The sequence below is a fragment of the Erpetoichthys calabaricus genome, chromosome 5 (assembly GCF_900747795.2).
Source record: "Erpetoichthys calabaricus chromosome 5, fErpCal1.3, whole genome shotgun sequence".
Lineage (NCBI taxonomy): Eukaryota > Metazoa > Chordata > Cladistia > Polypteriformes > Polypteridae > Erpetoichthys > Erpetoichthys calabaricus.
In genome coordinates this window covers 213,625,517-213,697,605 of record NC_041398.2, presented here as the reverse complement: position 1 = coordinate 213,697,605, position 72,089 = coordinate 213,625,517, and the positions used below count along the sequence as shown (strand labels likewise).

The 72,089-nt window shown below is 38.1% G+C and overlaps 1 protein-coding gene across 1 annotated transcript; it reads left to right on the top strand.

Annotated features, from left to right (window-relative positions):
* The first annotated feature begins 23,432 nt into the window (after nt 1-23,432).
* Nucleotides 23,433-69,223, top strand: emb (embigin). Its single transcript, XM_051928582.1, has 9 exons — nt 23,433-23,585; nt 30,458-30,562; nt 39,134-39,330; nt 46,407-46,500; nt 48,625-48,752; nt 57,487-57,769; nt 58,193-58,226; nt 64,794-64,868; nt 65,490-69,223. The coding sequence occupies exons 1-8, from the start codon at nt 23,504-23,506 to the stop codon at nt 64,849-64,851; spliced, it is 981 nt and encodes a 326-aa protein (XP_051784542.1). The 5' UTR covers nt 23,433-23,503; the 3' UTR covers nt 64,852-64,868; nt 65,490-69,223.
* Nucleotides 69,224-72,089: the final 2,866 nt, after the last annotated feature.

The window sequence follows — 72,089 nt, the reverse complement described above, 5'->3', positions numbered from 1 at the left end:
CCTTTTTGAACAATTCCTTAGTGGATTTGTTAGTGAGCTTTGCATCATTATTTTCTTAAAAGATCTATTTCCAGTTCAACTTCAACTTTCGGACAGATGGTCTCACATTTTATTCAAGAACACTTTGATATGATGCAGAATTCATAGTTTACTCAATGACTGAAAACTGCTTAGGCCCTGAGGCATCAAAGCAACCCCAAACCATGACCTTTTCACCACAATGCTTCATAGCTGGTATGATGTTATTTTCCTGACGTGCTCTCTTTGATTTGCACCAAACATGTCTCCTGTTACTAAGGCCAAACAACTTTATCTTTGATTCATTTATCTAAAATGTATTGTTCCAGAAGACCTGGGGCCTCATGTATAAACTGTACATACGCAGAAAAATGTTGCATATGCTTGTTTCCACACTCATATCGCAATTTATAAAAAAAAAACTTGGCATAAAGCCATGCACATTCTCATGCCAGCTCAATCCATTGTGTATGCAAGTTTTTGGCTCGGTTTTGCAAACTGGCGGCACCCAGTATCAAAGCAGTGCTGCTGTTCCTGTGTGGTTTCCCTTTATTTTTTAGATTCAAATCCTTGACGCGGCTTTATCAAATACACTGACATAAGCATATCATTTATTAGTTTAAGGCATCTGATTGTAATCAACCTGTAAAAATATAATGGTCCACAGAATGGCCAAACTATTCCAAATACCATAGTTGTTTTAGCGTTGTTACTCTCAGTGCACCACTCAGAGTATTTTAACACACTGTATCTGAGTGGGGAATCACAGCTGTACAGTAGCTGATCGGAAAGAGGATTATCGGGACACAGCATATAGCACACGCTGCCTCAGCCATGCACACAGTCTATTTGAAATGCTCCCATACGGCAAACATTTCAGAGCCTTTTCTGTAGGGATCTCACAGTTCAGAAGCAGTTTCATCCCAAGAACTATAAATGTACTCAATCATTTCATCCAGTGCTGCTGGTAGAACTGTTTGTACTTATAAGTAGAATTACCTCACTGTAAACTTGTACTACAGTTGTAATATTGCACAACCTTTTGCATTATCTGCACTATATTTACATGTATATTGTACTTATGCTTTCATATTGTATGTTTCATTGTTTTGTATTGAATTATTGTTATTATTATTATTACTGTTATTTTATCATTTTATAGGAAAATAAGTTTATGGGGTGGCGCAGTGGTAGCGCTGCTGCTTCGCAGTGAGGAGACCTGGGTTTGCTTCCCAGGTCCTCCCTGTGTGGAGCTTGCATGTTCTCCCCGTGTCTGCATGGGTTTCCCCTGGGTGCTCCAGTTTCCTCCCACAGACCAAAGACATGCAGGTTAGATGCATTGGTGATCCGAAATTGTCCCTAGTGTGTGCTTGGTGTGGGTGTGTGTGCCCTGCAGTGCGCTGGCAACCTGCCCAGGGTTTGTTTCCTGCCTTGCACCCTGTGTTGGCTGGGATTGGCTCCAGCAGACCCCCATGACCCTGTAGTTAGGATATAGCGGGTTGGATAATGGATGGATGGATAAGTTTATGGAGGATTTGCATATTGAATCTCATAATAAATAAAGGAAGTAAATTCAATTCAAAAGAAGGGACAGCGTATTTATATATGATGACAACTGGCTTCTGTGTCAATTTAGATTTCCAAGTGCTACCTTCTTGGAGCTCTTGATATCATTTTTACGATGAAATGCAGTAAAGTATGCATATCACATTATATAGATACATTTTTAATTTCATTTAAATAATGTATACTGTTAATAATTAAACATGTGGGCATGGTGGCACAATGGCAGCGATGAGCTGGCACCCCATTCAGGGATTGTTCCTGCCTCGCACTGTATGCTTGTTGGGACTGGCATGACCCTAGATGGATAGATGGATGGAATAATTAAACATGTACTATGAAGATATTTCAATGTTCCTTAAAAGTTTTGAAGAATTGGCGTTCTAAGCTTGAAGATGGCTTAACACTTTATTACAGAGTTTATTGTGTGGCGATTGGTTACTTGGAGAAAGAAAAGGAAAGACAGGAATTGGAGGTTAGTACAATTGAAAGAGACAGTACTGCTGCAGTAAATTATTTCATCAAGGGTTGCGCACAGTGCAGCAAGCATCTTGCGGGAGGCAGGAACAATTTCTGGATGGGAGTACATGCTTTAATTCCTGTCATCATAAAAATGATATTAAGTATACATCTTAGTATTTAAATTGTTCAGAGATCTGTAATATCATGAATATAATGTATTCTGTGTCCTGTCAGTGTAAGAGAAAGCCCGTTTAAGAAGCACATAATGATTCACACACCTAGAGTAGTCAGAAGAACACATAGAATACGAAGCATTTAACGAGCCACTTTAGTTACGATGGGATTTGAAAAGCTAGTAAATAAAAAAAATTTAAGATAAACTTTATGACATTCTACTTTAATGACAAAATAAACTATATGATTAAAGAGGAAATTTCAAGATTAAAGTTGACATTTTGACCTTTTTTTTCCCACTGTGTCTCAATTTTTTTGATATCTGACCAGTTCTTTTTTATTTCGGGCACTGTGCAAATTTCTGAACTTGAACTTTCGAATTTATCCCCCACTCTGTCACTTGATCAACTTATTTTTGTTATTTATACCACTGTTTAAACCAACAAATAGTACATTTGTCCTTGCCTCCACTTGGTATTTGATGAAATTCATCTGTTTACCCTGTGCTTTTGCCATTGTCTTTTAACAGAATACTGAACTTTAGGGGCTATTTATATTGATTTGCATACTCAAAGAGGTGTAATTCTGGGAGGAGTTGGGGTGGGACGACATGCGCGTGCATGTGTGTTACATTTCACGCTGACCGGGATTTATGTAGCAGCAGAACGTGAAAGTTGTTTTTGTCCATTCGCCATGTCTAAGTGTGAATTCTATGCACAGCGTTATACATGAGGACCCTAGTCTTTACTCAGAGTTTAAATGGCAAACAATGGCAAAAATTCTTTTTGGACAGCAAAGACTTTTTCCAGGGGCGGCACAGTGGCGCAGTGGTAGCGCTGCTGCCTCGCAGTTAGGAGACCTGGGTTCACTTCCCGGGTTCTCCCTGCGTGGAGTTTGCATGTTCTCCCCGTGTCTGCGTGGGTTTCCTCCGGGCGCTCCAGTTTCCTCCCACAGTCCAAAGACATGCAGGTTAGGTGGATTGGCGATTCTAAATTGGCCCTAGTGCATGCTTGGTGTGTGGGGGTGTTTGTGTGTGTCCTGCGGTGGGTTGGCACCCTGCCTGGGATTGTTTCCTGCCTTGTGCCCTGTGTTGGCTGGGATTGGCTCCAGCAGACCCCCGTGACCCTGTGTTCGGATTCAGCGGGTTGGAAAATGGATGGATGGAAGACTTTTTCCTTGCATACGTTACATACAAGTCAAATTTGTGAAATCTCTTTCTGATTGTAGATTCCATGACACAATAATTACAATCTTAGAGACTTCTTTTAGTATCAAACGGTCAGCTTTTGGACTGAATTTGTAGCCCTGTACAAATTAACAGTTGTCTAAAATCCGGACCACCTGTTGATGACTTTTCTTACTGTAAAATGGTTAATTTCAAATAATTTGATGATCTTGTTAAATCCCTTGCATGTCTCATAGGCCTCCATAGCGTTTTTCTTTCTGAGGACCTTAGAGAGCTATTTTTATCTTCGCATAATGACACCATACATGTCAACAGCAAAGAACAACACCTGACCCTAGATATCTGTGGTTTAATTAAAACAGGTTCCACCTGCATATTCTCCAAGGAAGTTCTAATCATTGGCACCTAATCCATATTACTAACCGAGAATGCTAAACCGGATGATGAAACAACTGGCAATACAAGTTATACATTTACACGTTGTTGTCAAAAGGGTCAAATTAGACTGCCTTCTTTACATTCATATACTGAATATCTACACAAGCTTATAACTGACGATGTACCTGAAAGTGAAATCTTTATCAACTACATTAGATCCTACAAATCGGAATCCACTATGAACATTAACGGTGGCACTGCACGTGACATCCGTCTTGAAAAAATGTTGTTTATTGATGAATGTTCAATGGCATGAACAAACGTTTATGAATAATAATATTCGATTTGGAGGAAAGGTACTTTTATGAGGAGGAGATTTTAGACAGTGATTAGCTATTCTTCCAGATGCCATGCACTCAGCTATTGTTCAGTGCACCTTAAAATACGCAGACAATTGGCATTGCTTTCAAAAGATACAGTTAGTAAAAAAGATACGATGTCCAGAACCAGATCATAACAATTGCTTATTACAACTGAGAGATGGTACACTCACCAATACAGATGGACTTCAGCCACATATTATTACAATTCCTCAAGCCTTTATCTGCGATGACTTAGTTACAGAGAGATTTGGAACAGCAATCTCATTAGACCAAATGCCCCTTTTAACACAACGCACTATATTATGTCCAAAAAATATTAATGTGGAAAACATAAATACCCAAGTCATTCCATTACTTCCTGGAAAGACACAACTCTTTCTAAGCTCTGACAAACTTGACTCTGATCACAACAATAACCATCTTAAATGACCTTACAAGTTCTGAGCTGGAATTACCTTTTACACTTAAACGGCGTGTACAAAGAAATTTTCAAATAAACCTTTACACTGTGCCACACACTTTATTATTTGCTTTCTATTTGCATCATCTACACCGTCACACTATTCTATATCTCATTCATACATCACGCTCTTTGTCATTCCCAACACCAGGGGTTGACGAGCGAAGCGAGCAGGGGGCGGAGCCCCCTAGTATGGAATATCTGATTCTGATTTTTGTAGTGATAAATGTAGGGGTGTACTTACTTTTTCAATATGCATTTTGTTGTTTTGTTTAGATTATAAGAATAAATATGCAATGACAAGTTTATGTGTTAGTTGTTTGAGTATTTCACCTTTACCTGAGGGAAATATTTGCCTGAAGATCTAATATTTGTCCTGTCACACACGTGCGCATGGGATGCAGCTAGAAAGACCAAAACAAGGTAATTCCACGGCAAGCTACGGGGTGGTGGGGTGCAGTAAACCACTGTCTTTTATTTCTGCAGACCAAGGACGGGAAATTCCTGCTGGACCAGATGATGTCACTTCCTGTTCTGACCCTGATGACGTCACTTCCGCCAACCTGCCTTAAAAGCTTGTAAACTTAGTTCTGTTTTGGACTCAACCTGCAGACACGGTACTACCCCCCAAACCTTTTTCCTGTGTCAAAGCTTTTCCTTTCACAGTCCTTTCAAATATTTTGAAAAAGTCAACTATTTCCATGGAGTATACTTCCTTTTTCACATGAAAGTTTCACTTATTGTTAGAATAAGTTATACATTAACTAATATATTTTTTAATGGAATATTCCACCCAAAAATAAAAAATTCTTGTATCTGTCTCTTATCCTATGTTGTTTGTAGTTATGGGCAAGAAAACATTTTAATCTCATGTTTTTATGGAGAACAGATATAACAAAGTTCCCGACACAATAGTCTTTAATGCTGAACAATGACCAGCACAATTTCAAAATGGCCATAAAAAATGTCTCAGTTCACTCATGTTGCATAATCTATATGTCGGATATCCAGTCATAATCTCACAATTTCCCAAACACCTGTCTTTTAGCTAAACAATTGCTAAATAAATCACTTCTGGAAAATCCTGTCATGAATGACTGGAGAACGCTTTCAAACAGACTTAAACTTCTCAGACCAGTCTAGTTTCTCATATCTTGCTTGTTTATGTTTGACTTTTGAAAAGCATTTTTATAAGGTGCCACATGAGAAGTTGCGCATCAAACTAAAATAAATGGGAGTTCAGGGTGTTGTATGTAGATGGGTGCAAAATCGGCACTAACACAGGTTAAGCGTGGTGTTCCTCAGGGGTCAGTGCTATGGCCGCTGCCATTTTTATTTCATGTAAATGATTTGGATAGGAATATAAATGGGCGGCACGGTGACACAGTGGTAGCACTGCTGCCTCGCAGTTAGGAGACCCGGGTTCGCTTCCCGGGTCCTCCCTGCGTGGAGTTTGCATGTTCTCCCCATGTCTGCGTGGGTTTCCTCCGGGCGCTCCAGTTTCTTCCCACAGTCCAAAGACATGCAGGTTAGGTGGATTGGCGATTCTACATTGGCCCTAGTGTGTGCTGTGTGTTTGTGTGTGTCCTGCGGTGGGTTGGCACCCTGCCCAGGATTGGTTCCTGCCTTGTGCCCTGTGTTGGCTGGGATTGGCTCCAGCAGACCCCCATGACCCTGTGTTCGGATTCAGCGAGTTGGAAAATGGATAGGAATATAAATAGCAAGCAGTTGAATCATTACCGATGGACTTGGACAGCATATAGGCTTGGGCAGATTTGTGACAGATGAAATTTAATGTAAGAAAATTTAAAGTATTATGCATAGGAAGTGCTAGAGCTGCTGTTATTTTCAAAATATATAAGTGATTTAGATAGAAATATAAGTAACAAGCTGGTTAAGTTTGCATATGATACCAAGATAGGTGGATTGGCAGATGATACCAAGATAGGTGGATTGGCAGATAATTTGGACTCCGTTATATCATTACAGAAGGACTTGGATAGCATACAGGCTTGGGCAGATTTTTCCATCCATCCATTATCCAACCCGCTATATCCTAACTACAGGGGTCTGCTGGAGCCAATCCCAGACAACACAGGGCGCAAGGCAGGAAACAAACCCCAGGCAGGGTGCCAGCCCACCGCAGGGCTGGGCAGATTTTTGCCAGATGAAATTTAATGTCTTTAAATGTAAAGTATTACACATAGGAAATAAAAATGTTAGGGTAAGAATACACAATGGTAGGTCTGAAAATTGAGAGTATACTTTATGAGAACAATTTAGAAGTCTCAGTGGACTCATCACTATCAACCTCCCGACAGTGTTCAGAAGACATTAAGAAGGCTAACAGAATATTAGGTTATATAGCACAATGTGTAGAGTACAAGTCCAAGGAAGTTATGCTCAACCTTTATAATGCCAGGCTACAGAAAGGGCATAGCAGTGCTAGGAAAAGTCCAGAGAAGAGAGACTAGGCTGATTCCAGAGCTAAAGGGTATGAGTTATGTGGAAAGATTTCAGGAGATGAACCTTTTAAAATTAAGTGAAAGGAGATTAAGATGTGACATAATTGAAGTGTTTAAAATTATGAATGGAATTAGTATGGTGGGTTGAGATGATTACTTTAAAATAAGTTCAGCAAGAACACAGGGACACAGTTGGAAGACTTGTTTAAGGGTAAATTTTGCACAAACATAAGCAAGTTTTTCTTAACACAGAGGATCATAGACACATGGAATAAGCTACCAAGTAGTGTGGTAGACAGTTGAAATTTAGGGACCATCAAAACTAAACTTGGTGATATTTTAGAAGAATTAAGTGGATAGGACTGGCAAGCTTTCTTGAGCTGAATGCCCTGTTCTTGTTTAGATTGTTTTAGTGTTCTAATTAGAAAGTAACTGATACTTTTCATTCCATGGTGTTCCAGAGTGCTCTGGTTCTTGGTAAAGCATGGCTACCTCATGCTATCTGAGTAGTATCTGTATTAAAAAAATGAGTTGGCAGCAGGTGCAGCATTCATTAGAACTCTGTTTCTTACACCTGATTTGTTTAGTTTTTCCATAGTCAACCCCAGCAGAATAAAGCATAAAGGTGACATTTTTGGCATTTCTAAATATAACCAAATTATCCATTTTAACCAGACAGAATACTGAACCTGCCTGATGGACAATAATGTTGAAAAAGGGGGATCCAAGAAAATTCAGGTCTATTTAAAGAAGAGGGCCAACACCTAGTAGTAATCAACCCTGCGTGTGATCTGCTAATGAAGGCCTAAAAAGAATTTGGATTGTTGAAACAGCCTGAGCGTTTTTGCAGTGCATGGTGCCAGATTGTTCATTAATGACAGTTTAATTGTATTTTAATTTGTATCATGGCACAGAAGTAAGTGAACAACTTCATATTACTTAGACTTTTATGGAATCTGAAAGATTTACTTAGGAGATATTGCACAGTGGATATACCAATTAAATAATCACCTTTAACAATCTGATCAGTTTAATATTTATTTTGGAAGATATCTCTGTTTGGCCTCAGAAAGAACATTTTTCTCAACACATGGTTTTCCTTACAGAAATAAAAGGTCTCAGTGGCGTGGCTTGTATCCATACCTCCAAACCAATACTGAGGCAGTGATCTGGATCTCTCACGCTTTGCCTGAGGCTGGGGTTCTTGCCAAATGTGGTTTTGTTTGGAATTGGACTTAAAGCCTCAGCCACCTTATCAGATCCGTTCCCAAGAAAGCAATGCATTTGTACAAATAAATAGAGTGAATCAGGCTTGTCCCTTCTTAACGGTGTTTATCACCGTTGAACAAATTATTTCTTCTAATTCTAAGCAGTATAAGAGGCTGGACACATACTCGATTGCTTCTTCAAATGAATTATCCGATTAATCGCATAGCTCTAAAAAGATATAGTCTTACAAAAACATAATACACAGGTAAGTTTGTACTGAACGACAATTGAAGTTGAGTTTTCCAATGTCTTGTACTGTAGGTACTGAAATTAAGGCCACGTAAACTCATATAAGACTGTATGTATAATCACTACACAGACTTAAAGAACTATGAAAGGTTAAAGGAAAATGTGTTTTGCTTTTTACATGTACATGATTTAAACAATTATGTAAATTACACCTTGGCTTAGCTGTTGACATTAGATGTATTTAATTAACTTGTGGCAGGAACATGGAGAAAAATAGCTGCAGTTCACATATCCAAGCTATTTTCTTTGTCTCTGTCTGATGTTGGTAAATCACAAAACAGCATTGATCTGGATGGTCAAGCATGTGCTATGTAGCGCTGATATTCATTTCAAAGTAAAAAATACAAACAAAGCTTTTAAAGGCTAAAGTCATGCTATTAGTTGGCAGTTTTAGACACAACACAGCAACTTGCCTACTATGGGAACAATAAGCCTGAAACCAAAAATATGTTTAAACACCAACATTTATTCACCTGTCCATCAGTTGCCTGAAGACACTGTTTCCATTATAGAATCACTCAGATACAAGGCCTAATATTGCAAGCCAGGGACCAATCCTGGATGTGGTGCAAATCCACAGCATGGCAAGTCAATAACACACACTCTCACCCACTTACACAGTGACATTTTTATGGTCCCTTAATGGGCAGGTACAGTGGCATATTAGTTGGACTTCAAATTGTGAGGTTTAAATCCTGCTACTGACACTGTGGAATCTCCTTGTGCACCAAATAAAAAAGCGAATGAAATGTCACCAATTGTATCTCAAATGTTATAAGTCACCTTGGATGAAGGTGTCAGAATAATAATAATAATATTAATAATAATAATAATAATAGTAAACTTCCTCAGAAAGTATTCAGACTATTCACGTTTTGTTATGTTGCAACCTTGTGCGAAAATAATTTAAAAATTGTGTCAAGGCACAGATCTGGGGAAGGCTACAAAAATGTCCTGCAACACTGAAGGTTCCCCAAGAGCAAAGTGGCCTTCAATATTCTTAAATGGAGAAATTTTGGGACAACCAAGTCACTTCCTAGAACTGGCTACGCAGCCAAAATTAGCAATTGTGGGAGAGGGACCATGGCAAGAGAGGTGATCAAGAACCCAACAGTCACTCTGGCTGAGCTCCAGAGAACCTGCGTGGAGATGGTAAAAACTTCCAGAATGACAACCACCATTGTAACACTGTAGAGAAGACATGAAGCCTACTTGGAGTTTACACACAAGGACCTAAGGGACTCTTGGACTATGAGAAATAAGATTCTCTGGTCTGATGAAACCAATATTGAACTGTTTTGCCTAAATTCTAAGCGTCACATTTGGAGCAGACAGAGCACTGCTAATCACCTGTCCAATACCATTCCAGTGGTGAAGCAAGGTGGTGGCAGCATCATGCCATGGGGCTGTTTTTCAGTGGCAGGTACTTGAAGACTATTCAGGGTTGAGTGAAAACTGAATGGAGCAAAGTACAGCTTAATGAAAACCTGCTCCAGAGTGCTTTGGACCTCAGACTGGACTGAAGGGTAACCTTTCAAAAGGACAATGGACTAAAGCACAAAGCAAAGACAACCCAGGAGTTGTTAAAGGTCAATTCTGTAAATGTTTTTGAGTGGCCTAGTCGGAGCCTAGAAGTTAACCCAACCGAATGTCTATAGAGAGACCTGAAAATCATAGACAAGTTAGTCTTAGTCATGAGGTATGTCACATTACATGATCTGCTTGACAGGAGCACAACATTGACTGCCTTTGAATGGCTAAGGTTATATACATGAAGGCTACGATTGAAAATTGCTGGAAAAGTCATCTAATGTGACATAGCCTTTAGTAAGAGAAAGCTGATGCCTACTCAGGATTATTTCTAAAAGGTCTCAGGAACTGGGGGCATTTCTGAACAAGGTAAAGCATTAGGCAAACTAATCTGTATTTGTGTTAAATAAAATGAGGTTCTATATTTAAAGCACTCTTGTTTATTATGGAGTTGGAGGATGTGAATTTTGATCAGATATGAAAGTATTGACAAAGCTATTACTAGGACTTCAATTACTTCGGTTATGCTGAGGTAAAGAACTGAACCCTATTTAATGGAAGTGGGAGTCGACAGAACCGACCACTTTACCTCCTTAAACAAAACCACAATTTACATTTGTTCAATAATGGAATAATAGTGTTGCTATTTTACATTGTAACATATATGCCATCTATAATATAAAATTCAATCCATGGTACATAGTGCTTTCCACTTCTGTGAAAAAAGCCCCTTTTGAAGCCCTATGCTGGATTGATGAGGGACCATTAATCAATAAATCAATTAAATTTCATTTAGTTTAGCATCTTTCAAAGGACCTATATTTTCAAACTGCTTTACAAATGAAATAAAATCTATACACACTCAAAGCTATAAAAAGAAGGTATTGAACTAGACAGAAATCAGTAAAAACAGCAAGGAATTGAGCACAGTACAAAGGACACAAGACAAAGATTTTTTTTGAAACACTGAAGATACTTTCATCAAACAGTAATGATTCAAAGACATTCCATTAACTTGAGCAAGGACAGATTAAATAATACAATCCTCCTCACATTTTATACATGGCTGACAATGATGACTTACAAGTTCAAGACATGTTAAAAGAGTTTATAGCATAGGCAGGTAATACAACTTGCTGTGGGATACTAAGTGAGCCAGTACTGAACCAGTAAACTAGGGCTTTAGCCACTACCCTGCCCGTTTTTAAAAACTAGTAATGAAGCTAAATGGTGTGACATCGACTTTCAAATATGATTTAAGAACAAAAAAAGAGGTTGTTTGCTGCTTTTTATGCTGGATTAAATTTTACTGCTTACTTTGTGAATTTTTTTTTCTGTACAGTTAGTTCTCATTATTTTCAGTTAAGCAGAATAGGAACGAAAGCAAAATGTAAGAATGTAAAAAATTTGACATCGATAGGAGACCATTCAGTCCAATAACAATAACACATTCCATACACTTCTTAAAGGTTGCCAAGGTTTCTGTTTTAACTACACGTTTCGGTGCTTTGTTCTCACAACTCTTTGAGTAAAAAAGTGCCTCTTGACTTAAGCCCTAAATGCACTTCCCCTTAATTTCCATTTGTGTTCTTGAATAAAAGTTAAGTTGAAAAAATTCTGCTAGATCTACTTTATCAATGTCTTAGAATTCTGAAAAACTGGATGAGGTCGCCTCTGCTCAGAGTAAACAGATTTGATTCTCTGAGCCTGTCCCAGTATGACATGTCCTTAAGTCCTAGGATGAACTTGGCTGCTCTCCTCTGCACAGCTTCAAGTGCTGCTGTGTGTTTTTTGTAGTGTGGTGATTAGACCTTCACACAGTGCTCCAGATACAGTCTCACTAGTGCTTTACACAGTATGAGCATAATGCCCGCTGATTTATATTCAATGGTTTTTATAACTTAACATTTTATATGTCTTTTTAATAGCGTGTGCACATTCCTTAGATGATAAAAATGTTGTTTCAGCATAAATCCCTAAATCCTTTTCAAAGTTTGCTTCCTTTAGGGCACTGTCTCCCATCTTGTATTTATAGCTGAGGATCCTTTTGCCCACATGCAGCACTTTTCCAGGTGTTCACCCAGTTCTGAAGGTTGCCGAGTTCTTCTTGAAATGTTTTTGCTACACCCTCAGTGTCTTTCATTCCTCTAAGGTTAATATAATCTGCAAAGTTCACAAGTTTACTAATTATACCAAAATCTATGTCATTAATATAAATCAGAAAAAGTAACGATCTAATGACAGACCCCGGTTGGCCGGCACTGATGACCTCACTCCACGTGGAGCATTCTCCTCTTATCTGCACTCTTTGTCTCCTGCCAGTTAACCAACTTGAGGTCCACTTTTGTAGGTTACCTTAGATGCCTACAGCTTCTAGTTTCAGAATTAATCCTTTGTGTAGAACTATATCAAAAGCTTTTTGAAAGTGTAAGTAAATTATGTCTTTGCTTTTGTCAACTATTGTAGTTTTAAAATGTAAAAGAATAGTTTGGCAAGATTGTCATCTCACAAACCCAGGCTCTCAGGAGGAACAGATCTACAGAGGATGCCATCTCACTAGCACTTCACACAGCCCTGACTCATCTGCAGTGCCCTAACACTTATGTTAGGATGCTATTCATCGATTATAGTTTAGCATTTAACACCGTAATCCCGGACAAGCTGGAACAAAAGCTTCATAATCTGGGTCTGTACACATCGTATGTGTCTCTGGATCAGGGACTTTCTCACCAACAGGCCTCAGGTGGTTAGAACTGGACATCGTACATCAGCCACACTGGTTTTGAACACAGGCACGGAACAGGGTTGCGTGCTCAGCCCAGCATTCTTCATGTTATTTACGCACGATTGCTCTGCCATCCATGCCACAAATATAGTTGTGAATTTTGCGGATGATACGACCGTGGTGGTTCTCATATCAGACAATGATGAGACTCACTACAGAGAGGAGATACAATACCTAGCACTATGGTGCTCAGCCAACAACCTCATCTTGAACACCAGCAAGACCAAAGAGATCATTGTGGACTATAGGAAGTCCAGAAGAACAGAACATGCTCCTATATTCATACATGAGGAGGCTGTAATGTGTGTGGACAATATCAAGTTCTTGGGTATCCACATCACATCGGATCTGACCTGGTCTTTAAACACATCTCACCTGGTAAAGAAGGCCCAACAAAGACTCTTCTTCCTCAGGAAGATGAGATGTGCTGGATTCTCCTCTTGGCTGCTCACAAACTTCTACAGGACAGGAAGGACTTGGCATGGGTGGTGAGAACAGCACAGGGGATTGTGGGAAGTCCTCTCCTAGACCTGGACTCTGTATATGTTGGAAGGGTGCAGAAGCGAGCCAAATGTACTGTATAGCTGCGGATCTCACCCATCCGGGAAATGGACTGTTTGTACCAGTGCCTTCGGGAAAGCGGTACAGAAACATAAAAACACGTACCAGCAGACTGAAAGACAGCTTGTTCCCCAGAGCTGTGAAGTCCATCTGCCCCTGCTGATACACACACATAAATCTACCCCCTAACCTGCCCCCCTGTAGACATGCACATGCACTTTCCCTCGTAATCAAACACACACACTCGTATTCCTCCTCTGCAGTCCCATGCGCACAGATCACTGGTCTCTGCAAGCATACTACCTCAGGAAAAGTCTGGACTTGATAATGTTTTATTGCTGCTGTCTTTTATACTTATTATGTTTATTTTATTATTTATAGTGTATTGTGTATTTAAGTATTCTGCCTTGAAGCCGAGTCCTACCAAAAAAAATAATAATTTTGTTATGTGTATGCATAAGGACAATAAAGAATTCTATCTATTCTATCTATTTAATATATTATTTTTTATTTAGGGATTACACTACATGTTATTTTCAATGAGTGATGAACGTGAGATTTGGGGTTAATGCAACAAACAATCTATATTTTATATTTCCACAGTGAACACTCCAATCCACTTTACAAATACTGCATACACCGAGTTTATACTTTATTAGCTGTAACTATCCTTCCCACTTGCTTTACATCCCTGCCAATAAAAGAAACATAACATAAGCAGACAAGACTTGCAGGCAAGTGGCAAACTTTGTTTCTTGCTGCAAAGAGAATTGTCTGTATCTTAACATCAGCAAAACTAAAGAACTGGTTATTGACTTTTGCCACACCAAAAAGCCTAAATGTCCTGTCACTATTCAAGCAGAGGATGTAGGGTTGGTCCACTCCTACTTGGGGGTCCAGATTAATGACAGATTGGACTCGTCTTGGAACATAGAAAAACTATATAAGAAAGGGCAGAGCAGGCTCTTTTTCCTTACGAGACTGCATTTCTTTAATGTGGAAATGACATCCTTCACATCTTTTATAACTCTCTGATGCCCTATTTTCAGCACTGTGGTGTGCTGGGCTGGTATCACTTCAAGAGTGGCCTACTAAATCAACAAGCTAATTAAAAGGGCAGGCTCAGTTATAGGATGCACTCTGGACTACCTGGTGGTCTTAGCAAAGGAGAAAATTAAAACAAAACTGAGTGCCATTATGAACAATGCTACACATCCTCTATCTGACACACTAACACTGAGGACTTTCAGCCAAGGAATGATTCAGCAGAAGTGTGCCAAGAAATGCTACCTTTCTATCAATAGCAATACGCCTCACTGTAATACTGACAGCCAAGTCAGAGCTTTTCTTTCTTTTTAATTTTCTTGCATTATAGTCATTCTGGTGTATATATATATATATATATATATATATATATATATATATATATATATATATATATATATATATATATATATATAGTGACGGGCGGCCGGGTCCCATGCCCGGCCGGGTTGCCCCTGCTGCATGTGTTCTGGAGGAGCAGCCATGGGCAGCTCAATACCTTCCCCGGCACGCTTGGTGGCAGCTTCCCTGGCTGACAGTGATTCCCCAACCTCCCGCAGGGCTCCATGGGAGATGGAGTCCTCCATAGCCTGGTTGGGAGCTGGGGTGGCTGTCAAGGGGTGCTGCGTGGATTCCACAGCCTGGCTGGACAAATCTTCAAGCCCACCTGGGACTGCAATTGGAACCAGGTGGTCAAGCACCTGGAACACTTCCAGGTGGGCTATAAAAGGGATCAGCCACCACCACTCAGTGGCTAGAGTCGGGAGGAAGAGGACGAAGCTTCAAGGGAGGAGTGGTGGTGCCAGAAGGGCGTGTTTGTGTTACTGGTGATTAGTAGTGCTTGATTTGGGACTGTGTATTGCCTGTGGGTCACGGGGAAGATGTGTGCCCACAGGGTAAGAAAAATAAAACAGTTTTGTGTTATTTTATACGTGCCTCCAAGTGTAGTCTGTGCCAGGTCGGGCGCTATATAGCGCTATTGTTACAATATATATAATATATATATATATATATATATATATATACACTGTGTATATATATATATATATACACTGTGTATATATATATATATATATATATATATATATATATATATATATATATATATATATATATATATATATATATATACAGTATACTTAAGTATTTATTTATTTATTTAGCTATCTACCTACTTAATTATTTATTTATTTAAAGACCTTCTGTGAAAAGCCAAATTTCCTCCTGGGGATAAATAAAGTTTGTTTATTTGTTCGTTCTATCTATCTATCCCTGAATCAAGCTCCGGAATAAATTATTTATTTAATTCCAGGTAAATTATGAATTATTTCAATTTACTTGATTTGTAACATGGCTAACCATACTGACAAATATATATTGCTCATTGTAATTCCCTATTTGACTGTGTACCAACCCATATCATTTAGAAGTAAGTTCCATGTAAAATGTATAGTTACTATGTAGTCATTGCACAGCTGTCGCTACAGAGTAATTACAACATCAGTTTGCTGTAATTAGGAGGAATTAAAGTTTGACTGTCTTGAGAACAAAGGAGCTGCACAGGCAGACAGGATGAGAAAGTCATAATGCACATAATATGACATAATTATGGTTCTTGTGGCAACCTCCCACACCACAAATAAATGCCATTCCCAAAAGTATAAAACCTGTATGTTACACCAAAAAGGAGAGATGCATGAAAGGAGCATACCAAAAGATCACAAAACCAAAATGCTACTGCCACTTTGTGAGTTTGAAACCATTTCTTATACATGGGGTGGCATGTCCACTTCCCACAATGCAGGGTAATAGTTACAATCTAAATGGTATCAGATGTATTTTTGCAGACCCTTCACATGAGCAGTATTTGAATACGGGAAGATAATTAAAGTTCATATAGATAGTGGGAATAACCTCCACAACACAATGGCACCCTCAGTTTCAAGATCTAATTCAATAAAGACGGAGTTCTTAAACCTTTTAATCGGAAAGCCCAAATAAAAACATTGGTACCATATTGGGACCCAAGAAGCCGGTAATTATCATAATGGCAGCAGAGACATAGATAAAGAAATAACAATGACTATATAATAAAAACAGTAGACATGTTGTTTCTTTTTATGTATCTTTATCACATGAATATTACTAGGAGAGAAAAATGGAAAGTAAACGTATTGTTACTAAAACAATAATTACCATTCAAAACAGGGAAAAGATTCCTGAGGTTTATCATTGCCAGTGTAAATGCTTACTGTAAGCTTTAATAGAGCTAAGAGAAAGAAAGAAAGTAGTGAAAATAAATTAATTGATGTAGTCTATTTAGCTTGCCTTAAATAATACTTTTAAATAACTTTTTTCAAATGAGCTCCAACATTAATATCCATTTACTATATAATAAAACATTAAAGTCTGTGTGTCAAGTCCCTCTGAGAAATCTGATTGGTCAGTTTGGATTTGTTGACACAACAAACATGAAAAATGCAAGTGTGAGACACATAAGGAGGAGAAATGGCATGAGAGGCATTTGGGGAGTCACCTTTGAAGATGGCAAGTATAAAAATGGACAGTAAAATAATGCCTCTCGAAAATGATTACTACCCAATGAAAGCTACTCTAACGAGAGGGTGCTATATCACTCCTTTCCCTTCCAATATTTATCAGGAACACTCACACTATCCTAGACTCTCAAAGCCCCCACTCCATCCCGCCAATGAACCTTGCGCCAAATCATTTCTTGATATTAGACTGTGGGTCACCTGATCTTGAGGTGGTTACACATCCCGTCCTTTGGCTAAACTGGGATGACCTAAAATGATGAGTATCGTGATTCCGATTTTTTGTACCTCCTGATTAATTTGTGACACAAGATGTCATTGAGTAATCAGTTCCTAAGATAAGGGTACACTTTTACAGACATTCTAGTTTTGGGATTGCTCTTCTCTGCAGCTTTCAAGGGTCTACTCCTTACTACCCCATGCCAAGCAGAGTATAAGTTTTGCATAGGAACCAGCCAAGAAATTCTCTGCACCCAATTTCAATGTGGTCACACCATACTTTCCATTCATTCCTGCTGCATTACTGCACCAGCCCCTCATACTTTCCCCTTTTCCTCTCATTGGCTTCCACAATTCTGTCCTCCCAGGTTACTGTTAATGCCATCATGACAACCTGGCGTGAAGTCTCAGACAACAGGACCATGTCCGGATTCAGTGTTGTTGTCACTCTGGTGTCTGGAACTTTGAGTTGTGTACCCAGGTTGGCTTTAAGCTGCCAATCTGAAGCTGTAGTCCTCCTGGAGTTCTCTCCAGTGTTGCTGATGTTATCCTGCCTTGACAAACTTGCCTGAATGACGGCTTTTATTATTGATAGCCATGTAGATGGATTCGGCTACAGCTTTCACTACATCATGGTGCTGCCAGTGTTATCTCCCTTCTGCCAGAGTTTTTGAGCAGTTTCTGAAGATGTGACGCAGGGTTTCTTTTCTAGGACAAAGAGGACAAGATGGTGTATCACTCTTGCCTCAGACAAAGTGGTTTATTGGGCATGGTGTTATGTCAAAGACTGGTTGGATCATGAACCTGATATGCTCGGGCTCTAACTGTCAAATGTCTTCTCAGATAATCTTCTTCTCCAGAGGATTCTCACACCTGGTCCTTCCTCCTTACTGCCACATTCCTACTGCTGGGACACACCTCATCAGCACCTGCTTGCCCCTCCAGGAGATGCCTTTCCTTGCCTTTGGCCTTATTGTATTGGGTAGAAGTAAGGCTGCCTAGTATTCTGTCAGTCCAGTTGCCATGGTAACCAACCAACACTATTTGCCTCAGTCATGTCTCAGATGTTGCCACTGTCTCCTTGGCATTCCACTTTTTGCCCATTCAGATGCTGGATGCCAGCTGAAGAGATCTTGGGGTCTTGAGGATCTCAGCATTGCACTCGAGACCATGAACTCCTCACTGAGGTTACTGATTAATTATAACAAATAATTGGGAAGGTTCTTCTTTTATATTAATAGTAACTTAAAATACTACATTCTAAAAGTACTGTTTTACCTTTTAATTGTCTTCATGTTTAAATATGCAAAATGGAAGAGTTAAGCACACAAAGTGCAAAAATGGATAAGTCTAATTAAAATGTATGGCAGTTTTCTTCATAGAATGTAAATCAAATGGGAAAGTTACTTCCATTGTTTCATATTTACTGTATTTTGTCCTATCTGTTTCTCACACTTGATTTTAAAAGTATTAGTGTGCACTTTTCATGGTATCATTTAACGGTTAACATAAAAAGGATTTTCAGTCTATCTTCTGCTGCCATCTTGTGGTTGTAGTATTATCAGTTCAGCTAACAACATTATTTCCTAAGTGGATAAAACACATATTCATGAATTTAGAAAAGATTCTTCAATTCAATTGTATATATTCCTATTATATATTCCTATTAACATAAACACAAAAATAAAAAAATGAAACAGTGAAATAACATGCAATATACAGTATACAAAAATAAACAGTACACACATTGTACATACAGTGTATAGTCAGAAATATAAAGTGGTTTAAAGCTAAAATGTCTACTGTTCCAGGTCAGTTGCATTATAAAAAATAACTATGTATTCAAAAAAGGACACCTCCATTTGGATAGATGGTGTTTCAAAGCAGTCAATCACATGGAAGAGCTCATTTACTCCAAAGCAGACCAAGCCCACAACAGACAATTATAATTTCATCAGTGTGGTACCAAGACAAGGAAATAACAAATGTTAGGCTTGCTCTGAATTTGGGCACAGCCAATTGTCTTGGAATTATTCATACTTAAGCAGTATTGGGAAATAACTTTATTTAGAGTGCCTCTAAAAAGCATTTACCCCATTAGAAGTCTTCACATTTTATTGTTATACAGCATTGAATCACAGTGGATTTAACTTTTTTGACACTGATCAACAGAAAGAGGCTCTTCAATGAGAAAGCAAAAACAGATCTTTGCAAAATGGTCTTAAAATAATTATAAATATAAAACAACAAAATAATCAATAGCCTAAGTTTTCACCCCGTTAATTGTAATGGCAACATCACTGATGTGACCAGTTGGTTTTAGATTTTAACTAGGGGGCTTACCCCCTGCTTGCTTTGCTCGCCAATCCCCCCTTGCCTACTCTACACTTTGCGTCTCTGCCACTCATGTTGTGAAGAGGGGGGTTGAATGGACCCCAAGGAGACACGGTCGCTCCTCCGAAACCCCATCTTAAACAGTGATGCAATGGGAAACAAATATAGTTCTTTTTAACCTCTTCTTTGCTTGATCAGCTGCTGGCTTGCTACTGCTGCTGCTAATGCTGCTGCTGCCGTACCGCGCCACATGATCTGCATCTCGCATGTCGTTTCAAATATTTAAAAGCCTGTACAGCAGCTGTCTTTGTCATCTACTCTTTGTCTTTTATTTCAGGCCACGGGCGTGGTTAAATCTGTTGGCACAAAGTCTCATCTTGTGGGACGTGAGTTCTTGATATTTTTAGTTTATAATTTAAAAACAGAATAAGAATCTGAAAATCTAACAACATCACATTAAAGTTCGATAAATTCTGAAAAGAATACCAAACATATATATGTAGGTTTTAAAATAAGCCTGATTTAAAGCGTGACAAAAAATGTGACATAAAAATGTCACATAAAACGTTGCACTTTTAGACTTAAGATTTTATATATATATAGAGTAGATTAGCTCATTGGAGATTACCTGTCTGTAGTCAAGGGGTTTCAATTGACAGTAGTATAAATGCAGCTGTGACTTGTGGTAAGTCAGTATCATGGCCTACAAATGTACACTAATGTACACTAAAGGCAACTCTGTGAAAAGGTGATTGAAAAGCACAAGTCAGGAAACAAGAAAATGTCCAAGTCACTGAATATCCTTTGGAGTCCAGTGAAATCAGTCACTTGCCACATATGTAAATCTGCCAGGATCCACAAAAACTGAATGATTGTGCCAGACGATTGGTGAATTAGGCCAACAACAATGGAGAGGTTAGTGCTTACAGCAGCTCTTGTCTGGGTTCTTCACCAGTCACAGTTTTATGGGAGGGTAACAAAGAAAAACCCACTGTTAAAAAAATGTATGTGACATTTCAGCAAAAGGCACATGGGAGAAGCTAAAATGAGCTGGAAGATTTAATGAGATTAAAATTAAGCTTTTTGGCCTTCACACTAAATGCCATGCCGCACTATAACAGAAACACACTATCTCCATCATGAAACATGGTATTGGTATCGTGCTGTGAGGAAACTTCTCCGCAGGAGGCCCTGGATGTTTGTGAGTGTAGAGGGCTAAATGAAAGCTGCAAAATACACAGAAACCCTGGAGGAAAATCTGTTGTAGTCTGCAAGAAACCTGTACCTTGGGAAAAGATTTGTTTTCCAGCAAGACAACAACCCCAATTATAAAGACAAAGCTACAACAAAGCAATGGCTTAAAAACAACAAGGTTAGTAAAATGGAATAGCCACAGTCAGAGTCCAGATCTCAATCTAACTGAGAATTTGTGGCTGGACTTAAAAAAAGACAGTTCACTCATCATTCCCATGCAGTCTGACAGAGCCTGAGCAGATCTGCAAAGAGGAATGGGGAAAAATGGCAATGTCCACATGTGCAAAGGTGATTGGGACCTGTGAATACAGACTGAAGGCTGTCATGGATGTTGTGACAGGCTTGGGGGCGCTCTCGCTCCCTTGAACCCTCGGACAATACGTCAGACACCAGATAAAAGTCCAAATATAATATTTATTTGAATGATACAGTGCACAAAGCATTGGAATTTTAGACCAATTTCAAGTCTTACATAAAATTATGATCATGTAACTCAAATATTCTCTGACAAAACACAAACTTTAGATGTCATAAGTTTTGAGCTCACCAGTTTGACTTCTGGCAAAAGTTTTCAGTTCCCTGCAACTTTGGACAATAGGTTATCAAAGTCAGAAACTAATAAAAACATTGTCTTTTAATAAAATGTTCTTCAAATTCAGTTAAAATAATTGATTATCCTAATTCCATACATTTTTCAATTTCTTTTCTCTGTAATTCAACTAATGAAATGTCATGATTAGTCATTGTATCTCTTAGTCTGAGTCCACTTCAAAAAACAGCATGATCATTCCAGAGAGCATTTTGAAAGTAATTATACTGCATAATTATCTACAGGTCTATTTCCCTGCTTTAATTTTAATAAGCACACAGCTTGTAACATCACTGCAACACTCGTGATGACTATCTGATTAGGTTGTAGCCTTTGCGCAAATTCTTCCCCATCAGTAAAGAAATAACAGAAACAATTTTAGCCTTGTCTATAGAGAAAACGCTTGGCTGAAGGTCAACAACTAGCCCATACTGATTAAAAAAGGATTAACCAAGTAGCATTCAGATTATGGGACTAATGTACCTGCTGTTGATGTTCTTCTACATTAGTCTTCCTATTTTTTAACTCTTTAGCAATGTTATTTTGTGTGTGATATAGGTTTTTGTTTTGGTTTGATGAAATTTTGGTTCAGTTTCCTAAATTAAAAAAATACTTTGTTTCTTGACTTATGTTTTATCTTCTGGTCCTTGATTCACATTATGTCTACTAATTTTAGCAGAACACCTGCTGCTGTAGCTCTTAGATATCTTCTGCAGTTCTCCCAGGTCTGGTAACAATTGCTGCAATGAGGTAGTAACTTCAAGAGCTGAATTAGTGAATTGTTTATTTTAGAATGTAGCACTGAAGCCCGAGTTGTTAAGTGTCTTTATCTATAGGTCATTCAAACTACATTGTCTGAACTTGATACCTGACTGAACTCATCTGTCCATAAATAACAGCCTGAAGTCATCAGGAACACAAAAAAAGAAATGCAAATTACTGCAGACTTCTCTTTTTCTGCAAAGGTTAGTGTTCTTCATAACACTGAAAAACACAAAATGGGCTCTATTGCAGAGTAGCAAAGAGAAAACTGCTACCCAATAAGAATGTAAATGCTTACCTGCCATCTGCCAGGGAGCACCTATATGATCCCCAAGACCACTGGAAGTATGTTCTATGAACAGATGGAACAAAAATGTAAATTTTGGAGGACTTGGATCTCATTATGTCTGACATGACACCAAATGGCAGCATGGGGTGGCTATGCTGCCTCAGGACCTGGAAGACCTGCCATAATTAAAGGAACAACAGTTTCTCCTCTTGTCCAAAAATCCTTAATCAGAATGTCTGGTCATGCATCAGTGAGCTGAAGCTGAAGCATAGTCAATGTAAATACTGAATTATCAGAAGTATATGTTTGCAGTAATTGCATCTAAAAAATACACACGAGGGCGAATATATTTTCACACCGTGTCTGTTGGTATTGAGTATTTTTTATCATTCAATAAATGACACAAGTAAAAAAAAAAAAACCATAAATATAAAGACAAAATAACATACTGTTTCATAAATTTTCAATTACAGAGGGGCAAATTCTTTTTCACAGCACAGTAAATTACTATCTTTCTCAATTTACTCATCTGAATAAAATAGTTACATGTTCAGGATCAGCTTTCATGCAGGGCAGTGTGATTTTTATGTTTATTTTTTGACTGGGTACGTCAAGGAAACAGATATGAACTTAATTAAATTAAATAAAGACTGATGAGCAGAAAAAACAAATACACTTTAAAATTACTAATGTACTTAAACAAATGAAATTTCATTTATTCACTTCTAAACAGCATCTGTAACCTTCAGCATCCATTTTGTCCTTCAGTAGTGTAAACTGAGATGGAAATGTAGATTTGCTTTTATCCTGTATTGCTGCTCATCTTAATATTTCATTAGATGCCACTAGGATTTTTTTAGAGTGTCAGCAAGGTTAGAGAAACCTCTTGGGAGTTAAATCTCACATGAAGGGCTCACATACACATCCGTCTGACTCATTCACTGCAGTATCAGGCAGGAATACTGCAGAGAAAAATGCTTCCTACAAGAATCCCTTCATTTGTAATTGCCGCTTTGCTGGCGACACTTTCAGCATCTCATTTCACAACAGGTAAATGTTAGTGCTTTTTATTATTTTCGTTTTATACTCTATAATACAGCAGTGTGATGCTGTGAAGCTGATTTTGAAGTGACCTTGATAGGATCTGCCACGCTGATGTAACACTCTCTGCATTAAACTGCCTTCTGAGTAACTTCTTTGAAATGCTGTATTGAGTTCATAATTTTTTGGCATGCATGTTTAATGTTAAAGTCATAATTATTTTTAGTAAGTCCAGGTTGCATTTATATTATCATTTTTAATCTGCTTTGTAATTTTATCCTTAATTTTATCATTGTCACATGACTGCTTACCATGCTATTTGCTCTATAATTATTTAAAAAGACAAACCCCTTTTCACAATTATTAAGAATAAAAGATACTTTTTTAGCATGTGTAAATGGCAATTGCAAAGTCATGAAAATCATGAATTTATAAATAACTGCTACATGAAACTGCAGTTAAATAAACATACATTTTTTCTAAACACTGTTACCGTTTTTTCACTTAAATAATTTATTTCGAAGAATCAAACAGCTTTTGTTAATGATACTGCAGAAAAGGGACATTGCTTATCCTTACCGTTCATCTCAAGGGAGCAGGGAATGATATATGGCTGTGTCGTTTATATCATTAGGGTAAACCCAGATGGCTGACCACTTTGCCCATATAAGTAAACTGTGTTCTGGCCCCACCACCTCTGTTCATTCCTTCATTGTAATGTAAAAAAATCAAATTTTATACAGTCAACATTCATTTAACTAAACACCAATCTATGTTAATCAAAATATTCAGTTTAATTCATAAACGGTTGTACTTATTGACAAAATTTCATTGAAAAAATTTGAATTTCTACAAGGACTCGCTATGTTGTTTCTGCACTGAGCAATACAGAAAAGTATTTAATTTTCATCCACCTTTATTTAATCTGATTAATAAATATTCCTAATTCGCTTCAGGGCACTTTGTAAGTGACATATAGTAATTTTACAATGTGTTCTCTTATTGTCTGTAATTTTTCCACATTTTATCACATAAGGTATTCAGACTTAATGAAACAGAATTTTTGTTCCCTTATTATCCAGCCCTGCTTATACAGGCCCATCTGAAGACACATAAAGTGCCAACCAGTCTCAGAGGGGGCACCAGTCCACTGCAGAATTCTTTATGGGGAGAAGGTACAAAGTCCCCACAAAGAGAATCTGGACTGGCATGTGAACCCAATACTGTTAGAAACAGAAACTCCAAAACTCCACAAACTGTAGCGTTCATCTATTAACAATAATCAAAAACAGCATGGTGGCACAGTGGGTAGCCATACTGCCTCACAAATCCAGCTGCCTGGGATCAAATCATGTTCCCAGTTGTCAGTGTACAGCTTGTGAGTTCTCCTTGTGCATTAATAGATTTTCTCCAAAGTACTCTAGTTTCAATGTTCTAATGGAATAAATTAGTTGGTATTTTTTGATGGGGTGAATGGCCAGGTCTTGTCAAGATTTTAATACTGTTCTAATGTTTTTCTGCCACAAGCCAAAAACATATATGTAATATTCAAAAGTAATGGCAATTCTAATTTGGCCCTACATGAGTCTGAGGGGTGTGTATGTAAGAGTGGGTCGTGCAAATGGCATGGGGTCTCATCCTGAGTTAAATCCTGCTTCACGTTGAATTCTGACAAACACCCCCCGCAAACCTGGGTTTGAGAATTTTATTTTATGTGATGCTCAGTGTGAATTAGTCAGTTTGTATAGGATGAGATCATTTTAAAAGGATTAAGTCTTTGGATAACGTGTAATATGAATTGATAAATACTGTAATTCCACTGGCGTAGTGTAGTGGGGGTGGCCCGCCCTGGGTGGCACTTTTAGGGGGCGGCAAAATTTCACAATAAATAATAATAATATCTTGTAAAAATTTGAACCATACCTAAATAAGGGGGCGGCGGAATTTTCCTCTGCCCCAGGCAGCTGACACCCACGCTATGCTACTGTGTAATTCCCTAACTTAATTGTTGAAGATATTCTATGGGTTATTCCAAATATGAAGGAAATGTTTGTTTTGTTTGGGTGACTGGAGTTTAAATGTGTGGTTCTCTGCTAAAAAAATCGTATTCATGCTCACTAATTTTATACGCATATGGATATGTCAGAAATTACTTTATATACTCACGTATAAGTCGGGTCTTGAAACCCGAGATCATAAAATCAGACCCCGACTTATACGCCCATTCAAAAATACAACACTTACATTTTTTTTTTCACATCTTCTTGCTTCCTCCAATCTCGCATCAGTTTCTAAGACAAATGAATTTTGTTGCAGCAGCACAGTTTCCAATTTCTTTCACCACTTCAACGACTTTTAATTTAAAACCAGCTTCATATTTTCTTCTGATTGAACGCTCCATCATAGATAAGGGATGCTCTTACGATGAAGGTGTATGAGGGTGTGAAATACAAAAAACACAAATCAGTGCAAACGTTGCTTCTGAATAATTTGGGTATTACTGTGTGGTCATAGGCACAACACATAGAAAAAAAAAGCAGTGTGCTATGTGATTACACTCTCAGGTGGGAGATGGCATATCATAATCTCTTGGACCTATAGCGTGAGTTTTCCGCATTCAACTTATACGACCGACATTACAAAATACTGAAATCTATACGGTAAAATCAAGCCCCGACCTATCCGCAGGAGAACTTTAGTTTTAAATTTGAGTTTACATGCTTTTTTCCTATCTGTAGTCATTTTGTTTTTTCTGTAAAAATTCTATTAATTTCAGTATTTTGGAAAAAAATCTTCAACAATGCATCACTTCCTAATATACATTACATGGATTTATTATGCTGAATACATTTCTGGGTTAAAACAAACACGATGGCCGCAATATACAGTAATAAGATAATGTGAAGTGATAGTGTGGTAAGTTTAATGGGTTTCTGACAGATTTTGATTGTATTAATGTAAACAAATGTCTTTCAAAGTTAACTTTTTTGGTGCTGGATTAAAATATATTCTTCACGTTCAAACAATATAAAACTCATGTACATACATCCTTTAAAATAAAACAGAAAATCAGTACATTTTACTGAAATGCATAACTTTAAACTTATAGCAAAGATTATGAGCCTACAGCAGTTATATCTGGAATCCAAAGATTTGTTTACTTTCCAAAATGAAACACTTTAACTTGTGATTTGAAAGTGTGTGTCGAAGTGATATGTATTTCTGTGACAAACTATTGTGGCAGCTGACTTGTAGGCCTGTACAATTCATAATGCCAAAAATGAATTTAGTGTATAGAGGGATATTAGCTGCATAAAATCAGTACCTTCACAATGTGAAACAGGAACAAGATTAGCATGTATTTAGAATTGTAAATTGTTGCTAGGCAACACTTGGCTACATTATATGTGATTGGTTACTTGAATGATATCTACCAAGGGCTGTGAAGAGTAAGAGAGTCCCCACTTCTTTATGAGGAGTCCTAATCTTCATTCTTTAAATGCTGTAACAATGTTGACATGGGACTGTGCATAGAACAGTACTCTTGAAGAGAGAATGTTCAATGAGGTGGTATCTCAAGAATGTATTTGAAATTTTTAGTTAAAAGATTATTTTATTAGTTAATCACAGACTGGGGCCAACAGAAGACATTGGTCCTTTGAAGTCACCTGCCATTGTAGTTCAAGAACGTAAAAAGTGTTAAATGTCTCATAATGTTTAACCTAATCCACAGTTGTTGTAGTTTATGAATATCCCAGCAGCACTGAATGCAATCCAAGAAACAGTAGTGGATGGGGCACCAGCCCAGCCATGCACACACCCGTATTCACAGGAGACAATTTGTAATCTCCATTGTCTTTAGAAATGAGAAATAAGAGTAAGACCATAGTACCTAGAGGATAATTAACGCAAACATGAGTAGAGCATGCAAACTTCACAAAGACCAGACATAGATTCAAACCCAGAACACTTCATCCATTAGACTACACTGACCTACAGTATTTAAATCTGTGTCAGTACACTGTAATTTTAGTTTCAGAAAACATAGCTTTTATTGATTGCTCTTCTATATGATAATCATCTTTTTCAGCCCTCACAAACCTACACAATATTTAATCTTTGGAAAATGTCCAGGTTTAAAATACTTAGAGAACCATATACAGATAATGTTTTTGCATCTTATTAACAGTTGCGCTTCAAATTTTACTTCCCAGTAACACAATTGTTCCACTCTTTTCAAATCAGAAAGTTTGCTAAAAGAAACCTACCTACATCTCCACACCTTCCACTCCACTTCTGTTCCAGAAGAAATACTGATCAGTCTTGAAGACTCAGACAGCATCTCAACTATATATAATAAGATATCAAAGTCTTTTCTTTTCAAATATCCTAGTGTATGATGGGGAAAGGATCTTTCAATTGATATTTCAGAAAAGAAGTGGAAGGCAGCCATGCACAGAATACAATCTAGCGCCATATGTGCAAAGCACTCAATCATTCAACTTAAAATCTTCTATCAAGTGCATTTATCTCTATAGAAATATCCAAAATGTACCCTGGGCAAGATTCAATCTGTCAACATTGCAATCGAGCTCCAGTCTCACTGGTCACATGTTTTGGCCATGCACCAAATTAACATCATTTTCGTCAAAAGTCTTTGACTGCTTATATGAAAGCCTCATCGTCACAATCACTCCTAACCCATTAACAGCTGTGTTTGGTGGAACCCCAGATGGGCTTAAAGTATAGAAGGACAAATTGATTGTAACTGCCTACACCACACTACTAGCACATAGACTTATCTTGCTTAACTGGAAGAATTCTTACCCACCTTTTATAAGTCAGTGGGTAACTGATGTTCTATACTATTCAATATTTAAAATAAAAAAAAAAAATCAAATTCTCGCTTAGAGGATCTGTTCATAAGGTTTCAAAATATGGAAAGATATAATTAATAAAATTTTTGAATAAGCATTTATATTTTGGGGGGTGGACAATTTCTCAGGCAGCTAGATGGCAGTACTTAGTCCCTGTACAGAATGTCTACCTAGCTGACCCGACTTTTTTAAATAGGAACAGCATTCAGGAGTGTAGTAGTTCTGAGGCTGTCGGGGAACTCTCCATTCTCACATTGTGATCACAGAACTTCATAGATCTACCTTTCCTAACATTGGTAGAATGCTCCCTATACCCATGGAGGGAGCTGACAAATGTGGACTTTGGAGGAGAATTTTGGGTGAAGGCTCACTGGGAAGAAATGGATGACAGGTGAAAGAGAGAGAATTATTATATGGGGCATGAGAAGTGGCTGGTTGAACCAGCCAACCCGCCTAATAGACAAGAATATATATTTACAGAAAGGGCATGAAAAAAATAAATGTACAAATATCATGGCCCAAGTGGAAGAAGGACAGGGAGGATGAGAGCTTGGGGCTGAGCCAAAACAATAATAAAAAAAAACCTCAGGAATTGCAACCAAAAGTCAAAGTATCACAGCAATAAAGCCAAAGTACAAGACACAAATCAGAGTCAAAAAGTACTTCATTTTTCTAAAAATAACTATTCCAAATCACAAAGAAAAATTGCCATAAGTTAGATTGTTCCAACACTGTGATGTGAGGCACTGCGTGACACGAGTCATGTGACCGACAACCATTTCTAGCGATGGTAGACATAATTGTGGCAGCCATGCATGAAAGAAACAAAACAGTAGTAATTAAATGAAATTTACAAGAAAAATAATAAATAATAAAAAATAAACAAATTCTTATAAAATTAATGCAAAAATGTCTCAACACATCACATTACCTTTTTATATATCTGTGCTTCGTCACAGTTATTTATGGGTGATGAGAGGCACTCTTCCATTGCAATAGCTACGGGAAATCAACATTTATCAGTAACCTAGCATTCTTTAAGTATAATTTTAACATGATCTGGTATAGAAATGACATGATTTATGTGAGCTTTCATTGACACATCACATTCTCCACAACAGTCTAGTGAAGGGAACTCACAGTCATATTATATAAAATAATGGATATATAAGTGAATCTATGAAGTTTACAAAGGGTACTGTTGGATACATACTGGCTAGTTGTGCCTTTCAGGAGTACCATGCACTCGGCATGGTGCTTGGTTTTGGAGGAACAAACATCAAGTTCCAAGAGGGGACAGTGCAACAATGCCATCTTATGATTGGTTGGTGGCACAAGATTTCTTGAAAAGGCGGATTTCCGTGGATTCTTGCCATCAGCACTGAGTGAGAAACCAAGTAACAGTAGATGCTGGAAAGCACAAGTTTGGCAAATTAAAAAAATACCCATAATATTCTCTTTTTGCAAAAGAAGTAATTATTCAAATACAGTGTAGAATGAAAAACAAAAATTAGAAGTAGTTTGCTTTAAGTAATAACTTGCGCAATGTATACAATACAAGAAATACGGAGAGGACTATAAATGACAAACTCCACTCTCAATATATGTGGCACCTGCAACTTTAAAGTTTTTTACTTTAAACTGTGAAATTACAGTATTTAGCTCCCTGTATTTACATCTGTGTACTTATACCAATTTGGAACTGTGAAACACTATCATGTCTGAGCACCTGTGTTAATTCTGAAGAGTAAAGATGCAATGAGAAGTCAAGCAAAATGACACTTTTTATTGGATAACTAAAAAGATTACAATATGCAAGCGTTTAAGGCAGTTCAGGCCTGTTCTTCAGGCAAGATCATGAAAGCTTGCATATTACAATCTGTTTAGTTAGCCAATAAAAGTAATTTTGCTTGATTTGCTTGATAATGGCTAACATGGTTCAACACCGTACTACTACAAGAATAAAGATTGAAATCCTTATTATGAAGTACCTAATTTTTTTTTTATTAGTTTCAGGCAATATACCAACTGATTCTCCAATTGAAAATGAGGAAATAAGGAATAACACAAGTGAAAGTATCATGAATACAACTATCAAAAATATAATCATCAAAGGTAAGTACATAATTGACAATTTAATTTATAACTCTAAGGCTGCTATACGCTGAGCTAAATGGTAACCAAAAATGACCTAATTTTAATTATGCTTTAAAAGACAATGTTATAGATTGTAACAGAAAGAGAGGACAATGATAAGAAGTTGGGTGCCAAGACTGACATCCAGTATAATTGGATGTAGCGAGATTCAAAAAAGCACGTGATTATAGTGGAGTCATCTCTACAGATGTGAGTTCAAAACAGAACTGGCCCAAGATGGCGGAGCTTCTGGTTTTGGCCCTTCTGACAGGAAGAGGCGGATCCAGGTGGATGGACACTGGAAGTGACATCAGAGGTGTTCTAACCGTCAATCAACCGGTCTGCAGAAAACGAAAGGCAGAGGCATTAGGACACAGTGCCACCAACTGGAGCGGCAGTAGAATTGCAGTCACTAGGGCCCTTCAACTATCCACTATGTACACACGTGTAACACAATTTAAATTATATTAGATACATCTGCTAGTACAGTATATTGCTGGGAAAGCTTTATAAAGAAACCCGTATACTGTTTCTGAGTGGGCAAGTATATTTGTATAGCACTGGCTACTTAAAAAAGAGTCTAAATCTTTTGCCAACCATGATGTTTCACTATCATAAAGGCTATCCTTATCCTTATGTGATATGATTAGTTTGTCACTTTCTATTTTTGATAATAGTTGCTCTATGGCCACACTAACTTACACAGATGACTTCTCTTCTCTGTGTATGCCCCTAAGCAGCCTTCATTACATCTTTCTATTTTTGTTACCTGGTAGTTTCCAACCTCCCTCTTCTTGCTTGCTACACTGCAAACAATGTGTAGCAAATGTTTTATTTATTTACCTTTATTTTTCTCTGCTCTTTGATGTGGTTGTGTATTGTTATGGCTGCTGGTATTCCTGTCACTGGAGATGGAGCTTACGATAAAAAAATGGAGCTAATGATAAAAAAATGTGTCCTTAATTTTCTTTTTTTAAGATTATTTTTCTTAAAAAAAAACTTGCTAGGCAGGATGTGGTCGTGTAGTAAAGTGTACAAATTGAAATTAGAAGATGAATGACTATATTGGTTTGTAAGAAATGCTAACGTGCTTAGATTTTTACTGGAGGATAATACTGTCTCACACAAAAGCAACCTAGAAGTCTTAGGGTTAGTTTACGGGTTGCCACAAGATTTTGTTCTATGCCAGAACCCAAACCAATTGCCTAAAAATGAACTAAAGTATGGGAAATGCCAATTCTTATATGAATAAGTATTAGTTTCATCTAAATGATTTTTCACATTTTTTTCCGAGTCATGAAGGCAGTTTCACATAAACTATGTACTGTGGAAAAAATGTTGCTTTTTGTCTAGCCTTCAATCCACTCATTTATTGCTTAATATTTTACTGTGTTTATACTATTCATTACAATGAGTAAATTAAAAAAAATCAGTAAAGATGTACATTCTGGTTTTCTTTCCACACCCTAAAGATATTAATGTTAGGCAATTACATAATGAATAGATTAATATTTCAGTGTCTTGTATATAATCTAGATTTGGTTTCTGTCTTGTGCCTATTAGTGCCAATATAGGCCCTGGGCCCTGTGGGTAATATTGAGTTTATTGTACTATGAATATGTTATAAAATATCTGTTGTTATGATTCTAAAGATAGGCTTTGATTTTAGCCTAGTCTATGGATAGGGAAGGCTCAAAATGGAGACAGGTCCAATATTTTTGTGGAATATCAAAATATAGAATCTCTTTAAACATAGATAAGGACTGAGTCATCATTTTATGCAAATAAGCAGACAATCTCAATAGTCATGCTTTAAAATGGCTTATTTTGTGTTAGTCCACCATTAACCTTTACAGGAAAACTGAAAAAGGTTACATTTGTTGTTATTATAGTGGGACACAAATTGATATAATTTTAGTGGATCTTAGCAGCTGCACTGGAGCTCAGCATTGTTAGATATCATATACTTTGAAAGATACAAGGCAATTTTGTTTCCATTTGCAGCTATTAATCTAAGCCATTTTAGTGGAAGCCTGAACATTTAGAATTTCCTTCTTAGTTGTGTCACCATCCTCTGACATCTTGGCATATCCTGTTTTCATCCAACAGCGATGAAGCATAACCACCTGCTCTAAAGATCTTTCATTGAGTGTCAAAGTCACATTTTTTCAGCATATCTGCATATTGTGCTTTTCACTTATCCTCATATGAAATAAATTTCTTGGATGCAAAGTTGTTGTGTTACCTTTTCCATTACATTGATCTAGAAGCCTGTCTTTCAGAGTTTATCAATATAATTGAGTCCTCTGTACTTTTGTGAATACAGTAAACCTCATTTCACTGGCTTAAAAGGTCAGCTCTTGGGAATGTTGAAGATAAGAACTTGTTTTTTTTTAACTTTAATCCAAACACAAATTTGCCAGTATTTTAAGAACTAATATTTCAAAATTCTTTTTTAAAGTGCTGATATATAAACATATGATATTGTGAGTAGGCTTTAATTCTATAGTCCACAAGCAATCATGAGTGATCTAATAAAGGATGATTCAATCAGGAAGTAAAAAGTCACATTTTTATTATTGCAACAATAATGAAGATCACTATGCATACAGTCAGTTATTTTCTAACCTGCTTTGTCCTGAACAGGGTCGTGGGTGTCTGATGGAGCCTATCCCAGCTAACATGGGACGCAAGTCAGGAAAAAACCCTGGGCAGGGTAAACACACACAAACACACAATGCAGCCACACACTAGGGCCAATTTAGGGTCACCAATTCACATGGCCTGCATGTCTTTGGACTGTGGGAGGAAACCAAAGCACCTGGAAATAAACCGACACAGACACAGGGAGAACGTGCAAACTCACAAGGAGGACCGAGGATGTGATGCAGCATGGGAGGACCCAGATCTCCTTACTGCGAGGCAGCATTGCTACCACTGTGGCACTGTGCCACCCACTATGCATACATTCAAAGGTTAATGCAAAGGAATAATCTTCTCTATATTTAAAACAACAACACATCCAGCGTCCAGCATCTGTGCCCCAGTGTAATGTCATCTGGCATCCACAAGAAGCCCAAAGGGAACAAGAAACACGAAGAAAGAGAGACGTATGGTATGGCATATCAGGTAAACAGAGGTTCCTAAATTTATGACGTGATCAAAACAGACTGACCACATTATACAATTTTTAATGTAAATGTACACATTTTAATAAATGGCCATTTCACTATACTGATATAAAAATATGTATATAAAAAAAACATACAAGAACAATGGACCTCAAAATTTTGACCTTTCTATCTAGACTAGATGGCGGTTCACTTTCACAGTTTTAAAAACACTAGAAAACTTTCTTTTCTTCCATTCAGACTACAGGCGGAGTAGTGGCTCTTTGGCTAAAGGAGCTGGGCTGGTAACTTGAAAGTTGCTCATTCGATTCCTGGCATTGAGAGAAGGAATGCTACTCTGTTGGGACCTTGAGCAAAGGCCCTTAACCTGCAATTGCACCAGAGGCACTGTACAAATAGCTGACCCTGTGCTCTGACCACAAAAAAACTCTCTAGAGAGTAAGTTGGGGTATGAGAAAACAGACAAATTCCTAATACAAGAAATTGTATATGGTAATTAAAGGATTAAAAATGCAATCACTATTTGTCTCTTCCAAGTTTCAGTTGGTCTAAGACAATGAACAGTTCTTTGAACTTACAACCCTAAAATAGGATATATAGGTTTGTTTTATATATATATATATATATATATACACACGAGGGGGAACCCAAGAATAACGAGAATTTTTTTTTTAAATTGTATATTTCTCCGAACATTTCCAAAAATGTAATCACCTTCAAAATACTCTCCCTGAGACACAATACACTTGTCCCACCACTTTTTCCATTGTTCAAAACTGTTCTGAAACTCTTACAAAGTGATAGCCTTCAGTGCCTCCATCATTTGCTTCTTGACCTCATCTACATCCTGAAAATGCTTTCCTTTAAGGTCCCTCTTCATTGTCAGAAACAAGAAAAAATCACAGGGTGCAAGGTCCAGGGAGTAGAAGGGGGATTGGGGTGTGATGTCATCCCATTTTTCATGAGAAACTGCCACACACTCAATGCCGTGTGGGCGGGAGGGTTGTCGTGTGCAGAAACCACTCATCTGATCGATGCAATTCAGGTCGTTTTCTCTGCACTGCATCACGCAAACGCCTGAGCACTTCAAGGTAAAAACCCTTGCCTGGCTCAAAACTTCATCTTTGAAAGCCTCTCGAAGCATTGTGACAGCTTCTGCTGCTGTTTTCCCCAAAAGGAAACAGAACTTGATGCAAACACATTATTCTTTCAAGTCTGCCATCACAAAATAGATTAAGACGGTAACAGAGGCTAAAGAAAAAAAATTACACTGACCTTACAGACCTTTCCCCAAGGACATGCTTGGCCAAATGATGCAGAGGGCTGTCTAGTACACGTACCTAGCGGCAAACGTTGGAACTAATGCCCCCCAGCCTCCAGAAAAAAAAAAGTAGCTATTTTTGGGTCCCCCCTTGTATATATTGTGACAGACGATGGGGAAGCTCCCTGACCAAGACGTCCCAAAGAGGACTGGGGGAGATCATATACTGGGGACATAACCTCCCCCCCGAACACAAGAGGACGAACCCCCTGGAATATGTTGGGATGCCTGGTCACTTCAGGAGTCCTGGACAGAAGAAGGCCCAAAGGCGCCTGGAGTACTTCCAGGTGTCCATGCAGCACTTCTGCCACAACTGTCGGTAATTAATTGGAGAGCACCTGGAATACTTTCGGGTGCGATATAAAAAAGGCTGCATCACTCCATTCAGGGAGCCGGAGTCGGGAGGTGGAGGACAGAGCTTATGGGAGAGGAGTGGAGGCAGAAGAAAGGAAAGACAGAAGAAGAGAAAGAGAGAAAAGGAAAAGAAAGGACTGAGCAATATTATACTGATCTGTGCACTGGGTGCTGTAAAAGAAGGAGAAGAAAATAAGTGTGTGTGCTTGGACTTCTGTCCTGTCTGTGTCAGGGCTCATTTTCCACAATATATAAAACACTAGCAAAATACCCGCGCTTCGCAGCGGAGAAGTAGTGTGTTAAAGAGGTTATGAAAAAGTAAAGGAAACATTTTAAAAATAACGTAATATGATTGTCAATGTAATTGTGTTGTCATATTGAGTGTTGCTGTCATATATATATACATATACACACACATATACACACATATACAGATATTATATAAACATATACACATATATTTTTATATATATATTTTTTATATATATATATATATATATATATATATATATATATATATATATATACACATACATACATACATACATATACACACATAGATGCACTTACAATAACATAGAAATCAATATAAACATTAACATCATTATCATATGAGAATATGAAGTAATATATAAGAAGCACATTTCATATAAATATAAATTATTAAACAGTAAAATCTTCTTCTATAATTTGCTACCGTGGCTTTTCGTTGGTCTGTCCAGGATTTTAAATCACCTGTAGCTTGCAAACCGTTTCACCTATTGACTTGAAATCTGGTACACATATAATACGTCACGTCTGCTATCCGCTTTATGGGTGATGATTGTATTACTCTTTTTATGTTTATTTTATTTTAGAATCAACTCCTATCTGCGCACACCAGGGCGGCCGTGGGCAGATGCGTATGGTGTATTCACTCCATGTTATCGTGCATTGCGCTGTCACTGGTATTTTGATAAAAGAATTTGAACAATATATAAGAAGCATATAAATTATTAAACAGTAAAACATTAACATTTAAGAAGTAAAGTTACATTGAGTACTACTGCAGTGCCTTCGGGTATACCTCATTTTTTGTTTGCCCATTACATGCTTAAATGTATACATTTTTTGGTGCACCTACCCGAGAACACGCGACATATAACCGAGCGTGGGAGAAGCATGGATTTTTAAACACGCGTTGAGTTCATCTGCTGGTCTCCCTCGTGGAATAACTGGTAATGTTTGACTAAAATGTACAGCGAGTAAAACGACATTACCTCCTTTTTTTTTTTTTACGATCTCTGAGATCTTGCTTTTTTTCGGTTCAAGGCTTCATAAGCTCTTTTATGTGCCATGGTGTACTTAATAAGTACTAATTATCCCAAACCATCATCTTTGAATGTTGCAAGACTTTCGCCTTGTATGTAGATCGGGGTAATTACATTCATTGCATTCCTAGTCTGAATCACAATCTGATTGTATGGGTGGTTACCTGGCACTGTAGGGTTGCCACCCGTCCTTTAAAATACGGAATCGTGCTGCGTTTGAGAATGAAATTGCGCGTCCCGTTTTGAATCAATACTGGACGGGATTTATCCCGTATTTTTTTTATCATTTTTTTTTTAAAGCAGCGTGTCATGCAAATCATCCCACACGCATTTTATGAAGATGCCTCCTTTCCTACTTTTGATTGTGTAATACTTGATGTCATCGTTAGTTTGATTGGTCTTTTTAACTGTCCAGTGAGGAGGGCGTGTCTTTTAAGTAGAGTCTGCAAAGTGTTGGCACTGAGATGTGGCGTCAGCGCCATAGTTGAAGCCCCTAACGTTGCGGTCAGCAAGTCGGCTAACATCCGCCATGTGCCGTCTTTCAGTTGCGAGAAGCAGATCATAGAATGGTTGAAACTGTTGCCCTTAACGTTGCGCCACGGCGTGTGGTTCGTTTATACCTCGTGTCTTCTCATTAAACTTTTATCTCGCGAATATGTTATTGCAATCCGCAGCGGGAGCGTTTCTATAAACTTAATTTAAACTTACGTTTTACACCGTGCTTTGTTTCCCTTATGAACATGCTTGTATGCTTCACTCGCTCCGTTCTCAATTGTTTAATTAATTTTTTGCTCTTCGCTGTTTCCGGCTGTTCCTCCATTTCCCCCTACTTCGTTGTTTTATCTTGCGAATATGTTATTGCAATCCTTAACGGGAGCGTTTCAATAAACTGATTGAAAATAGTTTTGCATTTACCTTTTTAGTAAAAGGCGAGCTTTGAAGCCTGAGAAATCACCCCGTAAATGCACACGTTTAATTGCACATGTGTTAATATGTATGGTTACACAGTATTAAAAGACAGTGAACAACGTCAGTTACCTTTCTTCCCGCGTTTGATAAAAGGTGAGCTTTTAAGCCTGAGAAATCACCCCGTAAATGCACACGTTTAATTGCACATGTGTTAATATGTATGCTTACACAGTATTAAAAGACAGTCAAAAATTAACGTCATTTACCTTCGTTCCCGCGTGTGACTCGTGCTGTAAATCTCTTCCTTGTTTTTAGTTCACGTGATTACATAGGAGGCGTGATGACGCAATACGTGACTCCGCCTCCTCCATTACAGTGTATGGACAAAAAATATGTTCCAGTTATGACCATTACGCTTTGAATTTCGAAATGAAACCTGCCTAACTTTTGTAAGTAAGCTGTAAGGAATGAGCCTGCCAAATTTCAGCCTTCCACCTACACGGGAAGTTGGAGAATTAGTGATGAGTCAGTCAGTCAGTCAGTCAGTCAGTGAGTCAGTCAGTGAGGGCTTTGCCTTTTATTATTATAGATATATGTATATATCTTCAGTCCTCTATATATTCACATACACATACAGCACCATGCCACCAACACATTTTCTTTAATTATCTGTACACTGAAATTACACTTCTAGGATGTTTTGGTCAGTGAAAAAATAATATGCTAATATTATCCAAATGCTTACAATTATTAAGAAAATTTTACAATGGTAAAATATTTTAAAGAAATTATGAGTGAAGAAATTTCAATAAATGTCTTCTTAATTTAATGAAAACAATCTAATATTGTTAATTGTTCCTGCTACACACCGATCATTCTTAGAAATATGGGCACTTGCTCTTATGTAATGAATATATACTGTAGTGATGCAGTCTACATAGTCAGGAAGGACTATTGGGAAGAGAGTTTAAGCAAAGCATGACTTGTATGAATTTATCTTTCCTTGTCTATAGCTATAAATATAAACACTATGAAGTAAATTTGGAGATAGATAGATAGATAGATAGATAGATAGATAGATAGATAGATAGATAGATAGATAGATAGATAGATAGATAGATAGATACTTTATTAATCCCAAGGGGAAATTCACATACTCCAGCAGCACCTTACTGATACAAAAAACAATATTAAATTAAAGATTGATAATAATTCAGGTAAAAACAGACAATAACTTTATATAATGATAACGTTTACCCTCCCGGGTGGAATTGAAGAGTTAATGTTTATATAAGTAATTTGCTTTTTTTATCATTTAACTGCAAATGACCTGTTATTTTCACTTTCTTACATGGCAGTTACTTGAAAACCTCTTTTAGTTTGTTTGTAATTTGGGAGTGTTCTGGGATTATTTGTAAATGGCTTGAAATGATATCTGCAGATTTTGCTAACATGAAATGCTTTCTGTTCGAAGCATCAAGAGACCTGTATTTAAAATTAACAAACAATTGGATATGTGTTTCAGGATACACCAACCCTTGGATAAAAGAAAACCTAGAGTTAACACATCAGACCATTTTAGATTTATCATGTACCTTGACCAGCCTCCCAGACTTGCCGGCGTCAGTCACGGGCTACTGGAAGAAAGATGGTAAAGAAATTCCAGGATCTCAAACTGTCATAGAGAAGAAAGACGAACGGTTTCATTTTCAGAACAAGCAAGTATCAGTATAATAAACTGCTGATCTTTACAGTAGCATTCTGTTCATATTGCACTTCATGACAATTGGTATAGGAATACGAGGGGCTCAGTATATTTGTCTTTTATGCTGAATGTGTGTTTAGTTTTCATAAATAATAAAAATAATGCTGATGTCAATTAGAAATTAAGAGATGTGAACTTTAAGTGGAGTTAATATTTAACTAAAATGACAGAGTAAGAGTGTTTGATATGAGAGCTGGTTGTGATGCAGTGATGGCAATCAGCACATGCCAGTACAGGACTTTTTCTTGAACACCTCATGTAGGGTTGATTATGTTTCACTCCAGAGTGGGGAGCAAGATGTAGCAAACACTAAGGATGACCTTGATCTCAAATATGACAATTTCACACAATGCAATATTTATTATCAACAAGTGACAGGTGAAATACTAAAGACAGTTTTGTAAAGCCACCATTTTAAATTTTTACCCATTTAAGGTCAATAAACAAATATGGCAAAGTGTTTTAATATATTATAAATTGATTTTTGGTAAATATATTAAAGTGAAATATACTGTAGTATTTGAGAAAGTTAAAAAAAAAACTTTTATTTTTAATTCGATTAACTAGTATTTATTTCACGTAATGTGAAATGCTAAGAACAACAAAATAATCAGCCTAGACTTTCATAATTTAGTAAGACTGAATGCACTTTTTACACTTTATTGCCCAGAAAAATAATATTTGATGTTCCTTCAGGTGCTTTTTTGCATCCTTCTGTAAAATTAAAACAATGTTTAGACTTTAGATTGTTAAAAATATGCGAAATGGCAGTCAATGCAAGTCACTTTACTCCCTTCACATGTTTGTCTTCTGGCCAATATAATTGTTAACTTTATTTCATTTTTCTGACATATTAACTTCAAACTTTAGCTTCAATTCAAGCTAGTAAAATATTCTTAGACATAAAAATGTTTTTGGTGAATCTTTTAGTTTAGTGATAATCCTCTTTAATAAAACCCTTGTGTGCGTCCATGTGTCTGTGTGTTTGTGTCTTCTGGTGAAGTGCGCATGCGCGGGGCACTCTTCAACGCATATTACGGACAAGGCGGAAGTACAGGGAAGGGCGGAATGAGTGGTAGAGTCACCGGCCTCTAGCAGATGCTTCAAAGGCCGCCTGACGCGTCACACAAGACAGAGAGGACGGGACCTATAAAATATTGCGCGGCCAATCCAATCGGATTTCGGTAAATGAGGTAAGACCTAAAACATAACGCACGAAAAATCCAATCGGGTACTGAGACGCGGAGACCAGCTTCCCCAAAGAGGTGGGATTAGTGTTTGTTTTTGTGCAAGTGTTCACTCTGAGGATGTCAGATTTGCGATTAAGAAGCTTGGCCCGGTAAAGTGTAAAGTATCAGTCGTTGAAGGGGTTTTCCTAAATATACGAATTTTCATGATATTACAATAGGATGACTTTTAAAAGTAGATTTATTTTCGCGCACATAAAATCCATAACTGGGGAGACGCCACACATACAATAATCAGCTGCACGCCAGCACAGATTAAAATACTTGCTGGGGAACTGCACAGTACTTGCTGGAGAGACGGCACAGGCATGATTATCAGCTGCACACCACACATTACATCAGTTGCTGGGGAGACACACAGAGCTAAGAGAGCAAGTCTTACTGCGGATGAACGAAAATCACTGCATCAGAAACAAGCTAAAATAAAGAGAGGCAGGATAAGAGATCTTCAAACAGACACAACACATCAATCTACAGCCACAGAGGAGAGGATAAATATAATATTAATTATAGTTACTGTATTGTCATATACGTTTCTATTTTATTTTTATTATTATTTTACTTTAGGCTTCTTGCAAAAATATTAAGGTCCCTTGCCATTTAATATAGACTGTTCCTACTAATGTTTATGCACTACTGTTCTAGCGCCCGTTATTGTAATGGGCTTAATGTCTAGTTCCAGTATAAATGCTGTATAAGGTGTATGTTCAATTTGTAAGGTATGGATTAAACTCTTTGACTGTATTTGTTTGGCCTGTTCATCTTTTCTGACTTCTATGTGGGGTCAATGTGCCTGATCAACCTTCTCCATGTAGCTCAGTCCTGTACCTCCTTCCTGGTCACACCCTTTCCTTTCAGATCTTCTTTTACTTTAACATCCACCTCTGCTTCTGTCTCCCTCATTTTCTCTTCCCCTGTACTTCCATTTTCATCACTCTTTACCCACATATTCATTGTCTTTCTTCATCACATCCATACCACTTCATCCTACATTCATGTACTTTCTTAGACATCTCTCCCACTTTTGTTGTACCTCTGATTGTCTCATTTATTATTCTGTCCTTATTTTGTAACTTCACACATCCATTTCAATATTATTATTTCTGCCACATAAACTCCTCCTGCACTTCCTTTACTTCCCATGACTCAGTTCAAGATATCAATGCTGATCTTACCACTGTCGTAAAAACCTTACCTTTAGCCTTCACCTTAATTCTTCAATGAGGCAATACTCCTAATACCTTCTTCCAATTGTTCCATCCACACTACACTCTGTGGGTTATCTTTGCATTTAATTTTCTATCTTGGGCTATCACTGATTCTAGATATTTCATTTTATCCACTCTTTTCAATAGCTCTCCCTTCAGGCTAACTTCTGAATTCTGATCATCATTAAACATAGAATATTTACCTTCAATCCTCTATGTTCTAAAGGCCTTCTCCATTTTTCCAGCTTCCTCTCCACTTCTGATACTACACAACACAAAGCCAACAGCAAAAAGCATGCACCAGGGGGAATGGTCTTCCATCCCACAGCTCAACACATCCATAATCAAATCAAAGAGGTAAGGACTTAGAGAAGATCCCTAGTGCAGACCTACTCTAACTGAGATTGTGTCTGTTACACCAGCACTGCTTTTAACAAGAGTCCTCAAACCCTCATGCATATCCTGGACAATCCTCACATACTTCGCTGGTACCCCTTTCTCTTTCATGCACCTCCAGATCTCTTAGGTTTAGGTTTATTTGTCATATATAGGTTAACACAGGGTCAACATACAATGAAATGTGTATGACGAGAAAAACAAGTCACTCAGCCTAGATCCAATAAAGCTTAAAAAAAGATTACAAGTTAAAAATAGACAAGTCACATAAAATAAAATGTGTATGTTTTAAAAGAAGTTATAGAGCAATATGAGTTGAATGAGCAGCAAGTACAAATGACAGTTATTGCACAGATAATGTTTTATAAGTGCAGATGCATATTCCATAAAGTGCAGATGCATGTTCCAGTCAGTATTCAGAGTGTGTGCAGGTACAGTTTGTGTGTGAGTAGTGCAATGTAGATGTAATGTAAGTGTGTGTAAGTGTTCAGGTGTTGCTGTTGAGGAGTCGAATGGCCTGGTGGTAAAAACTGTTCTTAAGTCTTGTAGTCCGAGCAGCCAGACTCCTGTATCGTCTGCCGGACGGTAACAAGGAGAACAGCTGGCGTGCTGGATGGCTGTGGTCCTTTATGATGCTGCTTGTCTTACGCAAGCACCGATGGAGGTAAATGTCTTCAATGGCAGGAAGACTCTTGCCCGTGATGTGCTCTGCTGCCTTCACCACTCTCTGTAGTGATTTCCAGCTGCTGGCAGAGCAGCTCCCATACCAGACGGTAATGCAGCCCGTTAACAGACTCTCGACCACACTCCTGTAAAAGTTTGAGGTGATGTTGGCATTCATGCCAAACTTCCTCAGCCTCCTCAGGAAGTAGAGCCGCTGGCGAGCTTTCTTGACCACAGTGTCTATGTGAAGGGTCCACGAGAGATCCTGGGTGATGTTTACTCCGAGGAACTTGAAGCTGTTGACTCTTTCAACTTCTATGCCGCTGATGTAGATGGCCTGGTGTTCTCTGCCTTGTTGTTTTCGATAGTCCACAATCATCTCCTTGGTTTTGCTGACGTTAAGAGACAAGTTGTTATCTAGGCACCAATTACTCAATGCCAGCACCTCCTCTCTGTAGGCCGTCTCATCGTTGTCAGTGATAAGGCCTATGATGGTTGTGTCGTCTGCAAACTTGATGATGGTGTTTGTGCCGTGTTTTGCAACACAGTCATGGGTGAACAAGGAATACAAGAGGGGGCTAAGCACACAGCCCTGCGGCGCTCCTGTGTTTAAAATGAGTGATGAGGATGTGTGTTTGCCGACTCTCACCACCTGGGGCCTGTTTGTGAGGAAAGAGAAAATCCATCTGCAGATGGTCGTCCCCAACCCAAGGTCGTCAAGCTTCAAGACGAGTTTTGAGGGGATGATGGTGTTGAATGCCGAGCTGTAATCTATGAACAGCATTCTTACATATGTATTTCCTCTTTCCAGGTGGGTGAGGGCAGTGTTTATTGTTAGCACAACGGCATCCTCTGTCGATCTGTTTGCTCTGTAAGCAAATTGGAGAGGATCCAGCGTGTCAGGGAGGGAGGAGCAGATGTAACCTTTGACTAGTTGCTCGAAGCACTTCATAATGACCGATGTCAGTGCAACCGGGCGATAGTCATTCAGACAGGAGACCACCGGTTTCTTTGGGACAGGAATGATGGTGGATGCCTTGAAGGAAGTGGGGACCACTGACTGCCTCAGGGAGAGATTGAAAATTTTGGTGAACACACCTGCTAGCTGGTCAGCACATGCTCTGAGGGCACGGCCTGGGATGCCATCTGGTCCCGGAGCTTTGCGAGGATTGACCTTTTTGAAGGACCTTCTCACATCAGACATCTCACATCTCTTTTGACTCTTTTCACTCATCATAGGCCTTCTCCAAATTAATAAGCACCATATGCAAACCTTTCAGTTTTTCTCAATGCTTCTCTATGAGCCGTCTCAATGCAAAGAGTGAATCAGTTGTTCCCCGGCATAAAACCAAACTGCTCCTCCAAAGCCTTGGGACAGCTACTGAAAAGGCTTGGTCTCCCTTCGGTTTCAAATGAGAGTGGTATATAATCAGAAGAGGATGTCTTGAATACCTTAAAAATCTAGAGGCTGATGCTGTTTAGATTAGCTCTGTGAGATAACAGGCAACCAGACCATGCTGAGTGTTGTAAACCATGAGCAAAATATTGAATGGAATTCTGTACCTCATAGGAAGGCACTGGAACATGGCTAAAACTGGTGAAATATAGTGTCTCTTGTTAGTACCAGTGAGCAGTTACATTCCGCACTATTTGTTGCCAGGATAATGCAGACTGATTAACACCCAAGTAAAGTGCATTGCAGTAATCCAGTCAGGAGGTAATAAAGGCTTGAGCTTGGAAATTTGTTTGTGATGAGAAAAATGGTCCTGACAACTGAATTAATCTAACTGACAAATGTAAACTCTGCATCCAAAAATAAAACCAAATTGTTAACAGTCAAGTTGAACAGAATAGTTTCAAAGCCTAAATTCAAATTAAAATTCTTGACTTAATTAAAATTGCCAAAAACAATCAGCTCACTTTTGTTTTCATTAAGCTAACTGCCATCCAGGCTTTGATCTTATTAAAATACTCAGTAAGGGACTCAATTTGTTGAGTATCCTCAGAAGTAAGAAAAGACAAATTTGAACATAGTCTGCATAGCAGACCATAATATTATACTTCTACAAGATATTTGCCAAGGGGAAAAAGGGATGCTGGCCTCAAAATATCACACAACCAGACCCAGACTTCACTTGGTCTGAACCTTAGAAACAGATCTTACCCCAGGCAGCCTAGCCCCAAATTCTAAAGGCAGAATTTCTTCTCTGCGTGGGCCCACAATGGGGTTCAAGCTCAAAAAATACAAAAACCTTTAAAAACATAAAAATGTCTTTTGGGGATGGAATCATAAATCTTTGGCCTTTCAAACAAAAATAAAACAATGTTCCATAATTTCAAAGATTTACTAAAAAAAAAAGAAAAGGAAGAACAAAAACTGAGTAATCATGGAAAAGAAAGCACAAAGGAAACAAAAATGGTTTGCTTAAAATAAGCAGCCCAAAGCAACCAAGTCCAATCAGAGATACTGGAGACAGAGCAAAAATCCATCTATTTTCCAACCCGCTGAATCCGAACACAGGGTCACGGGGGTCTGCTGGAGCCAATCCCAGCCAACACAGGGCACAAGGCAGGAACCAATCACAGGCAGGGTGCCAACCCACCGCAGGACACACACAAACACACCAAGCCCAATTTAGAATCGCCAATCCACCTAACCTGCATGTCTTTGGACTGTGGGAGGAAACCGGAGCGCCCGGAGGAAACTCACGCAGACACGGGAAGAACATGCAAACTCCACGCAGGGAGGACCCGGGAAGCGAACCCAGGTCCCTAGGTCTCCCAACTGCGAGGCAGCAGCGCTACCCACTGCACCACCATGCCGCACCAGATCAAAAATAAAAAACAGAAAATAGAAATTCAAATAATACTCAAAAAAAATATCCATTCTCCTCAACCGCTACTGACTCTCACCGGACCTCTGCCCTTAGCTAGGCAGCCCTTCAGTAATGACATCACAGTGAATCCGCCTCTTGGGCTTCCACCAACAGAACACTGGGGCAATAACCATGAAATATATACAAACACTACATTATGAAGTAATATTTAAACAAAACAAAATTGCATACAAACATTTTTTAAAAATGACAAAAACACATAAAATAATAGCTTAAACAAAAGAAAAACATAAGCCAGCAATCGGACCTTTGCTGAAAAAATAACATCCAGCACTGGCACTGGCTTCAAAACGGAGCAGTTTTAGAAATTACGTGTATGGAGAGAATGTTTGGTCTCAGTCCCATGAGAGATTGTTAGCTTTGTTTGCATATTTTATTCCTCACATTTAGCTTGTATAGATGCAATAAACTATGTAGATGCTCTCAAAGTATGGGCTACAATTAAATTTCATTTCAACTTTGTACATTACTCTTAGGTGCCATGTGGTTTTCTGTTACTTGTGAACAATGTGTAACCATTCATACTATATTAACATACCCTTTGTAAATATGTAGGCCTCTTATCCAATACCTACTGTATATAGTGTAGTCATGGCTTTAAACTAATGTATGTGTGCACTCTTTCAGGTTTCCAATTACAGACAGTAGCCACCTTGGAAATTACAGTTGTGTGTTTGATTTGAGACCTGAGGCAGAAGCTAGATTTATTGTGACAGGTGAGATTGCTTTGCATGCAAAAATGGAAAGTGTGTGGTAATCTAAAACAAAAATAGGTCAATGAAGTTTTGAATTTTTTTCTAACCATAAAAATACTTTATTTAATTGCCTCAAATTATAAAATGAATAATAATAATGATCAAGTTAATGGACATCTGATAATATTGTTTGTTTTGATCTATGCATCTATATTTTGCAGCTACCAGTTCTACCATTCTGATTAAGACTGATATACTGTGTAAAGTACAATCTTTGAGATAAAGTTTATAATAAAATGTCCTGGTTTTGAGAAAGTTATAGCAGCAAAGGTAAAGTTAAGGACTTTGAAGGCAAGGCAGGATTTCTTACAAGTGTTAATCATTTATTATTAGATTTTGAAATTATGAAGTTAATAGACCTGACAGTAAGATGATATATACCCCGAGGGGCAGATGCTTTTCTTCTTATTCATGCTGTGTATCATAAGAACATTTATTCTTTAATTGCATTTTCTTCAGGAGGGAGTTTTATTTCCTAATTGCCTAAATCCTTAAAGGAGAAGTTTAGTAGTAGTTTAAGTTATTGCTTCACAATCATGGTAGATATTAATTTGCCACTGAAAACTGTGTTCTAAAGTGAACCATTTTTTATAAATTTTAAAAATACCCTCCCGGGTCTTGCAGTTTACAATGGGTACCAGGGTCCATTGGTGAATGAAAAAGCCTTAAAGCTTTACAAATGTGTCGCCTTTGAAGCTGCAAAGGTTTCAATTTAAGAAAACATGCCCTCCACATTTATGATGAATCCTTGTGATAATGAAAGGAAACCAGAAATAATTATTTTTAACAGACTGTACTAAGGAACTATTTTACTTGAGGTAAGAATACATTTCCTGTTTCCTTGTCTGCTCACAGGCCATCGCGGATGGAGTTTAAACACAAAACCAAACGTGTCTGGAGCTATTCAGAGTAAATTTGTCTTTCAAGTATATGGTTTGAAAATATGCATATCCAAGTTATAAACAAAAAGTTAAAACAAAACATTTACAGTTTCTGTTAACTTCCATGTGGTAATCATGATACGTTAAAGTTATGGCTTGTAGTGCTTAGGTTTTATGTAATCATTCGAATGGAAGTCCTACTGAAAGCAGATCTGTGAGTTTATATCGCTCAGTTCTTCATGGATGACTTCTTCCAGCTGAAGACGAAAAAAAAAAATGAGTTCCTGATCAAACATTATTGAAGCCAACTGAAGTTCCAAACTTAATTAAGGTTAGTTAATTCACTGTAGTTGCAAGTGGAGCGTGCTGAAATGTAGAGCTGTAGAATATTAACAATGGAATTTTTGTTTACTAGTAAAGTGAATACTGTACACATGAGTAGATTTTATGTAGAGCGGCAAGGTGGAACAATCATTTTTGGTGATACTTCATGGATATAATGTCATGCACACCTGCTCATTGTCTGTGTGGAGTGTCCGCATTCTGTCTGACTTAGCGTGGTGTTCGCTATATTTAACACACATACAAATTCATAATGATAATTTGAAATGATGATTCCAGGTTAGCATCAATGGGATTGTCCATGGTGTGCGCGTGTCAGTTGTTCCTGTGATGGGCTGGTGCCCATTTTTAGCCTTCCACACAGTCCAATCTTCATGATGTGGTGCAGAGCCGGTTTTCTATTAAAATGACCAAATCTCACAAACACTTTGCTTTTTTTATTCCTTTCTAAAATAATGTGGATGCACTATTTTATGAAATTTGCGCAATCAGAAAATGTGAATTAATATCTAATAACATTTTTGCCTTGAAGAATAGACATATTTTTTTAAGTGTAGCCTTTTTTCATATTTGAACCCTGGTACACTTCAGCCCTATTGTAAACTGCAAGATGCACAAGGTATTTTTCAAATTCATAAAAATGCTTCACTTTAAAATACAGTTGAATGTGGCAAATTAATACATATCATGGTTGTGGAAGAAATAACTAACTTAATTTCAGTTTGGCTAATAAACATCAGTTGGTTGATAAGGTTTCCATGTAGCTGAATACAATGCGAGAGCTGTAGTAATGTTCAAATGTTAAATTTAGGCCCAGATATCAATTATCATTGGATTGTATTTGTTTTCTTTTTGTCTATAGTTCCTCACACTGAGGGAAGGGAAAAGCCTCTTATTAGCTATGAAGGGGATGCTATTGTGATGGTCTGTAAAGCACATTCACACCTGCCCAATGGATGGACGTGGTACAGACTTAATGGCACAGAGAGGGTAATGATTTTGTCGATAACCTTATTCTTTTACATTCTTAAATTGTTTGCAATCAATAACAGGTATTTTTGCTATTTAGGGTGTTAAGGTCTACCAGGTAAAATCAACATTTAATTTATCCATCCATCCATCCATGCATCCATTGTCTCCCGCTTATCCGAGGTCGGGTCGCGGGGGCAGCAGCTTGAGCAGAGATGCCCAGACTTCCCTCTTCCCGGCCACTTCTTCTAGCTCTTCCGGGAGAATCCCAAGGCGTTCCCAGGCCAGTCGAGAGACATAGTCCCTCCAGCGTGTCATTTAATGTACCTTCTAGTTATTATATCTTTACATAGTGCTTTGAAACTTGAAATTCTACTGCATTTGCTATTTGAGCAACTCAAAATGAAAATCTGACAATTATTATTATTATGAGATTTGTCACACTTGTAAAGCAAGTGTATACTTGCTCGGGAAAACTGTGCCTCTGTCCAATCCGGCTCTGGTATTTTTTGGTCTAGGAATATACTGTATGTATTCATGAAAAGCAATCAGGCTATAAAAGGAGTGCACTGGATTAATATTCAGTGTGAAAAGGGCATATGATTTAATTTAATGAGTATTAAACTCAGACCTCAAGAAAAGTTTAAAGAATTTTTAATTCTCCTCTTCATCAGGAATGGTGATCTAGTTCTATTTATGATATCCTTGCCAAATTTGGAAATTAAAATATTTAAACCACAAACATACAGTATGACTAATGTTCTTGTACCTGTTTACAACAATAACTAAAAGTTTGCTTATTTACCATATTATCTTATTTTGCAACAAGCAGCACGCTGCAGAAATTTGAGAACAGTAAGAAAGGAAAAATGCCCGAAAAACAATTTTTAAAAAGCCAAAAAAGTTACACTTTATGCTTGGCTTTGATATTTTCATAGGATGGTGGTTCTTAAACTTTTATTCTCGTGACCTAATTTTGTCTTTTTTGTGTCTTCACGGCCCACGGAACATCTTTTAGGTGATCCAACCCCCTCCTAGATTCGCCACACATTGTTGTTCTGGATGGTGGGGGTGACCCCCTTATAGAATTGCCAGAGGCCATCATCCCATGTGACCCTGGGAGAATCTCCAATCATCTTGTTGCCCTGGGGGGTTTCCCGTTGCCTGCAGTGACCCAACACAAGGCTTCACACAAAACTTTAGCGACCCTTTCTCATTCAGTACTACTGTATTTCACAGCTCAGTGCAACCCAAGTTCAGACATCATGTAACCTATTTTAGGTTAAGAAACACTGGAGTAGGATTTAAGTATAAGAGCCAAAAAAGAGCTAGTAGCTCCCATTTAATTCCCCATCATAACTAGAAAAATTGGGAGTCGTCTTCCCTAGACTTTCTCATATACTCAGATATGGGGATGGGTATTTAAGGAGTATACTGCAAGACAATGGTTGTATTTTTATATTATGTACATTAAAGGACCATCAACAACAAATCAAATCAAATTAATAATATATTAAATATAATCATTATAAAAGTAAAGTTGAATAAATCAGACTGTGCAGCTGCATGAATAAAAGGTAAAGTACCACTTCTGGTGAGCGGAAATAGCCCAAAAGTTAATAGAAATCTACATTTTGTACCTAATACTTGTATGCAAAATGTGGTTGACCTAAGTGAAAACGTACTCAAGTTATTGTGTTTACATACACACACACACACACACGCACACAGACACACAGACATAATTCCAAAAATGGTATTTTCAGATTCATCAAAATCTCGAAATGGAATTTTTGGAGGATTTCAGTACTTTCCTTATACTTTTTAAATGAGAAAGTCAGGGAGGTCCAAAACATTGAGATTCATCAAAATCTCAACATTGAATTTTTGGATGATTACAGTACTTTCCCTATACTTCATATATGAGAAAGTAAAAAGGAACATCTTTGGAAAATTAAACCATGAATGTGAAAACACTACTTATCAATGCATGCATTCAATCTCAAAGTTGCTTAGTTTAAGTGGGGCCTATCCCAGCATCTTCCAGGACAAGGCAAATGCCATCACTGGATCGGGTGTTGCTTTATCACGGGGCATATTCATGTACTCCCTTTCTTACTTATATTAAATCAATTTTTATATTCATTCACTTTCTGACCCACTTGTCCATTTCAGAGGTACAAGGAGCTGGTGCTTATCAAAGGACCATTTGGTGCAAGGCGACAGAGCATCAGACACTAACACTAAAACTGGAGAAATGGCAGACACAGAGGAGGCAGAAGAAATGGTTCAAATACACAGACAAACTTCAGATCTGGACTAACACTTGGAAAAATACAAAAAAGTGAAAAGTGCTACACATGCCATAGGCAACGTCAATTACAAATACAAGATGGGAGACAATGACTGACAGGAAGCAACCTCTGAAAAGGATTTGGCAGTTTATGCTGACACATCATTTGCATCATGTAAGCAATGTGGAGACACTATTTAAAAGGCAAATAAAATATTAGGATATATCGTTAAAACTGTTGAATATAAATCGAGGGACATTATGCTTAGTCTATATAATATACTAGTCAGAGCACATCTAGAGTACTGTGTGCAGTTCAGGTCACCACACTACAAGAAAGACATAGCAGCACTTGAAGCTGTGCAGATGAAAGCTATGTGCATCCCAGGACTTAAGGACATGTTCTACTGTTCTGCTACAAGGCAGATTGTAAAGACAGGACCATGAAGAAAGACGTTAAAAAGCTTGTAAGAGATTAAACCTGAGAAAGTTATTATGACGGCAACTAAAACCAAAAGTAAATACAAAGTCAAGAGATCAAAAACTGAGAAATCAAAAGCAGAATACTGTAACAAAGTTTTTAGAGTAATCCAAAAAATCTAGGATGTCCTTTTTAATTACATGTAGGCTTTTATACTGTTGTGCTAGAGATGTGACTTTAAAACCACACACCTAGCGACTATCATAATAACAGTAGCATGATATGGCAGTGCCCATGACAAAACAAGGTGGTGTTGCGGTAAAGTATAAATAGTTTCATCCTACCTTAAAACTTATCAAGGAGTGATTTTACCATTAAGACTGTTGTTTCCTGGATAAAAAACTCTCAGGACCATCTATAAAATTATGAGGAAAAATGTATTTAATGAGAAATAAATTTGTAAAATAAGATCTCAAAACACTTACTTTGACAGACTCAGAGAATTAAACCTGTTTAGTCTTGAGCAGAGAAGATTGTATGGTGACTTAATTCAGGTCTTCAGAATTCTGAAAGGCATTGATAAAGAAGACCCAGTAGAATTCATTCAACTTAATGGTGACTCACATGCTGAAATACACAAGAGGAAATTTAAGGCATTTTAAATTTAGGACATGTAGGAAATTTAGGACATTTAGGTCACTTAGGACTGACGCGAGGAAGCACTTCTTCATGCAAAAAGATCTGGGACTATGGAACAAACTACCGAGACATGTACCGCATATACTCGCGTATAATTTGGGTCTTGAAACCTGAAAAATCAATCATGAAATCAGACCCCGAATTATATGCCTGTTCAAAAATACAACACTTACATTTTTTTTTACATCTTCTTGCTTCCTCCAATCTCGCACCAGTTTCTCAGACAAATGAATTTTGTTGCAGCAGCACAGTTACCAATTTCTTTCACCACTTCAACGACTTTTCATTTAAAACCAGCTTCATATTTTCTTCTAATCGAATGTTCCACCTAGATAAGGGATGTTCTTACGATAAAGGTACAGTATATGAGGGTGTGAGATACAAAAAACACAAAACAGTGCAATCGTCACTTCAGAAGGGTTTGGGTATTACCGTGTAGTTACGTAGGCACAATACACAGAAAGCAAATGCAGCATCTCTGTGGTTACTCTCTCAGGTGGGCATTAGCATATCTTAATCTCTTGGACCAATAGCGTGAGTTTTCCGCATTCAACTTATATGACCGACATTATAAAATACTGGAAATTATACGTTAAAATCAAGCCCTGAGTTATCCGCGAGAGAACTTAAACACGAGTTCTGTGGTGGATGGCCGGCTAAATATTCCGGCCCTCACCCCCAGGCCGCCAGGTGGAGCTCTCCCTACAGCGTGGACGTTCCCCGAATTCCAGCAGGGCCTCATGGACTTTGTAGTTTGTATGCACAGCCCTGCTGGATACCATGGGGGCCACCAGGAGTCGCTATAGAGAGGCTGTCGGACAGTTATGTGCCCTATAACCTGGAAGTACGTCCTGGTCACATGAACAGGAGAAACGACGTGCTTACAGGTTGAAGAGAAGGACTTTTACCCTGACCCGGAAGTAATGAGGACTTGTGGATTGTTGGACAGGAACCACTTCGGGGTCAGGGCGTATAAAAGGACGCTGGGAGTGCCCAGACATTGAGCTGAGCTGGGAGGAAGGGTGGCGAAGTGTCTGGGAGAGGAGGATTGGTATTTGTGCTTGATTATTGATTAGTGTATGTATAGTGTGGAGTGGAGAGTGCTTTGTGCACGTAATTGTTATAAAATAAAAAACTCTTGGACTTTTAACTGGTGTTTGGAGTGGTACCTGAGGGTTCAAGAGGTCAGTAAAAGCCTCTACTGCTACAGTATATACGGTCGTTAAAGCAGAAACCGGTGACTACCCTTAAGAAGTATCTAGATGAGATATTGATATAGCTTAGCTAGTTAAATAAACAAGGCTGATGGACTGAATGGTCTCTCGTTTGTCAGATTTCTCATGTTCTTATGAGTCTTTGCGCACACACTGAAACACATACTAACATCCACTCACAGCAGGCTGTTTTAAAGTTTCCAATTAACCTTTAGGCCTACTTTGTAATTTTGTGCAAAAATGAATTGTCATTTTTGCTCTTGAGATAGATTAACACTATTTTGGTGAGGTATTGCGTTCTTGTTTTTCGTATTTGTTTTTTCACATATGCTGGCATTTTTTATTTCAAAATTTCATGAGTACAACCATTTTGTGTTTATAATCATTGTGATGGTTGCTGGGTACTTGATGCATATGGATCTAAGTAAAATGATAAAAAAAATCATTTTTGTTCCAGGAATTGAGTAGCACTGACTATGAGGCAGTAGCAGTACTGAAGCAGCAATTATAAAAAATTCAGTTTGTTCATTTGATATGAATAAGCCAAATGCATTTTAAAATATTTAGATTTGTCTTAAGTCAGTTGGCATGTTACAAAAAACGATTCTGCATTTCCCTACATTAAAGGTTTTTAAACCTACATGCTTCTGTGCTTTATATAAACCTGCATGACCACAACTGTATTTAGAATCAGGCCACACATGCTAACCAGACTGAACACTTGTCTTCTCCTGTCTTTCAAGGATCTTGATAGCAGACAACATGTCAGATGAATGAGTGTATTATTTCACAACTAACCATACACAGTAGGTAGAATTAGAGAAACAACCTCCTCCGAGTTGTTTAAACACACTGTTCTTTTCATATGCTAACGTGATAAATGTAACTTGGAACAGAAAGCAAATGTGAGCATTAAAAATGATCTACTTGATTCTCAAAGCTGATTATGAATAATTGCTGGGTTTGAGGGAGATTAGTGAAACCGTTGAGACAAAGTTATTTTTTAAAGCTGGCAGTAGAAAAAAAGGAAATTAATTAAACCCAACACAAAAGTAATAGGAGTCCAGCATTTCAAGCACTACCCAACCTGCCTTTCCACATGCTTTAACTTTTAAAGATGTCAGAAGAAAAAAATAAGGAACTTAATTAAACACTCTGTAAAAGAGTTCTGTACTACGTTTAGCCCCTTTATAGATAGAAAGTGCATTCAACTTCAGGCACATATCAGTTAAATGCAGAAGATCTGTTCACAGTTCCCATTGTTTACCATCCACTTTTTTATCAAAGTTAGTTTATGCCTGATAAGTTATGTCATTTTAAAACGTAAAAAGTGCAGTCACAAAACTAGAGCATATACATGGGCAATGAACGTCAAAGGGAAAATTGTAATCAAAAGAGATTCTGTTAGTCTTGGAAGAGTGTGAAAAAACATTTATGATGTAATTTGATGTGCCGATACATCTGAATGTTCCACTGGGAAACACATCATCCATGATATATCCTTGGGTCATTAAGTGTTTTGTTAGCCAAGGCTACCCAGTCAAACTTGCGTCTAAATAGCTGTAGTCCACAGATCACCCATCTTTATCCAGAGCCATCGGGAGGTTCTTTCTATGGTTTACCTCTGCAACCCCTGTGATGCCGAGCAGAGCAAATGAATTACAGACTACGTGACCAGCACAGCCCCTGCAACCCACTTCCACAGGCAGGCAACGAGTTTACCGTTCTTGTCCCCAGCAGTGCTCCAGAAGTGACTGGTACTTTGGTTACTTCCTCTTATACACCACCTCCATGTCAACCACCCATGGAACAGTCAGTTCTGTCATGACATAAGTTGTGTTTATGACAGAACAACTCTATCTGGACACAACAATGTTAATACAATGTGTGCCGGGAACTTAAATTGTCCATTTAGGTCCACTGTTAGCTGCCAGTCTTGTGTAGTGCAAAGTAGACCTGTGTGCAATTTAGGCTGTGATCACGGCCACACTCCTACCCTCACAAAGGTAAAGTTCTTGCTTGGGAGGGTGATGGAACTTGTTGGTGAGGATGGCTGAGGTTATGATGTTTGCCACTTTCTTTAACACATTTAAGTAAAATAGAAAACCCAAATATTAGATGTATGCCCAAAAGTTACAATCAAAAGAAGAGAGGATTCCAACGTCGAAGAATGTAACATGACAATATTTTCTTTAGAATGATGTTTATGAGCAATGCATGAAGTGTTTCAAGAGCATAGTAATGACTTTTTAAACCATGACCCTGAACTCGATTAAGTGGGTTTGAGAATATTATGTTATGTTGGTATCGATGTGAAAACTATTCTTTTTGCTTATATGCACTAGAATATCACTTCTAGGTTATGACAGAATTCACATTCTTTAATATTACCCTGGGCAGCATGGTGGTAGCACTGTTGAGATGCATTAAGGTGACTGGGATTCACATCCCAGGTCCTCCATGTATGGAATATGCATGTTCTTCCCATGTCTGCATGAGTCTCCCCAGGGTGCTCTGGTTTCCTTTCACTGTCCAATGACATGCAAGTTAGGAGAATCCGCAGAACTAAATTGGCCCTAGTGTGTGTTTGGTGTGTGTGTGTGTGTATTTTCATCTTGCGATGGACTGGTGCCCTGTCCAAGGACTGTTCCTGCCTTGCATCCAATGCTAGCTGGGATGGGCTCTGCCATCCATCAACCACCCAATCATGTGACCCTAGTGTGGATTAAGGGGGTTCCAAAATGACATGATGTTAAATAACCTGTTGGACAAAAAGAGGCGAGTGAGAACAATTGTAGTTGTCATGCAGTTAATCCAAACATAGGTTTATTTGTAGAATTAAATCTGTGATTTGAAATTGTTCAGGTAAAGAAGACATAAGTTTCACTGTAAGTTTGTTACACTCACTAATCATGGCAAAGGAGTATGGAAATATGTTATATGTTGATTAGAATACGCAAATAAAAATTTCACTGTGCTCTGCACATCTAACAGTCTTGACCAATAAACGTTTGGTCTTAATACTGTTCAATTATTTTGCAACTCTGGCACCTAGAAAAATTTTAGTAGATTAAATTGTGTAGTGTTGTTACTTATCAATATCCGTATTTACTTTCTTGTATAAATAGTATAGAGAAAGTATAAGAATTGTGAGAAAATTCAACCTCAAGATTTTGATGAATCTTGACGTTTTAGACCTTCCTGAGTCCGAAAATACCATTTTTGAAATTATGTCTGTCTGTGTGTAAACACGATATCTCAAAAACACTTTGTCCTGGTCAATGAGATTTTGTACACATGCTTGTTCCTGGTAATATATTTAATTTTATGATTTTTTTTTATTTCCAACATCATTAACATAATTATATGTAGCTAAATACAGTTTTACCTATTGCAATTTATTGCAACAAATATTATATAACACTAACAATTTTTCTCTTTTTAGGTGACTATAACTCTTACTTTGCACGTAATCTAGGTAATGGATATGTAATCATGAAAAAATTCCACCACCATTTTTGACCTCCCTAAGTGCGAAAATATCATTTTAATATAAAGTTTGATTACAAAAAGAGATAAATATGTATCAATATTATCAATTAGTTATGATGAGAAACAAAGACATATGATATTTGAGAAATATTGCGCAACTGGAAGTGGTTCTGATGACCTTTTCCTCTATCTCAATATATGAGAAAGTCAAGGAGAGCATACTCCTGATTTTTTTTATAATAAGTAGAAAACACACACATCTCTGTTCCTCCAAAGATCAAGGTCCCAGCTCCAGTGGTTCACAAGTACCAGTAGAATGTGAGGTGGAGATACCAGGGCTGTGATTCTTCTTCTTCTTGCTAGCATGTAACTGACTTTGCTTCACAGTCAGCAGATGTCACTGCTCTCCTTTTTCTCTCCGCCATGTCACCTTCTCGATCAGTTTACTGTAAGAAATATGTGAATCCTGGTAACTTCATAGAGGTTGCCACTATCATATCACGTGATTCGATTTTACATACAACTAAGATCAAGCTTCTAGCCCCAGCGGCTTGTGAGTAATCATGTGACAGATAGAATAACCCTTAGCATTTTATATATATATATTTTAATTGTATTCTTTTGGCGTTTTTTCAGAATATTATCAATGCAACACTAAATCCAGAGAAATTCACAACTGCAGTGGAAAAAGGGAAAAAAGCATCTCTTAAAATAATGGGATTAACACAAGAAGATTCTGGCATTTTCTGGTGCAGCGCCATTTATGATATTGGATCAAGTGAAGGCCGTATTCATCTCAAAGTTCTCAGTTACACTGTCCCCCTGAAACCCTTCCTGGCTATTGCTGTAGAAGTTTTAATTCTTGTTTCTTTGATTCTGATTTATGAGCACCATACTAAGAAGAAACAAACAATTACAGGTTATTTTTAATATATTCATATTAGCTTGCATGGTTGCATGAAAATGGGTGGCAAGCTATGTTTGGGCTTGAATGATCTATTTTTATAAAACTTCTTCTAGTGTCCTTCTTTTAAATTAGTGGGTGTGGGTGTTATTGGTGATGTTATAATTACAGTATACAGTGTTTTTTAAATATGTGCAAAATTCAGTAAATCAAGTGATGTATTATTATGTGATAAAAAAGTGCATTGTAATTTAAAATTTAGGACATGCTAACTTTCATTCAAAAACAGATACAAATATAATTAATCACTACAATGCATCATTCATAATGACTGCCGTCTTAAAGCGCTGAACATATGCAGCTATTGTGTCTTACTTTTCTCATAGCATTACTATTTTGATTGACAACACACATAATATTGGTATCTTTTTTTCACAGAAAATGGCAAAGACAGTGAACATACTGAAAAGTTGTAAGTATTCCAAGAGTTTGTGCCTATCTACACCATATGACCAAATGTATGTGGACACCCCTCCAGATTACTGAGTTCAGCTCTTTCAGCCCCACCCATAAAATCAAACACACAGCCATGCGACCTCCCTTGACAAACACTGCCGGTAGAATGGGTCATACTGAAGAGTTTATTGACCTCAAACGTGGCATTGACATAAGTTGCATCTGGCATAAGTCAGTATATGACATTTCTGCTCTGCTAGATCTGCCCTGCTTAGCTGTTAGTGCTGTCATTGTGAAAGCAACAACAGCTCAACCATTAAGTGACTACAGAGTGAACTGGGAAGTGCTGAAACACATAGTGCATAAAAAAAATTGCCCATCCTCTGTTCCGTCACTCACAACAAAACTATCAAACAGCCTCTGGAAGCAACATCAGCATAAGAACTGTGAGTCAGGGGCTTCATGAAATGGATTTTCATGGCTGAGCTACTGCACACAAGCCTAAGATCACTATGAGCAATGACAAGTGGAGGCTAGAGTCGTGTAAAGCATTGGACTCCAGAATGATCAATTACATTTCACTACCTGGCAGTCTAATGGATGAATCTATGTATAGCAGATGCCAGGAGAACCTTTCCTTCCAGACTGCACGGTGCCTACTGTAAATGTTGGTGGTGGAAGGATAACAGTCTGGCTGTTCTTCAGTGTTTAGGCTAGGCCCTTTGGTTCCAGTGAGGGGGCCAGTTAATGTTATAGCATACAAACACACTTTAAACAGTTGTGTGCTTCCAAATTTGCCCTCGTCTGTTCCAGTATGACCTTCCCTGTGTACATAAAGCCAGGATCATAAAGACATGATTTGAAAAGTTTGGTGTGGAGGAACTCAAGTGGCTAGCATAGAGCCCTGGAGAATTGGAATGGTGATTGTGATCCAACTCTTTTTGTCCAGCATCAGTACCTGACATCACAGATTCTCCTTTGGCTTACTGTTCACAAATTTCCACATACACACTCCAAAATCTTGTGGCAAGCCTTCCCAGAATAGTGGAGCTTGTTACAGCCACAAAAAGGGGTGGTGAGAGGATGGAGGATTATAGAATGGGATTTCCAAAAAGCTTATCAGGGTGTGATGAGCATTTATCCACAGACTTTTGGTCATATGGTGTACACATCTATAGTTGCAAGACACTGTTTAATTCAGCCTCCCCTATGGGCAAAACACAAATAATGAATGAAAATTCAATAAAAAAAACACCAAATACAAATAAATATATAAAATGGCCTCCCACAATTAGTTAAATGGTCAAATCATTGTTTATGTTTACATCTAGGGTGACCTGACAGTAGAAATACACTTGAAAATGAAAATGGTATTGTAGCGATGCTACCTTTAGCAGCAGTCGGGTATGGCAAGAAAAGAAGAGCAGCAGCTACTTCAGGCTGGAAAAGATAACAGTCTGAGCTGGCAGACCTTAGACCCTACAATGAGCAGCCTTAGTGTTAGCTGTTCATGAAGGGAGCTTAAAAAAGACAAACCTGCCACAGCCACACTGACGCCATGCTAGTGTCCTTTGTAGAAATACAGGGTGGTGCAGGGAAACGGGAAATTTTCAATTGACATTCAATGAAATAAACATATTACAAAATACATTTAATGATGAAATGTATTGTACAGGATATGCAATTAATGATGGTAATCAATATTCATTCAATATTCATTTTATGTTTTGAAGAAAACATCATGAAGGTGTTGTCCATTTGTCCATACACATTTTGACTGCCTATTGTGGAATTTCTGCATTGCTCAATTGAAAATGTCAAGAGGAATGCCAGTGATTTCCTCTTCAATCCTCCTTTTTAGTTCAGCAGTGGTTGCAGGATGTGTGTGGTAGACTTGGTTTTTAAGATGTCCCCACAGAAAAAAATCACAAACAGTGAGATCTGGGACTCTTGGAGGCCAAGGAATGTCATTGTTGCGTGAAACGGTGTGCCTTCCAAACAATCATCAAATAGCTGCCATCGATTGTCAGGCAGTATACAAAGTGGCTCCACCTGGGGGCTTTTTTTATAAGGCTGATCCTGCTTCTTCAAAATCACACACCTATGTTGTAATCGCATGAGCAGACGGGACACGATCATGACGTCCTAACTGGTAATGATGCCAAAATTCCCTTTGCGCAGCAGTGACACTATCTCCATTCTTATAATAGGCTTTCGAAGTGAACACTAGTTGTGCACCACTCCACTGCTCCATTATAACCAGTGGCAAGGGGTTCTAAACGATGTCGCATTGGTCGCAAACAAGTCCCCACGCCTCAGGGTCACCAACACCTAGTTCCAAAATTTCCCACTTCTCTGTGCCACCCTGTATTAAAAGTATATTAGCCCATTGGTTCAGCATAGCACTACAATGTGCAATTTAAAAAATAAGATTCAGTTGTTATGGCAAATTAATATACAGGTAGATGGATATTAGTAGCTTTATATACAGAGAGATCTTGGGGAAAAATAAGTACACCTTCTTTCAGTTCTATGGTTTTAATTATCAAAATAAAATCAAAGTCTGTGATATATGGGATCAACTGCATTACCTCTTTAGATATTGAAGTTTTGCTTTGCTGAAAATTATGATTGTCATATATATATATATATATATATATATATATATATATATATATATATATATATATATATATATATATATATATATATATACACACAGTATATATGTATGTATTTTCATGGCATTCGTAGTCTGAATCACAATCTGATTGTATAGGTGGTTACTGTCAAATAATGTAAAGAATAAGCGACACGTGTTTCACCCTAATTCTGGGCTCATCAGGCATACACACTCACTGCACCCCCTCTCGGGAATCGAACCTCGGATGTCAGCGTCAGAGGTGAAGCCTCTTACGTTGCGCCACGCCGTGTGGTTCGTTTATTTGACAGTATGTAGATTGGGGTAATTACAGTGCATCCGGAAAGTACTCACAGTGCATCACTTTTTCCACCTTTTGTTATGTTACAGCCTTATTCCAAAATGGATTAAATTCATTTTTTTCCTCAGAATTCTGCACAGAACACCCCATAAAGACAACGTGAAAAAAGTTTACTTGAGTTTTTTGCAAATTTATTAAAAATAAAAACATTGAGAAAGCACATGTACATAAGTATTCACAGCCTTTGCCATGAAGCTCAAAATTGAGCTCAGGTGCATCCTGTTTCCCCTGATCATCCTTGAGATGGTTCTGCAGCTTAATTGGAGTCCACCTGTGGTAAATTCAGTTGATTGGACATGATTTGGAAAGGCACACACCTGTCTATATAAGGTCCCACAGTTGACAGTTCATGTCAGTGCACAAACCAAGCATGAAGTCAAAGGAATTGTCTGTAGACCTCCAAGACAGGGTTGTCTTGAGGCACAAAAAAAAAAAAAAAAAAAATCTGGGGAAGGTTACAGTAAAAATTCTGCTGCTTTGAAGGTCCCAATGAGCACAGTGGCCTCCATCATCTGTAAGTGTAAGAAGTTCGAAACCACCAGGACTCTTCCTAGAGCTGGCCGGCCATCTAAACTGAGCGATCAGGGGAGAAGGGCCTTAGTCAGGGAAGTGACCAAGAACCCGATGGTCACTCTGTCAGAGCTCTAGAGGTCCTCTGTGGAGAGAGGAGAACCTTCCAGAAGGACAACCATCTCTGCAGCAATCCACCAATCAGGCCTGTATGGTAGAGTTGCCAGACGGAAGCCACTCCTTAGTAAAAGGCACATGGCAGCCCACCTGGAGTTTGCCAAAAGGCACCTGAAGGACTCTCAGACCATGAGAAAGAAAATTCTCTGGTCTGATGAGACAAAGATTGAACTCTTTGGTGTGAATGCCAGGCGTCACGTTTGGAGGAAACCAGGCACCGCTCATCACCAGGCCAATACCATCCCTACAGTGAAGCATGGTGGTGGCAGCATCATGCTGTGGGGATGTTTTTCAGTGGCAGGGACTGGGAGACTAGTCAGGATAAAGGGAAAGATGACTGCAGCAATGTACAGAGACATCCTGGATGAAAACCTGCTCCAGAGCGCTCTTGACCTCAGACTGGGGCGATGGTTCATCTTTCAGCAGGACAATGACCATAAGCACACAGCCAAGATATCAAAGGAGTGGCTTCAGGACAACTCTGTGAATGTCCTTGACTGGCCCAGCCAGATCCCAGACTTGAATCCGATTGAACATCTCTGGAAAGATCTTAAATGGCTGTGCACCAACGCTTCCCATCGAACCTGATGGAGCTTGAGAGGTCCTGCAAAGAGGAATGGGCGAAACTGGCCAAGGATAGGTGTGCCAAGCTTGTGGCATCATATTCAAAAAGACTTGAGGCTGTAATTGCTGCCAAAGGTGCATCGACAAAGTATTGAGCAAAGGCTGTGAATACTTATGTACATGGGATTTCTCAGTTTTTTTAATTTTAATAAATTTGCAAAAACCTCAAGCAAACTTTTTTCACGTTGTCATTATGGGGTGTTGTGTCTAGAATTCTGAGGAAAAAATTAATTTAATCCATTTTGGAATAAGGCTGTAACATAACAAAATGTGGAAAAAGTGATGCGCTGTGAATACTTTCCAGATGCATTGTACATTCATGGTATTCATAGTCTGAATCACAATCTGATTGTATGGGTGGTTACCTACCAGGTAATGCTTGTGGTTGGTCTGCAAGTCGGCAAACATCCGCCAGGGTGCCCTCTTCAGTTGCGAGAAGCAGATCATAGAATGTTGCAAAGTTTTACTGTCAAATAATGCAAAGAGTACGCAACACGTGTTTTGCCCTAATTCTGGGCTCATCAGGCGTACACACTCACTGCACCCCCTATCGGGAATCGAACCTGATCTGCTTCTCGCAACTGAAGAGGGCACCGTGGCGGATGTTTGCCGACTTGCAGACCAACCGCAAGCGTTACCTGGTAGGTAACCACCCATACAATCAGATTGACGTCCGAGGTTCAATTCCCAAGAGGGGGTGCAATATAAAAACTTTGCAATATATACATTATATATATATATATATATATATATATATATATATATATATATATATATATAAACCTGGTAGGTAACCACCCATACAATCAGATTGTGACACAGACTACGAATGCCGTGAATATATATATATATATATATATATATATATATATATATATATATATATATATATAATGTATGTAACAGTCATGTAATTCTTACCAATGTCCTAAAATTGAATAAATCTAATCTCAGGTGATAAATAACACATTTACATATTTTCCTTTTAATTATTGATTTGCCACAAAACATTCAGAAGCTATTGATGAAAAAGTGTGTATGATCTATTATTTGGTAACTTGTAGAACCATCTTTATCAACACCTTTACCCATCTCCTACATTGTAATGATGGGAGATCAATAAACTATATGTAAAATAAACAGATATTTAAAATAATAGAACTGAAAGAGGTTGTACTTACTTTTTATATGACTGTATTTCAGTCGTGAAATGAACTGCTAAGGACACATGGTCAGTAGGCCGAGACGTAACTCTAGTGTTAAGTGGATAAAAAAAAAAAAAAAAAAAAACTACCACAAAGCAAGAGAAAGATGAGGACAGGGAAGAGAGAGATTGTTGATAACTGTGCTGCATCGTATAGAGTGCCACATAAGACTAATCAGATTGTGACAGGGACATGCCTAGCATCTGCTCTGAGTGTTGGGAGCAGACACATTCTGAGTTGTCAAGAGAGGAGATGACTAGTATCTGGCACGTTAGGACTGTCTCATACTGGTCTGTTTATTTATCTACTTGAATCTTTGTTTTTATTCTCCCTTTTGATCCATCAGTTATTTTGTTGAAGAAATAACTGAAAGAGTTCAGATCATGTGGAGTGACCTTTAGGAGGCTGCAGTATATGATTCTTTTGTCTTCAATAACCAAATCTTATCTCTTTAAATGGCTTAAGTTCTCATTTAAATTTTTTGGAATGTAGTACTAGGGTGTTGTACCGTGTTAGCCATTATGAATGTAGTGAAAAGTCAAGCAAAATGACATCTTGCCAAGGTTACATCTGGCCTGAAGAAGTGGCCTGAGTTGCCTCGAAAGCTTGCATATTGTAATCTTTTTAGTTAGCCAATAAAAGGGGTCATTTTGCTTGATTTTTCACTACAATTTTTTGGAATGAAATCTAACCACCATTTCAACTTTAGAGCAATCCAATACAAGAAAGCTTTAAAAACATATGAAGCAGATGACATATATAATATGTTTAATTCTTAACAATTTCAATAATACACCATATACTTTATATTTTTACTGTATAATAATAATAATAATGTATTTACATGTAATTTTTTCATAACAAAAACGGCAATTTATTGTTTTGCCAAATGTTAAGTTCAGTAAATGTACTGAATTGATAATGTGCTTTCTTTGGAATTTACTTAAATGTTTCTGTCACCTACTGCATAGTGTAAAATAATGAAATCAACAAGGATGCACTTACTTTGGTGCAATCCTATGTAAATATGAATAAAATATAAATATAACTTTTTATGTACTGTAGAACAAGTGATGGTAGCAATGGACTGAGAGATGGCACTGCAAGACATCGAAATGTGTAAAGTGTTCTGCGTAAAAGGTAAATTATTGTTTTGATGAAGTACTGTTATTTTAGATAGATAATTCATATTAACTAAAATACATAGGAAATGTAAAGACTCCTGTAAAAATGCATAAAACAATTTTCATTCACTTTGCTACTCCAACAGAGTACATTGCACTGAATAGTGTATGACTCCTGGTGAAGGAGAAATGTAGATCATTTGAATTCGTCCTTATGATTGTTTAAATATACTTCCTATTTTATCTTTCATTATTCAGTGAGCATTCTGTTACTTTTGTATCTCTTTCTCTTACTGACTTCAAGCAATAATTTCATTATGCTCTTTCCATTTCCATAGACTGTTGCTGGTTTATGATTTTGTATAACTTTCAATAAATTCTTCAGACTAAAATAAGCAATCCTGAATCATGACTACATATATTATAAATCATTGTAATGTATTTAAAGTACAACTGTTAAATAACTTTCAAAAAATTGAGATAAATTGGTTAGTTGGTTGAGACATACAGTTGAATATTAGTTTTGAAAAGAAGTTTATGGTTCAGTTAAATACCTTTGAGACCAATTCACCAGAAAACTATATATTAATACTGTAAAACTGTATATTAATGTGCATTTTTTACTCCTTTATTCCAGCATTTTTCCCATAAGATGGAAAGCAGCCAACACCAGTACAAATCACTGCAAGTCATTATAGAAGAGCTCTGTGTTGCTGTCGTGTATTACCAATAAACCTGAAAAGCTATGTTATTTGAAATAATTAAGCATTCAAATACTTCTGATTATTAACATTAAAACAAGTGTCTCTTTACTAGTTTTATAATAGATTTCTATATGGAAGAATCCATACTTTATGAATCTTTAACAATGAATGTATGCCATAAGGGTCCAAATATACTAGAATAAGATTATTCTAAATATTTGTTTTTTCTTTTGCAGACAAACAGTTTTAATGTTTTATCTTATTTCCTTCAATAATGCTATTTTCAAAGAACCATACCCATGTCCATTAACACTGAATATTGATCCATAAACAGAACTGCTCATTTCAAATTCATTGTAAAGCTACATTGGCACCAAGAAATCACAGGAAAATGTGAGCAATGAAATGACAGAAATATTCAGTGACACATATTCACAGCGATACCATCATTTAACACTGATTTGGCTAAATACTTGGCTCTGAGATGTTTTGCCAGTATACATTTGACACATTTAATTTTGTGCGCAATTTCTGCACCATTCAGTGTAAAAGTATTTACCACAGTTTTTGGAAAAAGACAAGTAAAAATCACAGTTTGCATTATGTGCAAGATTTGTTCATTATGAATTACATTTACCGTACAAGACAGAGTAATTCTGAGGCATTATACCTTACAAAAACACACAATACACAGGCAGAGGTACAATAAGACTTAAAGCATTAAATTAACATGTTGTGCTATGTGGCACATAACAATTTGCGGATATGATGAATAATAATCTGCAGCTTTCAGCATATTGTGTAAAAGATGTGTAAAGTGGCTGTACCACTTTGAAACATGAGGGCGGCCATTTAATTTTTTAAGTAATGTCGCTGTAACATGACATTACTACATTCCTCTTACCTTGTAATCCAAATTACAGTACTGTCATATCAAAGCTGGCTCCATATTTTCACTAGTTTACCTTCCACTTACTTCTCATTGACAGTCCCTTTGTGGAAGAGGAGTCTCACACAAGGATGGAGGGCTTGCTTGTGTCTAATTGAGTTAGAGCAGGACCTAATATGGCTAATGGATAGCTTCAAAAGTACAAGAACATTAGCACCTTTAGTAGGAGGTTAAGTGACAGAAAATCAAAGAGGACACATTAATTGCCTTTTAAAAGGTACCAGTAGTCGATCAACAGACAGAGGGACAGATACACAGTGTTCACATAAAGTCAACAACACCTCATTGGAAAAGACACAAAGGTAAGGTAGAGACAAATATTCAAAGATCAAGGTCTGGTTTCAAATGCTCACAAAAGATTAAAGAAATAGTGACTAAGGCTTATGGGAGGGCATACAACTGCTTATAAGCTGCCCTTATGATGTGACTATCTAATAGGATACCAGACAGCTTAATCAGAGGGACAGAACCGATGGAGCCTAGGAAGGATCAAGTGCAGGGAGTCTTTGGAAACAAGGGCACAAGTGGAGAAACAGGTATGACAGGAGATAGTGTTGAGTACACAATAAGGTCTAAAGTAAAGTAAAGAACATGAGGAGAACTACTATGCGACCACATACCTTTCAACATGATTACATTGTAGTAATGAATGTTTATCTATCAAGTTGTACATGTCGATGCTGCAGGATTTCATGGTGTCTATGAACACTTAGCCGCTTTACTTTTTCAAGGAATGCAAACACACAGTTATATATATTTGTAAAAGTAAAAGTATCTGTATCTATAGACTTCTATCCATATAAACAAACATTGTTTACGATGTCACATACAATTCCAGGAACTTGTTTATAATTTTTGCACTTGGTAATTATTTTGCTGGCACAAAATACCAAAGGTTTCTTTAATGCTGGAATGTACTGTATTAGTGAAATATGAAGGCTAGCTAATTGGCATATTTAAGTGTTTGAATGCTAGTATATGCTAATGATGCCATTTTGCTTTCTATTAAACACAGATAATGTTAGCAGTAGTTTAATTAATGTACTATTGAAACAAATTTGTACTGCATGAACTAACTGGTACATTTTATTCAAATCTTTTGAATCTGCCTTTTCAAACTGAAACCTAGCAAAATGCTGCAATATTGTTACCTTTTATTGCGATGGGAATGAGGAATGATACGTTGTCCAAAGTGTCTGTATAGTCACTCGCTTCTTCACTCACTGTGCTCCATTTGTCCTGACCAGTGTTTCAGACTGATCGTGTCACCTTATACTTAGAAACAGTCTCTGTGTAATTCTGTGGAAGCTCACAGATGAGATATAATCTGCATGACCTGGATTAAGATTATATGAGAATGTTATATAATATTATAATAAACAAAACTAATATTTTGGTCACTATTGAGAGTTACTTATCACGGGTAAGTAAGCCAATGTAAACTGACAAGCAAATTTGATAGTTTTGGTTAAAGATTACCAGAAACGTTTATTATAATGCTGGCAGACTAGCCACCACTGTTACTGATCAGTGGCCAATCTCACAAACACTGCTAACCTCAGTATTAAATTAAGGCCTCAAACCCAATAGCACCTCAGTTTGCATGTTCTGCTCATAACTTGTAGGTATATTATTTATTCTTGTGGAAAGACTTCCTTTGGAATAGTGGTATGGGGAGGATCAGACAAAGAATGATCCAAAATTATTCCCTATACGGTGGATTTAATAAAAACACAGCAAACCTCAGTCAAACCACTCTTTAAAGAATGTACTCTTGGTGTCATACCTGCCTGTGATACTCATCTGCTTATGCCTGGGTACCAGAGGACCCACGTAGACCTAGCAGGCATAAAAACCAGCATGAAGCTGTCATGTGGGCTTCCCCCGACACAATGCCAGACAGGCATGCAACTGCAGAAAATATTATGTAACATTTGAAAATTTTCTGTAGTGTTTTGGAGTTCACTAAATTTAAAATTCCTTAAATAAAAGACAAGAATACAATAATACAAGTGTCATGAATCACACAGATCAGCACAGAAACAATGAGTCTTTGTAATGCCTTCATACTGTACATTTCACATTCTTCAGAAATGTGTGTTAATGAGTATTCATTAATCAAGGCTCTATTATCTCTTAAAAATGTATTTAACTATTTCATTTGCTTTGTTTAGGATATACCTCCATACTGCATGTGTCTTTTCTGGTCTATATTGTCAAGTTCAGTACTTCAGAAATGTCCTTTAGAATACCTTCTCTTGTTTTTAGACCTCATCTTATGAAGTTTCTGTGATAAGCTCGAGCAAACTTTCAGTAGGTTGACATACAGACTAAGAAATAGTCAGCTTTGTGTACAAGTATTGCAAATATTGCACAGTAAGAATGAATCACATGTATACTGTATTTCACTGCAAAAAGATTGTATCTTTTTACTATATATAAATAACATAAGCTACCAAAAATGTATGAGACTATTTTATGTTAAGCCAATGCTAAAAAAGAAAAATAATAGATCTCTTAAAGGAAAAATGTGTGTATGTTAAATAATCTAAACACATTTCACAGTCTGTTTTTTTAAGTGTATTTTAACTTCTCCTGTTATAAATTGCAAGTTCAAGAACAATACATATTGTAACAGTCCTTTATTTTTTCTCTACTGGATTGCATTTCAAAACACTTATGTAGCTGTTATTATCAATGAAATCTGATTAAAAAATTTTATTTGAGGTATTTTGCTTAATTTTTGGAAATTGCATCATCTCCTTTGGTTTCAGTAGGTTTTGTCCAGCCACTTTGTTTTCTTCCTGCACCCAAGAATTACTTATAAATATAAATGCAATGCCATAAATGCAAAAAAACGTTTTTGTACCCTAAAATCATTGCATCTGTGAAGTCTTTTTTGTGCATTTTTTAAGGAAAAGACTTTAATTGTCATACTATTCTGACCGGGAGTGGGAGAGCAAGAAAAATAAATGAACTCTATGTTTTAATCTTGCTGATGATGGAATTAAAATATTGCAACCTTCCGAATATCATGTTAGAAAACTGTAAGATTCACAACCATTTCACTTAAAGTAACTGATACTTTGGTTGTCTACACAAAATTCAATTAACATCAGGACTAATAAATACGGATGTTACCACATACTAAGCAGACTTAGCAGATAAAGGGACATATTGTACATACGTCATTAACTCTCGATTTCTTATACATGAGTTTTTCTGAATACATTAATTAAAAAATCCATAAATACTAAGTAAACTGGTTGACTATTATACTTGAACAGAATGATATGACTTATTAAAAATATTGATTTTACATTTGAAAGTGTTCAAATGGTAAATGGCAAAGACAAAAGAAAGAAAACTTGTAAAAATGTGTTAGCGTATCATTATCAAGAATTAAAAATTTAATAGCAAAAAGACATAAAAATGTAATGTTTTTGAACATATAACTGCACACTACTTATTATTAAACAACCATGTTAATTATTAAATATTAATTATCCATCCATCCATCCTCTTCCGCTTATCCGAGGTCGGGTCGCGGGGGCAGCAGCTTGAGCAGAGATGCCCAGACTTCCCTCTCCCCGGCCACTTCTTCTAGCTCTTCCGGGAGAATCCCGAGGCGTTCCCAGGCCAGCTGGGAGACATAGTCCCTCCAGCGTGTCCTGGGTCTTCCCCGGGGCCTCCTCCCGGTTGGACGTGCCCGGAACACCTCCCCAGGGAGGCGTCCAGGAGGCATCCTGATCAGATGCCCGAGCCACCTCATCTGACTCCTCTCGATGCGGAGGAGCAGCGGCTCTACTCTGAGCCCCTCCCGGATGACAGAGCTTCTCACCCTATCTTTAAGGGAGAGCCCAGACACCCTGCGGAGGAAACTCATTTCAGCCGCTTGTATTCGCGATCTCGTTCTTTCGGTCACTACCCATAGCTCATGACCATAGGTGAGGGTAGGAACATAGATCGACCGGTAAATTGAGAGCTTTGCCTTGCGGCTCAGCTCCTTTTTCACCACGACAGACCGATGCAGAACCCTCATTACTGCGGATGCCGCACCGATCCGCCTGTCGATCTCACGCTCCATTCTTCCCTCACTCGTGAACAAGACCCAGAGATACTAGAACTCCTCCACTTGAGGCAGGATCTCGCTCCCAACCCTGAGAGGGCACTCCACCCTTCTCCGGCTGAGGACCATGGTCTCGGATTTGGAGGTGCTGATTCCCATCCCAGCCGCTTCACACTCAGCTGCGAACCGATCCAGAGAGAGCTGAAGATCACAGCCTGATGAAGTAAACAGGACAACATCATCTGCAAAAAGCAGTGACCCAATCCTGAGTCCACCAAACCGGACCCCCTCAACACCCTGGCTGCGCCTAGAAATTCTGTCCATAAAAGTTATGAGCAGAATCGGTGACAAAGGGCAGCCTTGGCGGAGTCCAACTCTCACTGGAAACGGGTTCGACTTACTGCCGGCAATGCGGACCAAGCTCTGACACCGGTTGTACAGGGACCGAACCGCCCTTATCAGGGGGTCCGGTACTCCATACTCCCGGAGCACCCCCCACAGGATCCCCCGAGGAACACGGTCGAACGCCTTTTCCAAGTCCACAAAACACATGTAGACTGGTTGGGCGAACTCCCATGCACCCTCCAGGACTCTGCTAAGGGTGTAGAGCTGGTCCACTGTTCCGCGACCAGGACGAAAACCACACTGTTCCTCCTGAATCCGAGGTTCGACTATCCGACGGACCCTCCTCTCCAGAACCCCTGAATAGACTTTTCCAGGGAGGCTGAGGAGTGTGATCCCTCTGTAGTTGGAACACACCCTCTGGTCCCCCTTCTTAAAGAGGGGGACCACCACCCCGGTCTGCCAATCCAGAGGCACTGTCCCTGATGTCCATGCGATGTTGTAGAGACGTGTCAACCAAGACAGCCCTACAACATCCAGAGCCTTGAGGAACTCTGGGCGTATCTCATCCACCCCCGGGGCCCTGCCACCAAGGAGTTTTTTGACCACCTCGGTGACCTCAATCCCAGAGATGGAGAAGCCCACCTCCGAGTCCCCAGGCTCTGCTTCCTCATTGGAAGGCATGTTATTGGGATTGAGGAGGTCTTCGAAGTACTGCCCCCACCGACTCACAACGTCCCAAGTCGAGGTCAGCAGCACACCATCACCACCATATACAGTGTTACACTGCACTGCTTCCCCCTCCTGAGACGCCGGACGGTGGACCAGAATCTCCTCGAAGCTGTCCGAAAGTCGTTCTCCATGGCCTCCCCAAACTCCTCCCATGCCCGAGTTTTTGCCTCAGCAACCACCGAAGCTGCATTCCGCTTGGCCTGCCGGTACCTATTAGCTGCCTCCAGAGTTCCACAGGACAAAAGGGACCGGTAGGACTCCTTCTTCAGCTTGACGGCATCCCTCACCGCCGGTGTCCACCAACGGGTTCGGGGATTGCTGCCACGACAGGCACCGACCACCTTACAGCCACAGCTCCGGTCAGCTGCCTCAACAATAGAGGCACGGAACATGGCCCATTCGGACTCAATGTCCCCCACCTCCCTCGGGACATGGTCGAAG

Excerpts from the sequence above, each read along its gene's own strand:
- emb (XM_051928582.1), top strand. The coding sequence starts at position 23,504 with ATGCTTCCTACAAGAATCCCTTCATTTGTAATTGCCGCTTTGCTGGCG. Across the intron at positions 23,586-30,457 it reads TCATTTCACAACAGGTAAAT|TTTCAGGCAATATACCAACT; the intron begins GTTAGTGCTTTT and ends TTTTTTTATTAG. Across the intron at positions 39,331-46,406 it reads TTCATTTTCAGAACAAGCAA|TTCAGGTTTCCAATTACAGA; the intron begins GTATCAGTATAA and ends TGTGTGCACTCT.